Source organism: Lycium barbarum, chromosome 12 (genome assembly GCF_019175385.1).
Source record: "Lycium barbarum isolate Lr01 chromosome 12, ASM1917538v2, whole genome shotgun sequence".
Classification (NCBI taxonomy): domain Eukaryota; kingdom Viridiplantae; phylum Streptophyta; class Magnoliopsida; order Solanales; family Solanaceae; genus Lycium; species Lycium barbarum.
Genome location: NC_083348.1, coordinates 93,480,990 through 93,543,018, shown reverse-complemented (window position 1 = coordinate 93,543,018; position 62,029 = coordinate 93,480,990). Strand labels below are relative to the sequence as shown.

General features: G+C 33.5%; 2 protein-coding genes, 1 long non-coding RNA gene and 1 pseudogene across 3 annotated transcripts; 2 read left to right on the top strand and 2 right to left on the bottom strand.

Moving 5' to 3' along the window:
* The first annotated feature begins 17,599 nt into the window (after window positions 1-17,599).
* On the top strand, window positions 17,600-20,433 carry LOC132623985 (vicilin-like seed storage protein At2g18540; annotated as a pseudogene).
* Window positions 20,434-26,519: 6,086 nt separating this feature from the next.
* LOC132624958 (uncharacterized) lies at window positions 26,520-29,439 on the bottom strand. Its single transcript, XR_009576588.1, has 3 exons — window positions 28,925-29,439; window positions 27,963-28,028; window positions 26,520-27,033 (listed from the first exon to the last, which is right to left on the bottom strand). It is a non-coding gene; the product is annotated as an uncharacterized LOC132624958 (long non-coding RNA).
* A 5,645-nt stretch (window positions 29,440-35,084) lies between these two features.
* LOC132621634 (vicilin-like seed storage protein At2g18540) lies at window positions 35,085-38,360 on the top strand. The gene is made up of 4 exons (XM_060335970.1): window positions 35,085-35,447; window positions 35,539-35,714; window positions 35,809-35,889; window positions 36,301-38,360. Exons 1-4 carry the CDS (start codon window positions 35,114-35,116, stop codon window positions 38,167-38,169), a joined length of 2,460 nt encoding a protein of 819 aa, XP_060191953.1. The 5' UTR covers window positions 35,085-35,113; the 3' UTR covers window positions 38,170-38,360.
* A 14,015-nt stretch (window positions 38,361-52,375) lies between these two features.
* Window positions 52,376-55,617, bottom strand: LOC132622419 (zinc finger protein GAI-ASSOCIATED FACTOR 1-like). Its single transcript, XM_060337027.1, has 4 exons — window positions 54,914-55,617; window positions 54,417-54,813; window positions 54,027-54,316; window positions 52,376-53,549 (listed from the first exon to the last, which is right to left on the bottom strand). Exons 1-4 carry the CDS (start codon window positions 55,050-55,052, stop codon window positions 52,813-52,815), a joined length of 1,563 nt encoding a protein of 520 aa, XP_060193010.1. The 5' UTR covers window positions 55,053-55,617; the 3' UTR covers window positions 52,376-52,812.
* Window positions 55,618-62,029: the final 6,412 nt, after the last annotated feature.

The following is a 62,029-nucleotide window of genomic DNA, read 5'->3' as shown; positions in this document are numbered from 1 at the left end:
GTATTAATTAGGTAGTGGAGTAGCAATTTCAACGTTCAACATAATATTCTCGACTCTGATATGTTTACAAAAGAACCTGAAATATAAAAGGGAAGTGCGCTTAATTATATATGACAATTTCCGACCTCGTGCGATTCAAATGAAAGTCAAGAGTAGTTCTTTAGATCAAACATTTATAATTGGTTTTATTTTTTCCAATGAAAAATTCGATTCGAATTTCTATTCTCGGTTCATAGACATCTCTTGTAAGTAATATTTGGGAGCTATAAGAAAGTAGCATACACATTTAATTTTACTTCTCAATATATTGTGGATTCTATACGTAAATCAACTGTTTTTAAAGGTAGGAGTACGCCTATGAGGCTCTGACATCTCAAAATAATTTGAACTCTCGTCCTCTGTTACTTCCCCCCAAGCTCCTCATTTTACTCACAGCTAAAATGAAGGTGGAGCCAGAATTTAAAATTTATACAACTTACCACCTAAGCTATGTCTCATTTGGTTAATGGTTCGTAATTGAGTATTTATATATTTTGAATGAATTTTCTAACATAAATACGGAATTTAATCAAAAGCTACTTACCTAGTATGAATATAGCTCCGCCCCAGGGCTAAAGAAAAAAAGAATACTTGATTTGGGTCACTACGTCATTAATACTTGTTTTTTAGCAGAATCCATGAGCTTTGTTTTGACTATGGCTTTATCTAATACTAACAGCAGATTCAAGGATGGAGAGTTCTTGATTGGGAGGTTGAATTTCAATTTTGCACGTATATTCTTGTTTGTAAATTAACCCAGAACAGGATTCATGTGCACCTGGTCAAATAAGAAAGAAAAGTTTGGTTTCTTAAAATTTGCATTCACTAACTACGTAAAATAATTGTAATTTGATCCGTCCTAGCAGAAAAATTCTCTCGGTTCATTCCCTAATGAGGAATTACCAAATGAAGACCATTCACCCATTCAAATATAAAGGATCAATCAATTAGGTAATAGATAGCAAATGGGTTAGTTCGAAAGCAAATGAGTAATAAATAATTATGCATCAATTTTTTTTATTTAACTTATATACACTAATTTTTACATTATTGATAAACTTTAATCTATTATAATAGGTTAATTACTTATTTCTATATTATCAAGCCAGGATTATTACAGAAAATCATCAATTATATAAATGAACTTAATATTGTAAGAAATTAAATACACAAAAGTTAAACTGAAAACTCTCTTGTTTTTAAAAGTTAAACGGCGCTGAGAAGACTTATCGAGTGAAAAAGACAAAAAGGAGTCAACTTTTGGGCTGTTAAAGTTCCATAGCCCACAAGCTATAAAGAAACCAAAAAAAAAAAAAAAAGGAGGGCCCACTTAAAGAAAGTCCACAAAAGGAAGCAAAAGACAATCTAAGCAGAGCAGTGAAGCAAAGTCATGGGCATATTTACCCCGCCCACTAATTTAATGCAAAGTTACCCAAATAATTCATTACATTAGTCAATAATTTATTCGAATCTAGGAGCCTCTACAGGGATTCAGGAGATCGAATGTGGATCGTCGGATGATCCTTCTGGACAGCAAGCATCTTAGAATTTCCTTCAAAAAGTCACCGTTGGATCTGATCGGATCGGATCAGATCAGCCTCAAATCGGGCCTAACTAATGAAAAGGAGGTCTCCCCAGTACCTCTATCCGTCTATTTTTACTTGTCCGCTATATTAAAAATAATAGATGTCAACTTTTACTTCTCAATGTATTTTTCAAAACATTACATTTATTATATTCAAATAGTGATATAAGAAAATATTCATTTTTAATAGAAGTGTCTAGCAAATAAAATTGACGGAAGGAGTAAAATTTCCAAAGCTAAAAAGCTTCTGGACTCAACATCGGCCCACAATGGGCCTACAACAAGTGACCTTATTGATCATGGTGAGCCCACTTGGCTCCTTTTTGTCTGCAATGCATTTTCATGGTTAGCCATGTTAGAGCATGGTGGTGAATAAAGGATGCGCGTGCGGGCCGCGTTAGAGGAGAATATGTTCTTCTGTTGGTTAATGGGTGATAGTGCGCTCATAATAATTGACCGATCAATCCATCTTTTCATTGCGTATTAGACTAGATAAAGTGATCATAAAACAGAAAAAGGACAAAAATATTGGGAAAAAAAGAAGACTCCCGCATGATGATTAGAAGATCACAGTTCAAACCTTAATGTTACTAATTCGAATTAGGAAGTTAATTTTCCATCAATGTTGTTAATTATGCTTACAACTTACAACAAAGAAAGAAATAATACACAAAAAAGGAGGTTCCCACCATAGGAGAGACTTTAGCCACATCAACCCATGGTTGAAGAATAAGGCAATCAAGAAAGTCGTGGACCTCGTGATATCCATATACGATAACTCTGTGAAGCTTTTCAGATCGAAAACAGGGAAAGAATTAGTTCACCTTGCACTATTTTAAATGTAGAGTCAGGGCGGATGTAAGCTTGAACACGTCAATTTGGCTGCGTCCGTAAGCTTCGCTCAAATAAGTAACAAATTAAATTAAGAACTCATAAAATTCAAGTCCTAAATCTGTCTCCATATGGAGTTCTAACCTCATTAATTATTGTTCCTCTCTCTTAGGGGTCGTTTGGTAGAAGGTATAAGCTGGGATATCACAGCACTAATTTTTGTATCATATTTGGTAGAAAGTATAAATTTATCCTGGGGTAAATTTATACCTTGTACCAAACAAAGCATAAAATGCATCCCATGGTATAAGCTGGGATATACCACTTATCCTGGGACTATTTTATATCATCTCCTGATGGTATAAAATAGTCCTAAGATATGGAATAAATTAATCCCAAAATTATAATCACGGGATAATTTTGGTCATGCACCAAACGACCACTTATTCCTTCCTTCACACAAAAAAATCAAAAAGAAAGAAAGAAACTAAACATGAAAAAGCTTCTTTTTTAACTTTTGAAATGACTTAGGCTTCTTTTTTAAATTTTGAAATGACTTTTCTACTGTTTCCTACCATTAAAAACGTACGTCACATATGATATTTTAATTAAGGATTACAAAGCACTCATGTCTTAGTCAAGCTGATATGCTGTATTTTAATAATAGTATACAAAGTTGTCATGTCTTAATCAAAGCTTTAATTTAGTCATTAATAAATATGTAGTATTTCTTTGCTCTCTGGTCACGGGTTCTACTTAGTCTGAACGCTCTTTTAATGGTATCCAATACGAAGGTGTAATCATTCAAGATTTTTATGCTTAATCTTTTGGCACAAATCATTATCGCTTTACATAAATGATAACATAGCAAAGTTCATTTTATAGCAAAGCTAACAGTTCACTTTCTTCAGCTTTTATGTTTGTTAAAGATCAAGGGGGCCATAACACTAACCTTAGACCGATCTAACATGAAAAAACAAAAAACACAAAAATCAAGTTGCACATGTATCGTACTTAAATGCTTTTTCTTTTTGGTGGAGAAGTTGAAAAAATGCCTATTTTGTTTGTTTCTCTAAAAAAAAAATTAATTTGGAGTCATATGGTTTAGAATAAGTTTTTATGTTGGTCTTATGCTACCTGTTTCCAAGTGCTAATAGCAAAAAAGGCCAACTTGTCCGGACAAAAGTTCTATACATGACCAACAAAGAAGTCAAATCCTAGCTTTTGTGTCATTTTGTAATTCGCAGATGCTTTTGTGTCATATAGTACAAATATTAAGTTTCAAACTCATACTTTCAAAGAAGTCAAAACATTTAACTCAGTGAATTTAAATCTTAGATACCCCTGTAATTGTTTGGAGATATATCCAAATCCATATATATACTTTTGGCACAAATAATTATATATGAACTTTAATTTGTAACGCCTTTTTTGTTTTGTATATTTGGGCATGTACTAGCTAGCACCGTGGATAGTGCCTGTCAACATTTTACAGCAAATAATATGCCTCAGTTGGTGTGGGGAAAGTCTTAAAAGTTGAAGTGTTTTTTTTTTCTTTTTCTTTCTATTTTTCTTGGTAGGTGGTGGGGGAGGGGAAAATAAGGGAACAAAACACAAAATCACTTTGGTGTACAATTTACAGAAGACTCAAGCTAAGTGATAGTGCTGATCGAAAGGAGAAAAATACTGTTCTATATGGTAAAGGGGATAGCACTTAGACAATCAGCCAACCTCATGTTTGTTACAAGTGGATGAGGGTTCGACTTTGCATTTAGCATCACCTTATTATTCTCTCTAATTTTTAATAGGACATGTTAATATAAGGATGACAATAAAGATTGACAAATTTATGATAGTGAAAGCACCGTAACATCTCATTCAATCATGCAAAGCATCTCCCATTAATTTGTCCATCTTTTGGAATATTACGAAAATCAAAAAAACTTAATTTATGTATAATTTTCTAATGACGTCAGGTGAGGGGAACTCCTGAGAGAAATATTCTCACTCAAGTTTGAAAAGGACCCTTTAATTATGATGATAAAGTGATAACGGTGATAGCGGAGCCGCTCGTGGCCAAGGGTGATCACTTGCACACCATTAGCTGAAAAGTGATATTAGTATATAGATTAGATAATATAGTTAACTCGATATACATTAAATTTTGAACACTCTTAAATAATCGAGATAGATAGATTAGCGGTGAAGGGTGTTTAATCTTACCTAAAAGTCACGGTTTAAAGCTTGAGTCGATCACTCATTCATAAATATATATATATATATATATATATATATATATATATATACTGGTCAACATTTGAACACCCTTACCAAAATATCTGGCTCCGCCACTGTGGTCGACCAACTTGCACATATCTCAATTATATACTTGTTTCATTCCCACCAGTACAAGTACCGAGTAGTTCCGTCATCTTTTTTTTCGGCACATGAAAAGACAATCGCCTTATAATTTATCTCTGCTAGGATTTAAACTCTACTTTCATAAAAAGTTTACCCATTTATTGACTGTTAAGTCACATCCTTGATTGCGGGGACGGAGCTATGGGAGCGTAAGTGAGTTCATCCGGATCTTTTCGTTGGCAAATTACACTATATATATAAGGTCAATTAGTTTTCGGAAAAGGGCCAAATATACCCCTGTACTATCGGAAAAGGGTCAAATATACCCTTCGTTATACTTTGGGTCCAAACATACCCTTGCCGTTATACTTTGAGGCCAAATATACCCTTCGTTATACTTTGGGTTCAACTATACCCCTCATTTAACGGAAAGACACGTGTCATAATTTTATTGGTATATTTAAATCATCCCCTAATTAATTAAAATTCAAACCCATAACCCAAAATCAAATTAGAAGACCCATATCCACGATATCCAATTAAAATGAAAGCTTGCTCCCTCCTCCTTCAGATTCCTCCATGGTTAGCTAAGAAGAACATCAACAACATGATTCAGAGATGTTAACTAGTCAATTCACTCTCTCAAATAGTACTGATCTTAGTTGTAGAAGTGAAATCACTCTCCCAAATTTTCTTCTAATTTGATGAACCCTGTTGAATATGCTCTTAGGTTAAGAGCAGAATTGACTGAAATGGCAAAAATCCATCTTATTCAAAAGAAAATTCAAGTCCTAAATACTCCTCCACCATTAATTCCATTTTAATTCCATCGAATAATTCATCGGACAATATGGTCCTAAATCCAAGTGTTTTGGAGAATAATCACATGATTAATTGATTTACTAAAGTGTCGAATGTTGATAAGTCAAAGTACTCACTTCCGTCATTAATTTCAGTTAAACCTAAGAATTCACCCTTTGATCAGCAGATTGATATGATTTCCAGTTATGATTTCTCAGAATTGATACGGGGTATGGGTATGGGTCTTCTAACTAGATATCAAGTTATGAGTTGAATTTTAATTAATTAGGAGATGATTTAAATAGACCAATAGAACGATTACACGTGTCACTCCGTTAAAATGAGGGGTTTATTTGGACCCAAAATATAACGAAGGGTATATTTGGCCCTAAAGTATAACGGCGGGGGTATGTTTGGACCCAAAGTATAACGAAGGGTATATTTGACCCTTTTCCAAAAGTACAAGGGTATATTTGGCCCTTTTCCGATTAGTTTTCATGTATATAGTAGTTATTGAATTTTCTAGGCTTTTTCATATGTTTGTTTCTTATCATTCTGAAATCCGAATCACTTGATAAAAATTCTGATTTCACAATTGCATAGATTTAATGAAGATAAATATGATCAACAAAGAAAAAGCACAAAAAACAAAAGATATAAGGATAGTATGATACTAACAACATTCGTAAACGTGATTAAGGAAATAAAGAAAGTAGAAATGAATAGTTGGAAAAAGTCAAGTACTTAGGAGTTAAGGTTCGTGAGTAGATGGGACATATCGGGGTGGAAAAGGAAAGGAGAGGCTTCAAAGATACAAAAGCAAAGGGGGTTGAGATTCTGAGTTGTGATTAATACAACTCAGTGAAGAAAAAGATGTGTCATAGCACCATTCAGGACACACAGAGTAAAAGAAAAGGCAAAAAACAAAAGGTTTTAAAAACAATAGTTGTGGAGGTGATTCAGCCATGCTTTCATGACTCATTTAAAACTGCTTTTTTGTGTTTTAATGTCTTTTTCCTTCTTATTTTGACGATTTAAAGTTTGTTGTAAACTAAAACGGATAAATAAAATTGGTCTCTTCCCAACATATTAAACTCACAAGGGAAATAAGCCACAAAATTTAACATTGTGTCGGAAGAGACCTAAAGGTTGGTGTAGCTTTTGGCGAATTCATAATTTTAGATATAAAGTGTGCATATGTACGTAACAGCCTATTAAAATCTCAATAATTATTAGATCTGAATTCATAATTCTGACAAATACGATGAGTACTAAGAATTTTAAAAATAGAAATAGTTAAATTTAAATCTTAAATCTACCTATGAAAAGACCGAAGTTCTAAGCACTCATAAGTGCAGCCTTGTGGTAAATGAAATCAGTGAATACAATGGGAGATTGGGGTTCAAAATCCAGATAGTCAAAAGACACTAGGTGATTTCTTCTCAACTGCATAAATTTTTTGGGCATTCTTTACAAGTGCTAATTAGAGATAGCAGGTACTCGATGTAATAGGCAATTTTTCAAAATTTAAATCTCGTTGTCACTTATCAACAAAATAATCTTGGTAAAGTCCAAGAAAAACATTGTGTTAGTATATAAAGACATATACATATGGGCAAAGGTGCAAATATACCCCTCAATTTTGCGATGTAGAGCAGATATATCCCTCGTTACAAAGTGGTGTATATATACCCCTGCCGTTACAAAATGGTGCAAATATCTCCTTTTCACTGACCCGTTTTTTTTAAAGATCATTTAGGTTATTTTTTAATTAAAAAGAATGTCACGTGACTTTAAAAAAAAGTTTACCCAATTTTTTTGAGTGGACATACTTTTCTAAAGCCATATAGTAATTTTTTTTCCAGATGAATTGGGTCTGGTTTGTTTAAAAAAATGAGTATACTTATTTTTTTTTAAAGTCACAGAGGTATTTTTTTAAAATGAAGCATACCCAACACACAAGGAAAAAAAAAACTACCATGGCTTTAAAAAAAAGTCTACTAAGAAAAAAATAAGTAGACTCTTTTTAAAGTCACGTGGCATTTTTTTAATTAAAAAGTATTTTTTTTTTAAAAAAACTCCTGTCGGGAAAAAGGGTATATTTGCATCATTTTGTAATGGAAGGGGTCTATTTATACCATTTTGTAACAACAGGGGTATATATACACCACTTTTGTAACGAGGGGCATATCTGCTCAAAATCGCAAAGTTGAGGGGTATATATTTGTACCTTTGCCCCATATTGAAGACCTAAAATAAATAAATAAATATATATGTTACACAACTCTAATAATTTAAATTTTTATGTGAGTTCACACGATTCATCAATTTTTTAAATTAAGAAAATCTACTTTTTTCTGCTCGGAGGTGAGGGGGTGGTGGAGGGATAGGGCGATAGGGTATCTTCTGTCTATTCGACGTGATTAATAGTACAAAACAAAAGGGGGAAAGGCAAAAACATGTATGAATGGTGGTCCTATTCTATAGTTATATGGATTGTTAGGATGCGTCGATTTCACTTTGCAAAATACACTACATAGATTCATTTAGTTTTCTAATTTGTGATCACTCTACTTTTTCTATCCTCCCACGTTTCACGTGTCGTTGTTTATTTAATTTTCCCAGTCTTCCTTCCAAAGGACTAAGAAAAATGGAAACGGTGGACCCAAATTACACAGAAATAGAATTAAACAGAAGGTATATACCTTGGAATTCCATTTACACCTTCATCGTATAAAATGTGTCATATTAATTTTATCTGGTGATTCTTACAGGGGTGATAATGTAAAAACATTCTTTTTACAAATTTAGAAGAGTCGAACCTTCTTGATTTATCCTAAAGATTTCCCTTTCTACTTATAACTAAACAAAGAAGTACGAAAGATCAATTGGATAGTAACATCGAATTTACTAAAATTCTAAATATGTTGGTACGAGGTAGGCTTATTGATGAATTTATTAGCAATATATGACCGTGCGATATACGGGCCGAACGTGTTTATTCACTTTAATTAATCAGTCTTTAAGGTTTGTATTTTGTAATAATTTTTAAAAATGTGTCATTGTCATGACAAAGAAAGTTGTTTATCGATGTGAAAAAGAAAATTAGTAAGAAGGTGAGGGAAAATTAATATTTTGATCCTAAATTTTTTCTTTTAAATTCATATGTATACCGATAAGTTAATATTCATCTCAATTAATTAACTGTTCAGATCCAAACATAAGAACCATTGTGTTGTATATATTGGATTTTTTAAAAGCAAAATGAATAAAATATTTTTATTAAATTAATTAAAAAATATGTTAATAAGGGGTAAATTAGTTACATTATAATTTTTTATATTAACAATTATAGATAAAAAGAATTGTTACAGAGAAATCAAAATTAGAAAGATATATGTTATATCTTAAATCACCAAATTAATTCTTAAATAACGTGAAAAGTCAAAAGTAATTGTCCACGTTAATATATCAAGAGAAAGAAATTTTTCTTCTTATTATTTTACCCTTCACATTAATTACTAATTTTCAAATCATTTTTCAAGGCTACTGAGACTATACTACACTAATAAATATGGATATTACGATAAAATATATACTTCATTTATTAATTCTTAAAGAACGTGAAAAGTCAAAAGTGAACAAGTAAAAGTGGACAGAGGAAAAAAATGTGTCGGAGAATTGTTCGTCCTCTCTTCACGTTTAAAGTATTGAGAAAGAAGGAAAACGGGGATAAAAGTCGCTCCCTTTATTAGAGAGAGATAGGAGTACGATAGTAAAATACGTCTTTTATTTATGATTTCTTAAAGGCCGTGTAAAACGGAAAGTGGGCAAGTAATATGAGACGGAGGGAGTACATATTTTACCATAATATTCATATTTATTGGTTTATAATGTCAATAGTCTTAGAAAATGATTTGAAAATGAGTAATTAATGTGACGGGTAAAATTAATAATAAGAAGAAAAATCAATGTGGACAGTAAAAGTGCACGGACGGTGCATACATGTATACATGAGAAGACAATAAATATTCAGTACTATGACATATGTCCACATGGAATTAAAAAGTAGTTGGTTAAAGTGTACAATTTATTGTCCATGTGGAATTAAAAGTAGTTGGTTGAAGTGTACAATTTATATAGCTCTTGGTACAAGTATTCATTGCGTGTACAATTTGTAAAGCTTGTGGTAGCATTTTATGCTGTTTTCGTCCACTCACCACACTTATATATAATAGAAATAAAGAAAAATATAGAATAGAAAAATAGACATATATTTTTAGTAATGAAGCCAAGTAATATGGAACGAAGGGAGTACTCCATTTATTAATTCTTAAAGAATGTGAAAAGTCGAGTCTAGTAATGTGGCCAAGTAATATGGGACGAAGGGAGTACTTCATTTATTAATTAATTCTTAAAAAATGTAAAAAGTCGAGTATAGTAATGTGGCCAAGTAATATGGGACGAAGGGAGTACTTCATTTATTAATTCTTAAAGAACGTAAAAAGTCAAGTAATTTGCCCAAGTAAATAAGAGAATAAATATTCAGTACTATAATATATGTCTACGTGGGATTTATTAATTCTTAAATAACATGAAAAGTCAAAAGTGAACAAGGAAAAGTGCACGGAGGAAATAAATAAGAGCATACGTGTATATATGGGAAGAAAATAAATATTAAGTATTATGACATATTTCCACGTGAGGTAAAAAAGTAGTTGGTTAAAGAGTACAAAGCCAAGTAATATGGGAAGAAGAGATTACTTCATTTGTTAATTCTTAAAGAACGTGAAAAGTCAAGATGTGACGGAGGAAATATTTCATTTATTAATTCTTAAAGAACATGAAAAGTCAAAAGTGAATAAGTAAAAGTGAATAAGTAAAAGTGCATGGAAGAAATAAATATGTGTCGGAGAATTAAAATTGAAGTGCATACATGTATACATGAGAAGAGAATAAATATTCAGCAAGAACGTGAAAAGTCAAAAGTAAACAAGTAAAAGTGCACGGAGGAAATAAATATGTGTCAGAGAATTAAAATTGAAGTGCATACGTGTATACATAAAAGAGAATAAATATTTAGTGTTGTGGCATATGTCCCCGTGGGATTTATTAATTTTTAAAGAACGTGAAAAGTGAACAAGTAAAAGTGCACGGAGAAATAAATTTTTGTAGGAGAATTAAAATTGAACTGCATACGTCTATACGTGAGAAGAGAATAAATATTCAGCAAGAACGTGAAAAGTCAAAAGTGAGCAAGTGGAAGTACACGGAGAAAACAAATGTGTCGGAGAATTAAAATTGAAGTGCATATAGAATAGAAAAATAGACACATATTTTTAGTAATGTAGCCAAGTAATATAGGATGAATGGAGTACTTCATTTATTAATTCTTAGAGAATGTGGAAAGTCGAGTATAGTAATGTGGCCAAGTAATATGGGACGAAGGGAGTACTTCATTTATTAATTAATTCTGAAAGAATAAGTATAGTAATGTGACCAAGTAATATAGGATGAAGGGAGTACTTCATTTATTAATTCTTAAAGAACGTGAAAAGTCAAGTAATTTGCTTAAGTAAATAAGAGAATAAATATTGAGTACTATAACATATGTCTACGTGAGATTTATTAATTCTTAAAGAACGTGAAAAGTAAAAAGTGAACAATTAAAAGCGCACGGAGGAAATAAATAAGTGCATACATGTATACATGAGAAGAGAATAAATATTAAGTACTGTGACATATGTCCACGTGAGATAAAAAAGTAGTTGGTTAAAGAGTACAAGTTATATAGCTTTTAGTATACATTCATTGAGTGTACAATTTTTAAAGTTGTTGGTACAAGCATGGGAAGTTGTATTCGTCCTAAGAACAAGTATAGTAATGTGACCAACTAATATGGAATGAAGGGAGTACTTCATTTATTAATGGCCAAAGTTATAGATGAACCCCTGAACTTGTCCTGATTTTCCATTTAGACCCCCCACTGAAACGTTGACCATCTGAACCCCCGAACATAAAATAAACTGTGTCATTTGAACCCCTCGTGCCAGCTGGGCACACGCGTGCAGCTCACTTGCTGTGACATGAAAAAATAGACAAATAAAAATAAGTCATGTCATGTTACCTGTTTAAAAAAAATAAAACAATAAGCCATGTCAACAAAAAAAAAAAAAAATTAAGAAAAATTAATTTTAAAATCTATTTAAATAATTTTAAAAAAATATGAAAAACCCAACTCATCCTCTCCGATAGCCCACTTCACCGCCGCCACTGCCTCCGCAGCCCCCACCGCCGCTTCAAAATCTATTTAAATAATTAAAAAAATAGTATCGTTTTTCGTCGGAGATTTGTTTAAATAGATTTTGAAGTGTAGCAGCGGCGGTGGTGGAGGAGGAGGCAGCGGCGGCGGTGAAGTGGGCTATCGGAGAGGATGGGTTGGGTTTTTCAATTTTTTTAAATTATTTAAATAGATTTTAAAATAGAGCTTTTGTTAAAATTAATTTTTAATGATTAAAAATTTTAAAAAAGAAAGCAGTGGCGGTGGCGGAGGCAGTAGCGGCGGAGACAGCGGCGAAGTGGGATATCGGAGAGGATGGGTTGGGTTTTTCAATTTTTTTTAACTATTTAAATAGATTTTAAAATAGAATTTTTGTTAAAATTAATTTTTAATGATTAAAAAATTTAAAAAAGAAAAAAATTGGCCTCTCACGCTCTGTCACAGCAATTGAGCTACACGTGTGTGCCCAGCTAACACGAGGGGTTCAAATGGCACAATTTATCTTATGTTCGGGGGTTTAGATGGTCAACGTTTCAGTTGAAGGGTCTAAATGGAAAATCAGGACAAGTTCAGGGGTCCATTTATGACTTTGGCCTTTATTAATTCTTAAAGAACGTAAAAAGTCAAGTAATTTGCCCAAATAAAGAAGAGAATAAATATTGAGTACTATAACATATATCTACGTGAGATTTATTAATTCTTAAAGAACGTGAAAAGTAAAAAGTGAACAAATAAAAGTGTACGGAGGAAATAAATAAGAGCATACATGTATATATGAGAAGAGAATAAATATTAAGTACTATGACATATTTCCACGTGAGATAAAAAAGTAGTCGGTTAAAGAGTACAAGTTATATAGCTTTTAGTATAAGCATTCATTGAGTGTATAATTTTTAACGCCGTTGGTACAAGCATGGGAAGCTGTGTTCATCCTCCTTCTATGCTTATAGATAATAGAAATAAGGGCCTACTCAGACAAGTCTATCTAACTCAACGGGCTGAAAAGTTTATGGCCCATTTAATACTTTATCAATGGTTTCACCGACACAGATTTGCACTTTGTTGGTAGATAATTTTAAAAGAAAAGTCACACAAATACAACTTTTTAAAATAGTACTTAAAAAGATTACATTTATTTTCTAAAAATTACATAAATACAACTTATTTAAAATTTTAAATTATTACAAAAATACAGCTTTTTACATTCCTAAAGTATCAATAGTACTTAATTTTAGGAGTTACTACCATTAATGCATACCCATTTTTGAAATATTTTTTTCCCTTTCATTCCTCCTCTTTATTCTTCTTTTTTAATTTTCATTGATGACTGATGAAGTTATTTTTTGCAGTAAAAAGAAATTATTTGAATATATCAATATTAAGAAAAGTACATGAAAAGATATGGTATATGGTATAAGAAAAGTACATGAAAATACACCTAAAAAGTATGTGGAATATTCAAATTGTTAATTTAACTGAAAAGATAATAACAAAATATTTGACAACATGTTAAGGTATTATTTGTGTTTTTCGTCTTGTGTTGTAGAATCGGTAGTATTATTTTTGTTTAATGGAGGGAGTATCTGTGTGTGTGTTATACAAGCATACATGGATGGTATACGGTATAGAGATACTTCATAATAAAAATGTATATAATATAATATATACATATTAGCAGTATATCTAATATATTAGTGCAAATATAAAAGTGCAAATTAATTTCATATGTATATTGAGTATACTATATTATATGTAGAAACTATATATATATATATATAGAGAGAGAGAGAGATACACATGATATATTATTCCAAGTATAACTATGTGTTTATTGTATATGCTATATTTATATCAAGTATACACCATTAATATATGATTTTTTAAAAGACTATCAGATTGATTTTTTAGCAGAATTTTTTTATGGGTGGTCATTATAATATCTACTTTGTTTCCACACAAAACAAAAGGGTAAAACAAAAGGGTTTCCTAATGAGAAACTAACATAAGTATACGATATAAGTATGCTTCATACTAAAAATGTATATAATATAATATACACATATAAATAATATATCTAATATATCAGTGCAAATGTAAAAGTGAAAATTAATTCGATATGTATATTAAGTATACTATACTCTCTCTCTCTCTCTCTCTCTCTCTCTCTCTATATCTATATATATATATATATATATATATATATATATATATATATATATATCAAGTTATTGAATATTTTGAATAAACTCCAAAATTCGAAACACCCTGTTATTCAATAAAAACCCTAAAATTCTTAATAAAGAGCGTTTCCACGTGGTAGAACAGCCTCAGGGATAGGCTCATTCCATTCATAAAAAAGATATGAAAATTTACCTTAAGTAATTGAGCGTGAGAGCCAAATGAATCGAAAGATTCATATAAAAGGAATGAGGGAAGTTCCAATAGAAAAATATTGAAAAGAAAAAATACTTTGAATATGAACATGTTCCCATGCAATAGTCAAGAATTCTTGACGGTATTAAGCTAGAACAACCTCTATATATATATATATATATATATATATATATATATATATAATTCCAAGTGTAAATTACGTATATTGTATATCTTATGTATTTATATCAAGTATATACAATTAATAGATCATTTTTCAAATGACTATCAAATATGATTTTAGCAGAAGATTTTCATTGGTGGTCATCATAAAATCTACTTTGTTTCACCCCACACACACCAAAAAAAAAAAAAAAAAAAAAAAAAAAAAAAAAAGGTATCTTAATGAAAAACAATATTCATATATGAAAACAATGCCTTTTTTCAATTTATGGGTAAACGAATCTTCATAAATCACCCGTTACCTTACAAATGCCAACGTTTTCCAAATTTGATGGTCGAATTTTTTTCTAACTTAGGAATGGTTATTATTATAACTGATAAAGACATAATTAATTGATTAGCTTAAATTTAGGAATTTTTTATAATGTGAACTTCTTGATTTCGGGAGAGAGAATAGGTTTCTTTTAGTATATCATGCAACAAATGTAATAATGAAATTGATTATAGACTATGTAATAATTTATTCATTTGTTAGTATTTATGTAACTTCCCTTTTGCTAAATTTGAAATATGAGTCCATTTATCTCCACTGTACAGTCCTTCCTGGAGCCCAATCATACGTTCATGATTTAATGCACAGAATAAGCAAACATGCATTTATGCTTTCTCATCTCAGAGCTAGCACATTTCCTCATCAAATTTACTTCGAATTGTTTGATGTTTGTAAAACATTTTGTTTTGATTTTCAGACATCAAAATATGTTTTTTTTTTTGGGTAACCAAGTGGTTTTCAATTTGGTTTGGGATGAAATTAAAACATTCCGACAAACTTACCCTTGTGATTGGGACAATTTGCACGATTGTTCTTATTCGCGGTGGTTTTTAATTTTTTGTCCCTCAAATTGCTGGTCTTTAATTTTTGTTCTTAGCCTGAAAATTCATGGGTTCCGAGTTCGAACCCCGCTCAGTCAAAAATTAAAAAGAAATTCGCAATACGGAATTTGGATTTCGCAAGGCAGAATTTGCCTGCAAAACTCTACCTTAAGTCAGATAAAACTCTTCCTTAAGGCAGAGAATGCCTTCAGGCATAAGACTCCGCCTTTAAACATAAGGCAGACTCTACCTTAAGATAGAGTTTGAATCCAAAATTCTATTTTGCGATTTTTTTAAAAAAAAAATTTATTGAGCGGGATTCGAATTGAAACCCATGGGTTTTTAGGCGAAGGTCAAAAATTAAAGACCAACAATTTGAGGGCCAAAAATTAAAGACCAGTGTCTTTGAAGGCTAATTCGCGCAAAAAAAAAAGGGATAACTACATGACATAACAAACATACTGTGGGTATTGACATTTAGTAGTTATAGTTTAACTTAATTACTTCTCATAGCAAACATTTGTGTATTAATGACATTTAGTAAGTATATATATATATATATATACACACACAAAATAGAATACTTATCAAACTATTCACTTCCAACCCAACTCTCCCCCCCTCTTCTCCCCACTGCTCCGCCGCCGACCACCACCGACCGCCGGAGCTCCGGCGAAATGACGTGCCCCTTCACCACCGTCATATTCTCATTATTGATCACTAGAGCAACCAAAATATTTCCTTTCCAAAGATTTTCTCTAACTAATAAACTTTACAGAGATCAACAATTGTAACCACTTAACTGTTCGGCCATCTCTTTTCTTTCAATTAGAAAGATGAAAAACTTACTCCTTTGGTCATTGGCAACGTGCAGCAACCACATTTTCCGGTCAGATCTGTATTCGTCGGAATTTTTTCCGGTCAAATCTGGATTCGCCAGAATTTTTTCCGGTTAGATCTGGAAAAAGTCCAGATTTTCGCTTTATTTTGTTGTATATTTATCGTGTATATAATGTTTTTCGCTCGTATTTGTTGTATACATACCGGAAAATATGGCATATTTGTTAATTTTTTGGTGTATGAATGTTTTATACTGTATTTTTCGCCTGTATCTGTTGTATACATACCGGAAAATATGATGTATTTGTGTAATTATTGGTGTATATGTATTCATGAAATAACTATCTGTATTCATGAATACAACAAGCCAATTTATGAATACAGATAGTTATTTCATGAATACAGTGGAAAAAAAATTGTTGTATTCATGAATACAGCTAAAAAAAAAATTGAATACACATGTGGGAGCTAGGCTGATTTGCTACAGAACGTAAATAATGAAACATTAGCTATGTAGTTTGATTAAACCCCAAATGTTTGCTATTTATGTAAAATGCCAAAAAAAAAAAAATGCCGTGATTGCAGAATAATAGGGCTCAGCTATCGGCCACAACAAACTGTTTATATGGGTGAAAAAATACAAAAATTGGGCTTCTCCAGGATAGAGCAGGACCTTGTGGGTGGAAAAAGAGGCCCACTTTCAGTTTCCAAGGAGATTAGTCCCAACCAATGATGGTCATAAACGAAACATTGTCTATCATTAGTTTACTCTCTACTGTAATTGTTGGAAGTTTGCAATTTCCTTATAATAAAATGTGGAGCAGTATAGATTTGTAAAACCCAATTGAAGATCATTAATGAACTTTCGGTAAACAAACTGTGGTATCCGATGTACCGAATAACAACTGACTAATAAACAATGAGTTCTAATGCTTTAACTGAATTATTTTTTTAAAGTTTTTTTTTATTTCATCGAGGTGGGAAAAGGAAAGATGATGGAGAATCGAATCGTCACCAACAGATGAAAATTCAAGTAGTAATTAATTGAGCTATTAAAATCTCCTGAGCTTTAACTTAACTTTTGGCTGTGTGAAAAATTAATTTACTTACACTATAGCATTCACTCCTTTAAATTAAAATTCCCGATTATAATTTTATTACTATACCTAGCTGCATCAAATATGTTGCATCCGTATCCATATTTTACCACTCTCTTTACTATGCAAATTTTTAAAGTTGGTCTTTAGCTAAGACATGAAGAAGAAGAGAAGTACCTAAACTAAAAGAGAAACGGAAAGAGTCAAAGAGCAGTGCATGGGAGGACCACGTGTAAAGCTGAAACAAGTACGTGTCCATGCAAATACCACGTAACACCCCTCCCTCACATGATCTTACTTCTTCAAAACCTCGGTTTCTTTCCTCCTTTTTGTGCATGTTCGATAAAAATTAAAAAGTAATGTCGGTGAAAACTTTCTCAGCGCCATTTCAATGTTGCAAATTCTTGTTCAAGTTTCTGCTTTTCCGAATGGTTATCAATAATGTAGCTATCAATGTAAGAGCTTTGAGAAAGCAACAATGAACCCCAGGTTGGGAATGGGGTTTGGGACCTCTGGTAAAAAGAGGGGAAAGAAAATCAGTAGTTTCAACTGAAAATGGGGAAGCTTCAGTCAGAGTATCTGATGGAACTACTGGCTCATATCATCTTTAGTTCATCACATTGGAGCCTAACTCTCTCTTCCTTCCTGTTGTTCTGCACGCTGATATGGTGTTTTATGTCCACACGGGTATTTCATTATTTTCATATTTTTCCTTCCTTGCTCTCTCTAGCTCATTACTACTTTAGCTCTGTCCTAGTTTATATGTTATCTTTCGGATTTTGAGAATCAATTTTAACAGCCATTTTTTCATATGCCTTATAAATAAATTGTCAATTATTTTAACTTATACGATCTTTTATGTACTTTATGTAGTTTCCAATTATTTTTCCAAACATGTGAATGTTGTTTCAAAAAATTAAAAATTATCTGAACTCACGGTCAAAATTGAAAAACTTACTCTCGAAATCCGAACTCTTCTACATGAATTGTGAAGGGAGTATATGTTTAGTTAAAATTCAAATTATTTATATTGATGTTTTTGTGGAAAAGGGTCTGGGAAGCTGACGTGGATGGATAGAAATGAACAGAAGACAGTGGATTTAAGAATAGGGGATGTCTTCAGGCTGCCTTTTGGAACAACTTTCTTCTTAGAGAACAACTTAGAGCCTGCTTCACAGAAACAGAAACTTTCCAGGTAGTTTAAAGCCAGCTCTAGTCATCAAGTAAAGTCTGTACTCGTCTGCACTTGAAGCCACCAAAACATCGTGCAATTTCTAAAGGCTGGAGTAGATCCTAAAGAGCTACCACTTCCTCATGAATTTCTCTTGAATCGAGATCTTTTGAAGCGCGGATTAGCGGGTGTCCACTTGACTCAGTCATAGTCTCGCCTGGTACGCACTCGAAGCCAAACAGGAAGCGAACTCAAAGCGGAAGTTTATTCCATCTTTGCCAATTCAGGGGATGACATACACGTAATATTCTTTGTTCTCCTCATCTTGATGCAAACACTTAATTATTCATTAATTTTCATGAGCAAAGATGAATATTTAATTTTCTCATATATATGCAGGAGCCAGTGAACGGACCACACTCCAGCATCAGTGATATGGTTCTTGGATTCGACGACAGGAAAGTTCTACAAGCGGCATTTCATGTAACTCCCTCTTTTTAAGTATGAAGAATCTGTGTTACATTATATAGCGGGTACTAATTGCACAAGACCGTAGTTATTAACCCAGTGTTTGGGATTCCAACTTCCATAATAGAACAATTAATTTCATTTTGATCATAAATTGGTACCTTAAAAAGGGGTGAAACTAACTTAGGACATGACTTGGCCATTGCAGCAATGGACAAGATATAATAGACTTAAAAACAAAACGAAAATGGAAATGAATCTTGGAGTCTCCTTACTTCTCAGCCCTAAGCTAAGTCTTCCGGATTAGCCTGATATGGTAAGTTAGATTTTTGTTGTAGTTAGACTTAACCTAACAGTATAAGAAATTAAGAATACTTTACTCGGTCAGCCCACAGAATATGAACTCATAATTTTATTTATTTTTTGGTTTTCACCTTTTCTGCTATCAATAAAAAGGGTCCTGTTATGGGGGTAATTTTAATTTACATTTTGATGTAAAATTTTCTCTGTGAAGGTACCAGCGGATGTGATAGAAGAAGTGTTGAATGGAACAGAAGTACCCGCCATCGTGCATGGTAAGCCAAAGTCAACAAAGAAGACCCTGTGGGAAATGGAGGCTCAGTTCATGAAAAGCCTTCTACGAAGGGGCAGTTACAGTTTCTCATTGACATCCAAAGGAATAAAAAGAAGAGTACTAAATTGTTCAACGTTTTCCAAGAGAAGCCAGATTTTGAGAATTGCAATGGCTGGAGCATAGTAATAAACAAGAAGAAATTGCCTGCACTAAAGGGTTCCCACATTGGAATTTACGTAGTGAACTTAACCAAAGGGTCAATGATGGGGCCACACTGGAATCCAACAGCTACTGAAATTGGAACAGCAGTGCAAGGAGAAGGAATGGTAAAGGTAGTTTGCTCAAGCACTGACACACAACAAGGGTGTAAAAACATGAGGTTTAGAGTGGATGAAGGTGATGTATTTGCAGTGCCAAGGTTTCATCCTATGGCTCAAATGGCTTTCAACAACAATTCATTTGTGTTTGTGGGTTTTAGTACAAGTACAAAGAGACATCATCCTCGGTACCTAGCAGGGAAAGCTTCGGTTCTCCGAACATTGGATAGGCAAATATTGGAAGCATCTTTTAATGTGACCAACACAACAATGGATCAGATTCTTGAAGCACAGGGTGATTCAGTTATACTGGAGTGTACATCTTGTGCTGAAGAAGAAATGAGGTTGATGGAGGAAGATAGGAGGGGGGAAGAGGAGGAAATTAGAAGAAAGGAAGAAGAGGAAGCAAGGAAAAGGGAGGAAGAACAGAGGAGGGAAGCAGAGGAAGTGCTTGAGAGGAATTTAATTTTTGGTGTAAAATTTTCTTTGTAAAGGTACCAGCGGATCTGATAGAACTGCTGATCAGAGGTAGAAGGTACTCAATGAATTAAGGTACAAGGTAATCAATGAAATTGTCTTGCACGCAAGTTGAAACTTGAATACCACCCGCGAGAAGAAAAAGATGGGCAAATTTCCAAAATTTGGATCTCACCGTCTCTCGTCAACTAAATCTTCCTCTGTTTAGTCCAATAAAAGAATGTAAAAGGCTCAAATATGCCCTATCGAAAATGGCTCATCTATGTCACTCGTCAATATTTTGGCTCATTTATGTCATCCCCGTTATTAAAATGGCTCATTCATGCCATTTTTCATTAATTTGGGTTGAATTTTTTTTAATTTGGGATTTAAAATTGGGCTGGTTTAATTAAACAACGTGAACCTCTAATTGAAGGTCACGTGTCATATCTGGTATTGTAAAATTAGTTTTAATGAAAAATGGCACCAATGAGTCATTTTGGTGACGGCGATGGCATAGATGAGCCATTTTGATAACGCTGATGGATAAATGAGCCAAACTATTGATGAGTGACATAAATGAGTCATTTTCAATAGTCCAATGATATATTTGAGCATTTTCGATAAAAGAAACCATGTCCATATATAAAGGCATATACATATTGAAAACCTAAAATAAATAAATACTCTATGAAACACATCTCTAATAATTTATAATATTAGATGAGACATTGACACAATTCATTATTTTTTTTTAATAAAAAGAATCTACTTTTTCTGTTCGGAAGGGGAGGGGGTGGTGGAGGGATTGGGCGATAGGGTATCTTCTATCTATTCGACGTGATTAATATATAACAAAAGGGGGAAAGGCAAAAACATGTATGAATGGTGGTCCTGTTCCATAGTTATATGGATTGTTACTTGTTAGGATACGTCGATTTCACTTTGCAAAATACACTTCATAGATTCATTTGGTTTTCTAATTTGTGATCACTCTACTTTTTGTATCATGCATATAGGGTTCCTCCCACGTTTCACATGTGTCATTGTTTATTTAAATTTTCTGTCTTCCGTCCAAAGGGCTAAGAAAAATGGAAACAGTGGTCCCAAATTACACAGAAATATAATAAACAGAAGGTATATACCTAGGAATTCCATTTACATCTTCACCGGGTAAAATGTGTTATACATTATGTCGTGATGCTTACAAGGGATGACAATGTAAAAACATTCTTTTTACAAATTTAGAAGATCCGAACATTCTTGATTTATCCTAAAGATTTTCCGTTTCTACTTACTAAACAAAGAAGCACGAAAGATCCAATTGGATAGTAACATCAAATTTACTAAAATTCTAAATATGTTGGCACGAGGTAAGCTTATTGATGAACTAGCAACAGATGTCCGTGCTATGCACGGGCCCAACGTCAAACTTCACAATGTGAAAAAGGTGTATTTTATGAGTTAGCATCTTTGAAAGAACATCCATAAAACATAGGTTCTTCGTGGAAATCATTCGCTACATATTTTCCCCGAGAGTTGCTAGACATATTAAAATTTTCATAACAAAGAAAATTTTCATAACAAAGAGGAATGACTAATTAAATGAAATAACTAATTTATTAACACTCCCAGAAAGAGTGATTGTATGGTATCTAAAAAAATTCTTCAAATCTATCTTTAGGAGGTCTTGACTGCTCGAATAGCACTACTACATGTAGAGTTTGAATCCTGAAAGTAGAAAAAAAGAATGGCATCTATAATTGAACGATACAAAGTTTGGGACATAAACCTTTTAGAATTGTGTGGTCCTATTGGAATGGAAGAATAGAACATGTGAAACAGTTCATAACGGCCTTTCAGATTGGCCTAAATTCAGAGCACATTTTAGTTTGAACTTGAATTGTTCAGACGCAAATGAAGATCTTCTCAAATGATGAGTTGCTATTCAGTAACAGAAGTAGAGGAGAATATGCAGTTACCAAAGATATGGAAATACAATATCTTTTTTGTTTGTTTTTATTTACTGGACTTTTAGAGTCTTAGGTGACTTAATTAGAGAACACGGGGAAGCTTTCTAGTACTTTTTGGTATAACTATGAAAATGAATCTCTTTGTTGATCTTTTTTTTTTAATGACACGGGAACCCGCAGCCGCTATCTTTCGGGTGCGCACAGAGTAAACTCAGCTCCTATGTAATAGTCTTTGTTGATCTTTTTCCCAGTTATCAACCTGTATATCATATCCATCGAAGAACCTACACTATTTTAACTAAAGCAATCTACTATATGTTCTCTTCCATGCTTTTTAAAATTTAGTATCTACTATATATGAGATAATGATATGAGAGAAGCATGAAATAGACTAACTAACCTAATGGCCTCTCTTCTTGCATCGAATTAATTGTTATATCTCCTGTTAAGATTACCTGGTCCAAGAGCAAGAAAAGAACATGTGAAAAGATCAGATATATCCGTACATACACTAATTTACAATGAACACAAGAGAAGATAAATTATCTCCTTTCTCAAAGAAATTTCAGAAGCTTACACACCCCGATATCTCAAAATATACTTTATTAAGTGCCTCCGAAGATTTGTATTTATGTAGAGAAGTCTCATGGATACGATTTACAAAGGGGTTAAGAAGCTAATGGATGTTGTAGATAAAATTTTATCATAAAACTAATCCTATAATCTCTGGCTAAACCAGATTTATTCCATGTATAGGCCAAGAAAAGTTCATGAAGATACTTTATAACATCTAGTATAATTCTCTATCCAAGATATCGCCTTAATCTATCATACTAAATCATAATTGTGCGACTTATTCCCGAAAGTTTATGCAAAAGAATCTTACAAAAATTGATACTCCAGCCAAGCGTAGTATGTAAGGGGTGCAACAAATCCTCCATATTACCTGAAAGCATAACCAATGACGACATTAGACAAATAAGCAAATCCTGAAAGGAGAGGCATATTATAAATGAAGTTGTTCATGCACCAAGCAATTTTAAATAGCAATGTATTCTTGGTCATTGCTAATTTAGTTAGGTTCTCTTTTCTTATACATTTCCCTCTCATCATTGTTACACATTCCTTATAATCTATATGTCCATCCTGCGAAATAAAAATGGAGTTAGCATATATCTTAATTTTACATTACTGGACGTTATAAGACATTAGGGTAGAAGGCTAGTAGATAGTCTCGTTTTCGTTCTTATTAGTAGTCGCATTATCGCAATATAATTTCTTCTGCTCAGATTTCTGCTATTATCTGTTATTTCCTGTGCTTTGATTATCCTGTGTTATCTGTGTCGCTTGCATTATTTCATTTCATAGCGCTTTGATTCTCTTGACCTTATCTGACTTCTTTTTATGCTTTTATTGAGCCGAGGGTCTTTCGGAAACAGCTGTCCTACCTTGATAGGAGTAAGATCTGCGTACACTCTACCCTCCCCAGACCCCACGATGTGGGATTTCACTGGGTTGTTGTTGTTGTTGGACGTTATAAGACATTATTTTGTTGCTCAAGTTTTTACATTTGAAGAATAGAACAGTCGGAAAATCCTTCTTTGCGTTATCTTGATGCCGAAACATGTATCTAAGTTTAAGATATGTCACATAAGGAGATAATAAACAAAACGATGATTACAATTGCAATTGTTCATTGCCACATCAAGATGTACTTTGTAGCTTGTTGGTGTATTAATAGTGCACTAAGAATTGTACAAAATGATATAAAATTATATATAACTGCCTAAAAGGAGCTTCTCAGAGAACAAATAGCACTAAGGATTTAAAAAAAAAAAAACAGCTCGTTGCACTAAGCTTCCGCTATGTGCGGGGTCCGGAAAAGGACCGAACCACAAGGGTCCATGAGTCTGTTTATATCATATGTGTTACTAACTTATGCAACTTAGCATTTTCAATTATCTATTGATAACGTTATTTCTCTAATCCCAAGCCATTGTCTCAAGAGCTATCTTTACATGATTCACTATACTGTCCATATTTTGGTTTTAATTCTTAGTTCTATCATTGCAAGCATGATCTATCCAATTCAGTCCATGTTCATTCATCTTACTGCCAGCTGTAACAACCCGAATTTCTCAACACAAACACTAAGGATTTAGATAGTATATTGAACATAATAACTGGAAGATTACAACAGTAAAATGTAAATGAAACTACTAAACAACTGAAGAAATAAAATAGTAATCAGAAGGGGATGAGAAGACAGACTCCTAGAAAGGGGATGAGAGAACACAGAATTCTTCTTCACATTCAGCATAACCGTATTTGTCCCTCCAACCTCCTATTTATCAACCTGGATCCCAAAGATAGCCACATAACCTGGTGTTGGGCTTATTTGATAATACTGGGTCAGGCCCATTCATAACAATACTCCGTTCCTCAATAAGAACCTTGTCCTCAAGGTTCGAGTAGAGTAATACTGATATCTTAGTGGTGAACCTCATCATTGATTTCTTTCCCTTATAATTGAAGTGAAAATGTTGATATCCACTAGTATCCCAGTCATAAGTTGGTGTAGCTTATCAGATTAAACCAAAATCAACCAGCTAGGAAGTGGCTGTCTCACTTCAATCAGAGTTGAAAATATACTAAGCAAATCTTGTGCAATCACGGTAAAAACAGAACAGTCAAGAACACTACTGAAATCATGATGCGAAACTGATGAATGCTGGAATTTTGCCACCAAAACTTCATGATTAACCTTAAAATATTCATCAATGAGTAATGTATTATCTGCTCTTGAAATGGAAGGACCTGGGAATGCATAAGAGGCACAAATAGTTAAGGATCCAACAAACAGGGTGTGATCACCTCCATTATAAGACCTTGCTCGTGGCATCGCTTGAAAATAAAAGTATGTTAAATAGCCTCCAAATGTATCTGTTGTAAACTTGAGCACACATTTTACTGGAATAGTCATGGGCATGGGCAAGTGTCGCATCAGATTAGCACCAGACAATGAAAATAGCAATATAAGCAGTCCTTTTCTCCAAAGCAATATAGTTTCCCGTATTGTCAATGCCATTGAATAAGTATCTCGTTCAGCAGTAGAAAGGTGAGTAGAAGATGTAGAACTGACATAGGCCGATGCAGCAACAAATGACAAAGTAAAGGAAACAATACACCATTTCCGACCGGGATCCTACACTTTAGTCCTTTCTGGTGTGAGAAGTGCAAATTTAATGGCATAATCTGCAATGGCATTACCGGGTCCAATTTGTTGCAAGACCACTAAGCCAACTCCAACTAGCAGAGAACGTGCGTACTTCCCTTGGAAAAGTTCAAGCATCTTAGCCTTGGAGAGTATTTGTAGGATTTCTATGTAGTCTTTAACTTCAGTAATTACACCCCTCCCTCCAAAGAAAGCTGATATTTTCCCACACATTACAAACCTTATCAATGCTGCAATTTGTGTCCGTCTCTTTTTAAGAACAACATGGAGAGTAACAAGCAAGTCCTCTTCCGGTGAGAATATTCGATTGTTAAGATCATGTCTCAAGTAATTTATCCATCTCAAACTGCAATTCTTGTTGCAGCATTGCAGACCAACCAGTTTAAGGACTGAACTCCAAAATTCAATTGTTTGAAGGGCCTCCTCATCTGTAGCTAGTGCATAAGTGATCAACTCAAATAGAGTGTGCATGTGAGGCCCAAGCAACTCATAATATGTTGATGCCAACGTTTGAAAGTAAAGCTTCCTGTCTTGTTGTCCCAAGGGCTGCACCTGCAGGTGCTGCAGATAAGACTGTCCAACCACATTTTCTTGACCCTTTTTAATCATGATAGTATTGAGTGTCTTCCTTAGGAGATCCAACCAACCAACTTCCCAGAATTCAGCGGATACCTCCAAAAGAGAGCACTTCTTACGCTTAGAAGTATCCCAAAATTTCTCCACCACTGTTTTTGAAGCCAATCGACCACCATTCCACGAAATTCGAGTAGGCACCTGAATTTTGTCAAAAAATACACAAGCCGACAGTCCAACAAACATCGTATATGCAAACTTCATGACAAACACTTTATAATAAACATCGCAAACAACACAAGAGTTCGGGCCAACGAATTGTCGGACTGTCCCTATCGATATTGCAAGCTCATCCCTACTGGAATAAACCCGCCCACTATCACTGGTGTGAAAAGCATGGACACACGGTGTTGCAAAAACTAGTTGTGGTTTTGTCACGACCCAACCCCGTAGGCCGTGACTAGTGCCTGATCTGGGCACCAGAACCCATCTATCAAATATTATCTCAAATTCTATCAACTCATTCTAGTATATGGCGGAAGCCGACAAGGCTTTATTTCAGATTTAGGTAATTTCCAGAAAAATTTCGGCAGAGTTTCCTTTGTTTTACGGACTATCCAATATACCCTGCACGCAGAAAATACCAACAAAAGCCACACAGGGCTAACCAAGCAATATATAAACATATGCGGACCGGCCGCCTCGGCGTATAGGATCGCCCAAACAACATATGCGGACCGGCCGCCTCGGCGTATGGGATCGCCCAAACGACATGTACATACATCCATACAGAAAGACCCTAACCCACAAACACGTCCACAGACCTCTAAACAGACCGACAGAATCATATGGCGGGACAGGGCCCCGCCGTGCCCCTGAACAAATACATATATACATAGCGAACAAATGTATACCAAAATGTGTGCTCTGAAATGAGAAGAGCACTCCAAACAGCAGAAGAGGATGTCCTAAATGGGTAGATCACCAAACTGTGCGTCTGTACCTGCGGGCATGAAACGCAGCCCCCCGAAGAAAGGGGGTCAGTACGAAATATGTACTGAGTATGCAAAGCAGAATATACAGAAAGCAAATCTGAGACATAAGCGAAATGGAAGTACCAAACATAAGTGCAAATCCAACATATCAAAATTTGCTTACTTTCAAAAATATGTAAGTAATGCATAGGGTACAGAAGAATATGGTCGCCCACCCGTCGATGGCGCCATAACACAGCATAACACCAGAAAGTTTCAAATCTCCGTATCCCCGTCACATATCACATCACAACATACCGCCATACACAGCATAACACCAAATATATGTGGAACCCGACCCTCATTAGCGAGTAGCTCGGAGAACCATAACACAGCATAACTCCGGAGTATATCAAAATGCGCACGATAACAGAACCGGCGAAAGATATAACAAAACGCACGAGCAGAGTCATGAGTAACCATATGCATAAAATCATTATCATAGACTCAAATATAAGTAAATGACCATACTTGAAATTTGAAATGATAATCATACCAAATTCTTTCAAAAGTCGTCCGAATTACATAAAGGAAAGTCGCGGGACCCACGAACGGGTATTTTCCCGAGTCGGGCCCACTTATGGAAAACATACTCATTATAGGCCATGCAAACTCATACGAAAATATCAAAACAATCCGAGCCTTTATGTGAAATATATGGCATTCAAAAATTACGAAATTCTTTAAAGTGAAAACCTTTTTGTGCAAAGTTCGGAAAGCGATTATTTCAAATACATAAAGGTTCATATTTCATCAAATTATACATAAGAGTGCCAAGGAACATATACGGATCATAATATGCTCGGATTTAGAATCATAGGATTTCCCTAAAGGCTCGTAATCTAGCCTATCCAAAACTAAGGCATGCCAAAAGAAGGAAGGTTGGAGCTTTACATACCTCGTACGCACTCCAAGATAACCAATCTAAAGTAAATCCCAATCTACGCCTCGGGCTCCCCAAGGTCTACAAATATGCCAACGAATATCCAATATTAAACATAGGCACTTAAGCCATTCATTCCAAACTAACATTAAATTCTACAGAAAATTCGGCAGCATTTCCCCTGTAAATATGCCAACCCGAGAATTTAACTCGCTCAAAATCAACAACAACAACCACAATAACCAACCTAGCAACTCCAATAACCAATCCGAAAGACAATATTACATTAATACTCTCTTTTTCATCATTCGACAACTTTTCAAATATTCAATTCAACGGCTTACCTTCAAGCCAACATCAACGCCTATACATTCAACTACTAACCCAAACCCATACTAACAACATTCAAGAACATTCTAAGTAATTCACATAATATTTCCAACGATCCAACAATTTCTCCAAATTGGGCCGAAAACAGCCCCAAAAACCGAGAGCAGCCCCTTTACCACATTCCTCATTTTTAAGTCATGATTTGTATCAACAATCCACACTATAACGATATAATTCTCATAAATATAAAGATTGCATTAATTTCACAAAATTCTCCAAATCAGTCCGCAACATTCACCATATCAATTTGGGACATTAAACTCTCATTTCCAAACTAGAATTCATAACGACGACAACTAAAACACTAAGCGATATTGATTCATCCTTTGCCAAACATTAGGGTTATACACGGCTACACTACACACATATACGTATATTGATGATTTTTATTCTCTTCTCCACTCTACAACAATCAAACATGCTACAAAATTTTTATTCATTAACCCAATCACACACCCATTTACACGGCTAGCTCCCCAAGCACACAACCCACTTCCAACATACAATATTTCACCAATTTCATCCATATTAACATACCAAAATATGCATAAAACATTTATAACCCATAAAACAATAGAAATTCTTACCTTTGTTCTCTACTCCACAAGAAAGTTAGGGTTTGCGATTTACAAAAATGGATGGTTTGATCGCTCCAATAATGCTTCCACGCTACTTAGGGACCTCCAAATAGTGGGTTAACACCAAGGAATTATTTTTGGGAAGGCTAGAAATGGGGTTGGATTTTTCTCCTCTTGGCCGTGAACAGTGGCGCGTGAACAGTGCGCCGTGAACAGTTCCGCCGTGAACAGTCGCCGACGTGAACAGTTCCGGCGTCGTGAACAGTGCCCGAACTTCTCTCTCTCTCTAGGCTTGAGAGCCCTTCTCTCTAAAATCTAATTTGCAAGATTAATTGTTGTGTAAGTGATGACTTAGTCATCCACTTTGCTCATATATATCATCTTTGCAAAGTGGACATGTGTCAATTTTTTTTTTATGACATGTGTCCATCTTTATTCAAGTCCAACCAAATCTCGCCACGTGTCGTGGGACCCACTTTTTGATAATTAGATTAATTAATCCCTAATCCCTACTTAATAATCTAATCACCATTTATTAATTCCTAATCTCCAATATTAATATTTTTATGCTAAATAAAATTTATAAGCAATTTTTGTGATAATCAAAGTTGAAAATTAAAAGCTCTTATTTCATGTCCGAAAATAATTCCGCCTTTAACTTGAGTCGATTTGCTTGCGGATAATTCGTCGTATAAATGTACGGGGTATAACAGGTTTGACTAATCCATGGATTATTGCAAAAGATCCACCAGTGACTTGCACTTCTGAAGGCGTGGATAGAACATCAAGCTCACGCAGTTTGATAGGTTTACCAGGTTGTTCATAAACGAAGCCCCTGAATGCCATCACCGAAACAAACCCAGCTCTTTCAAATTCACAACTCAGTACATGGCTAAGAGGATTGGAGACCACAAGAAAAACTCCATAGAAATGCTTATGAAATGAAGAATAATCTACGATAGTCTTACCGGGATCAAATGGAAGTTGTAAGAACCGATACCGATACAACATTTCATCGAACACCTGGCAGGCTTTGGGCTGGCATTTGTATTTCGATTGCTGAACACAAAATTGAAGTAAATGTGAGTTCATGATATTGCTCCATGATGGATGAATAACCTGAGTTGCAACAACCGGAGCAACGAGCAAGGTAGCAAAAGGAATAGTAAACGCTTTAGGTGCCAGCTGACATAGCTCGTCGGATGTAATTCGCTGGGGACAACCATCAATCACCTGCTTCTCTTCAAAACGTCCCGCCGCATAATTCGAGGATAGAATTGAGTCCGTGAAGCTCTGCATAGGCGACTTTGCAACAGATTGTAAATCAGTTGCCGAATCTTCTATAAATACTGTCGCAGCACTCGCAGTTGCATCTTCCACGGTGGTTCCCTGCGTCACTGCTGGCGGCAAGATCACGCGAGTAGACATGCGAGAAAGACACAGATGGATTTCTTGGAGTTTCTTCGACATACTCGAGTAATTTTCTTGTATTTGCAGTAGCAAACCAAGACTATGGGAATCCATGGAGTGCGAATCAATGAAAGCACCAATGTAACAACCCGAATTTCTCAAGACAAACACTAAGGATTTAGATAGTATATTGAACACAATAACTGGAAGATTACAACTGTAAAATGTAAATGAAACTACTAAACAACTGAAGAAATAAAATAGTAATCAGAAGGGGATGAGAGAACACAGAATTCTTCTTCACATTCAGCATAACCGTATTTGTCCCTCCAACCTCCTATTTATCAACCTGGATCCCAAAGATAGCCACATAACCTGGTGTTGGGCTTATTTGATAATACTGGGTCAGGCCGATTCATAACACCAGCTGATGTATTTTGGTAGTTTTTATCTCTAATATGCTGCATATGCATTTAGCTCAGTCATTGTCTTTTTTTTTTTTTTTTTGAAGAGACGTTCATTATGATGAATCTGGAATAGAAAATTATATTTTTTAAATTATTCAGTTGTTTTAGCCATATCTTTAAAAACTTTAGCGGCATCAAATTTCTTCCCTTTTTATTACAATTTTTTCTGGTGCCAATTCAATGTGCTTAGTGCTGTTGCAGTTTGTGCACCTGAGCAGAAAATTACCATATAAGGTTGAATAAACAACCACATGCATTAACATAATCCACCCTGAAAGAGAAGGTCTATGTAGAATTGGCAATGCCAAACCCTATAGCAGGAACTCAGAAAACACAATTATAACTACAAAAAATAGAATTACACTTGCATACATCATTCACTCTGTTCTGACAGATAAATGAAATGAAGCCACGAATTTCAGGGCACATATAAGAATTTTAGTTCGGGAAGCTGGTATAGACCGAAATTCCGTTATGTTCCAAAATATCATTTTAAGGGGACCCAACTAAGAGGAATGAATATCAATGCGAACAATACCCAGCAAGCAATAATTAAAAATAGTCTAATTAAGAAAGAAATTTATAAAATTAGCACGTCTAATTGAACACACGCATGATTTCGTTGCACAAATTGAAACCGGAGAACCACACCACTTACCTTTTTCAGGCCAACAAAAAGTTCACACTTTGAAAGAGTGATGGATAGAGTGAAGCAACTCAGCAGAACATACAAATCTGATTGAAGAAGAAGGAGAATCCGACTGCAGAGAAGGAGAATCGGAAAAGGAAGTTGAAAAACTCATCTCTCAAACAGGGGCGGATGTAGAGCCAACCAAGGGTGTTCACCCTCCAGGGGCGGAGCCAGGATTCCGACGAAGGGTGTTCATATTTTAGGACAGGGGATGTGTGAGCGATAGTTTGCACACCCTCAGCCGCTAGGCTATCCTTCGTTTCTATGTCAAGGTTGTTCATTACTAGTATATATCCACAAAATTCTATATTTAACATAGGCATTCGATAAGTTTTTTCGACGAAGGGTGTTCATATGAACGAACACCCTTCAATGGGTGTGGCTCCGCCACTGTCACCCTCTCGGTAAAAATTTATAGTGTATATATAGGGTAGATTTTTTTTTTATTTATGTATATATATTATCTTTTGAACATCGTGAATAAATGTAAAAGGTTAGCTCAAGCGGTCCAGAGTATTTAAAATTATCTCTAGTGTTATAAGTTCGATTTTCATCGATAACATTATTTTCATATTTAGCTTTTGTTATTATTTTCGAACTCCTTGAATTAAAATTCTGGATCCACTACTGCACTCAAACAAAGAGATGACATTTCCATTCCGGAAAGGAGCAGCTATGGAAAATTGTAGAAAGCAGAGAGGGAGCAGAGAGAAATTTACTTAGACTAAAAACCCAAATTTCTACTATATGTGAAGTGCTACACGTGGATATCAGAGATGTGGGACCCACGAGTTCATTCAACAGTGAAATAAGGCAAAGTTTATAGTACAATCTAAAATGTTATTTTCTTGTACAATTTCTTAGTGTGTGCCTAAACAATAAAAGGCAATACACGTGTTGGGTCAAAGAGGCCTATCTAAACAGATGGGTCCAATTTAAAGTACCTTTTATATTACTTTGTTTTTGGCACAATAAGTGATTGCAAGAAAATTCATATTCCAACTTTTGCTATGTTCGTCCACCCCCAAATTGTCATTTTTTTTATTTTTTTTTGAGGAAGGTCAGTAGGTTTTGGTCCCCACTGACTAGCAAATTGTCATTTCTAACATAGTAGAGAAGAGATTTATAAGGGCCTTATCCGAAAAGTCTATCAAAATCAATGGGCTAAGAATTGTTTATGACTTTATGGCCCATTTATTACTTCAATAATATCACTAATTTTTTGAGCGGAACAAAGGCACTGGTCTTTAATTTTTGCCCCTCAAATGGCTGATGTTTAATTTTTGTCCGTCACTTAAAAAGGTGGCCGAATATATTACGAGGTTCTACAAAAATTCACAAGACAAGGTTTTGCAAAAAGTCTGTCTTATGCGGCAGAGTTTGCTTTAAGGCATAACTAAAGTTTGTTTTATGTGAAAAAGTTTGCTTTAAGGCATAACTAAAGTTTGTCTTATGCGGCAGAGTTTGCCTGAAGGCATAACTAAAGTTTGCGTTATGCGGACTTTGCCTTAAGGCATAATTAAATTCTATCTAATGCGGCAGAGTTTGCCTTAAGACATAACTAAAGTTTGCCTTATGCGACAGACGTTGCCTTAAGACATAATTAAAAGTCTATTGTGTCCGACAAACTTTTATTAATCATTAAGACAACGTTTGTCGCATAAGGCCGACTTTTTCCGAAGCCTTGCCTTACAATTTTTTATTTTTATTTTTTATGATTAAGCAGGGTTTTGAATCCAGAACCTCGGGATATTTTAGGCGAAGGTCAAAAATTAAAGACCAGCAAATTGAGGGACAAAAATTAAAGACCATCCCAAAGAAGGCCAATCGTGCAAATTGCCCTAGTTTCACCAATATAGATTTGCAATTTGTTGGTGGACAGTTTTGCTAAATTTGAAACATGAGTCCATTTATCTTCACTGTACAGTCCTACATGGAGCCCAATCCTGATCATATTTTCATGATTATTGAATAAGCAAACTTACTACATGTTATGCTTTCTCATCTCACCAAACCGCACTAAACCAACGATACGAGTCAAATCGAAAAAAATCCGATTAGTGATTTTGCTTGACTTAGTTTGGTATGAAAAAAAAAATACGATCATAATTGATGTGATTTAATTTAAATTAAAAAAAGTCAAATCGAACCAAAGTAACCCGACATTACATGTATACAATTTTTATAAATATTTTATATATAAAAACATAATGTAATTTATAAATATTTTCATAATTTTTATCTTTCGCATAATATTTCAAGCTTGGACTTAAAATTTTGAATGGTCCACTAAGTTTTATAGCACATAAATATTAGGGACTCAAATAAAGCCTACATCAATACTAATGTTAACAAAAGAAATTCAATTCTAACACTAAGAGTAACAATAATATCGAATATCTATTCTTGGTTTTGCATCGATTTAGACAGTAAAAATACATAATTTAGTTTTTCTTTAAATAATATTTAATCATGTAATTAATGCTTATTAACTATACTTATTTTAGCATGAATTAGTACCTTTAGATTTTTGATCATTTTCATTATAGCTTAGCGATTTTATTATCTTTTTTGTTGAATGTTTTAGTACAATGTTATCACTCATCTCACATTTTGTGTTATTTTCTTAAGAAACACCTAAATTAGATAGTTGTATCATACTAGGACTAAAGAAATATTTGAAGCACAAGTTATATGCTGTGTATGAAGACTTTCGGAAAAAACCAGAAAAAATCGAAAATCCGAAGTTGAAAAACCCGATGTTTATTGATTTGGTTTAATTTGTAAAAAACCCGATACAATTGGTTTGATTTAATATTTGAAAAACCCAAACCAAATCCGGTTCGGTCCATGTACACCCATACTCTCTACTATAGCTCGACTCAGACTCGTTAGAATTTGCAATTTAGACTATAGATTTGTAAAACCCAAGTGAAGATCATTGACTTAGCTTTCGCTAAAAATCAGGGGCGGAGCCAGCCCCTTCGGGTGGGGGTTCGGCCGAACCCAGTAGCTTTTGTCCGAACCATATATTTGTATTAAAAATTTTGTCAAATATGTACAAATTATTAATTAAGAACTCAGTAACTTTAAAGAATTAGAACCCCGAACCCACAAGCTTCGAATCTTGGCTCCGCCTCTGCTAAAAATAACTGTGGTATCCAATGTAATAACAACTGATTAATTAACAATGAGTTTGTAAGTTCTACAAGATCTAATGCTTTAACTGAAATTTTATGTATGTGCGAAAAAATGAATTTATATTTATTATTCCCTCTTTTAAATTAAAAAATTCACAGCATCTAAATTATAAATTTACTGCCTTCATCAAATAAGTTATCTAGATTCTCATTTTACCGTTCTCTCCACTATGCAATTTTTAAAGTTGGTCTCTAAGACAAGAAGGATAAGATAAGCATATTAGGCCGAAAGACCGATGGAAATGAAAGGGAAGCTAAGCTTCTAAGCTAAAGAGTAACGGAAAGAGTCAAAAGAACAGTGCATGGGAGGACCACGTGTCAAACTGAAACAAGCACGTGTCCATGCAAATGCCACGTAACTCACATCTTACTTCTTCAAAACCTCGGTTTCATTCCTCCTCTTTGTGCATGTTCGATAAAATTAAAAGTAATGTCGGATAAAAATACTTTCTCGACGCCATTTCAATATTGTAGAATCTTGTTTAAGTTTTTCTTGTTCATAGTTGTTATCAGTAATGTGGTGATCAATGTAACAGCTTTGAAGGAGCAAGAAGGAACCCCAGGTTGGGAATGGGGTTTGGGTCCTCTAGTAAAGAGATCAGAAAGAAAATCAGTAGTTTCAACTGAAAATGGGCAAGTCTCTTCAGTTAGAGTATCTGATGGAACCGCTGGATTTTATCATCTTCAGTTCATCACATTGGAGCCTAATTCCCTCTTCCTTCCTGTTGTTCTACATGCAGATATGGTCTTTTATGTCCACACTGGTATTTATTTTGAATGTTTTCTAATTTTATGTGTTTTCTTAAATCGGACTATGTGTTCTGATTTTTTTATTTGGTGGAATAATGATTGAAGGGTCGGGAAAATTGACTTGGATGGATGAAAATGAACGGAAGTCGGTGGATTTAAGAATAGGAGATGTTTTCAGGCTGCCTTTTGGAGCTATTTTCTTCTTAGAGAGCAACTTAGAGCCTGCAAGACAAAAACTTAGAGTTTATTCCATCTTTGCCAATTCAGGGGATGACATACGCGTAATATTTCTTTGTTCTTCTCATCTCTTGTTGCGAACACTTAATTATTCATTTTTCTTGATCAAATATGAATATTTCACTTGTGTATATGCAGGAGCCAGTTAACACACCATACTCCAGCATCCGCGATTTGGTTCTTGGATTTGATAGGAAAGTCCTCCAAGCGGCATTCCATGTAAATCCCTTCTTTTATTTAAATTTAAGATCATGAATATGTGTTGCATTATATAGGGTAGCTATTTTTCCAGTGTTGGAGATAACTTCCATGATAGAACAAATTCCATTTTGGTCATAAATTGATAATTTGATCTTTAAAAGGGATGAAACTAAGGACATCAGCCCTGTCCATTGCACTAAGCCCATCAATTAGCCATTGCACCAAGGGAGCAAGATGATTTAGTCTGACATGGAAAGCTATATTTTTATGTAGTTAAATAAACGTAACAGTGTAAGTATTCTTTAGGACAGAATATAGACTCATAATTTGGTATATCTTCTGATTTTCCCTTGCTATTCAATAAAAAACTAGTCCTATTAGCGGGGTAAGTTCAAAATTTATTTCTGATGTAAAATTTCCTCTGTGAAGGTACCAGAGGATGTGATAGAAGTGCTGAATGGAACAGAAGTACCAGCCATCGTGCATGGTGTGCCAAAGTCAACAAAGAAGACCCTGTGGGAAATGGAGGCTCAGTTCATGAAAAGCCTTCTACGAAGGGGCAGTTACAGTTTCTTTGACATCCAAAGGAATAAAAAGAAGAGTACTAAATTGTTCAATGTTTTCCAAGAGAAACCAGATTTTGAGAATTGCAATGGCTGGAGCACAGTTATAAACAGGAAGAAACTGCCTGCACTAAAGGGTTCCCACATTGGCATTTACGTAGTGAACTTAACCAAAGGATCAATGATGGGGCCACACTGGAATCCAACGGCTACTGAAATTGGAATAGCAATTCAAGGAGAAGGAATGGTAAGGGTAGTTTGCTCAAGCACTGGAACACAACAGGGGTGCAAAAACATGAGGTTTAGAGTGGATGAAGGAGATGTATTTGCAGTGCCAAGATTTAATCCTATGGCACAAATGGCATTCAACAACAATTCATTTGTGTTTGTGGGGTTTAGTACATCTACAAAGAGACACCATCCTCAGTACCTAGCAGGGAAAGCTTCTGTCCTCCGTACATTGGATAGGCAAATCTTGGAAGCATCTTTCAATGTGACTAACACAACAATGGATCAAATTCTTGAAGCACAGGGTGATTCAGTTATACTGGAGTGTACATCTTGTGCTGAAGAAGAAATGAGGTTAATGGAGGAAGAAAGGAGGAGGGCAGAGGAGGAAACTAGGAGAAAGGAAGAAGAGGAAGCAAGGAAGAGGGAGGAAAAACAAAGGAGGAAAGAGGAAGAAGCTAGAAAGAAAGAAGAGGAAAAAGCAAGAAAGGCTGAAGAAGAAAGAAGGGAAAGAGAAGCAGAGGAAACAAGAAGAAGAGAAGAGGAGGCAGCTAGGGAAAAAGAGGAAGAAAGGAGGAGACAACAAGAAGAAGCAAGGAAAAGGGAGGAGGAGGAAGCTAAAAGGCAGGAAGAGGAAATTAGGAGGAGACAGGAAGAAGAGGAAGCTAGGAAAAAAGAAGAGGAGGAAGAAAGGGAAAAACAGGAAGCAGAGGAAGCAAGGAGAAAACAGGAAAAAAAGGAAGCTAGGAAAAAAGAAGAGGAGGAAGAAAGGGAAAAACAGGAAGCAGAGGAAGCAAGGAGAAAACAGGAAAAAAAGGAAGCAAGAAGAAGACAGGAAGAAGAAGAGGAAGCAAGGAGGCAGGAAGAGGAAATTAGAAGGAGGCAAGAAGAACAGGAAGCTAGGAAAAGAGAAGAGGAAGAAGAAACGGAAAGACAAGTAGAGGAAGAAAGGAGGAGACAGGAAAAAGAGGAAACAAGAAGACAACAGGAAGAAGAGGAGGAAGAAGCAAGGAGAAGACAACAGGAAGAAGAGGAGGAGGAAGCAAGGAGGAGACAGGAAAAAGAGGAAACAAGAAGACAACAGGAAGCAGAGGAGGATGAAGCAAGGAGGAGAGAAGAATCTAGAAGGCAGCAGGAGGAAGAAGCACAAAGAGAGGCAGAGGAGGAAGAAGAAACAAGAAGGCAGCAGGAGGAAGAAGCAAGGAGACAAGAGGAAGAAGAGGAGGAAACAAGGAGAAGTGAAGAAGAGGAGGCAAGAGAGGCAGAGAGGAGAAGGCAAGAGGAAGCTGAAAGACAAGAAGAGGAAGCTAGGAGACAAGAGGAAGAAGCAGAAACGAGAAGGCAGCAGGAGGAGGAAGAAGCAAAGAGACAAGAGGGAGAAGAGGAGGAAGCAAGAAGAAGTGAAGAGGAGTCGGCTAGAAGACAGGAGGAAGAAATGGAAAGGAGGCATCAGGAAGAAAAGAAGAAGAAGAAACTGAAGAAGAGGACAGGGGCCGACATGAACTGATCAGGAGAAGAACATTCCTCAATGTAGCATGATAAATGGGACTACATGCTTGGCTTTGTTACTGTCATCATTCAATAATTCTTAGTTAGTTTTCTGTATAAGCAATTTCGTGTATGTGTGTGTAATGTTTTTTCTTTCTTCCTTTTGGTATCATATTTGAAGCTTGTAATGTTGAAACCACCTTTCATGGATACTTTTTTCCCGCCAAGTCTCCAATACATTGTAGCAGAATGTGTTGGATGCATCTATATGCTATTAGATGTCATAGTAATTTTGTATGTAGTACTCGAGTAGAATACAATTCGAACTATGAGTGCACTGGATGGATGCAATTCATATAGACCTGAAACAGAACTAGATAGAATTATTCCTGGCTGCCACATTCAAGTTGGCATGTGAAATTGGATCCTTGTTGCTGCACAGGAGACTCAAACATGGTGTTACCCTCCCTGATCCTCTACTAAGTCCACCGTCTTTCACCTGAATTGAATATTGATTGAGAGGAAAGGAGTAAAACTATTTTCCTCATCGAATATGAGCCACTGGGGACAAAAATGTTGTCGTGTGCAGTTTATGATCTGTTCTGGTAGCAAATATTAGATTACTAGAAAAAGAAAGCAAAGGGGGTAATTCCAACCAATGAAAATAATTCAAAAATACTATAACCATGGAAAACCAAGAACAGCTATTCTGGAATTAGAACCTACATCCAAAGAAAAGATGAGCACTTTCTGCAAATGTATCCTCAGGCGAAGCAATGCAAGCGACAGTTTAAACTTAGTGTGGATACATCAAAAAAAGAACATAAGAAAGAAAATGGTATGTTGGGTTTCGCACCTGAAATGGAAACTTAGGGGCTGAAATAAACACAGATATGAAATTATCAATGTTTCGTTGCTACGAATTTAGAGCCACACTTCCTTCCGAAAAACTTTTTGGCCCCTATCTACTGGATAGATAATTTTTCCTTCTTTTCTTTAGGATAAATGCCTAAAAAGATGTTCTGATATAGAAATTGTTTACAACATCGCATTTCAATGGAAATTTAAATGGAAATATCTTTAATTTCAATATCTTCACCTTATTGGGGTAACCACTAGGCCATGATATTTGGGAACGTATAATCTCTGGCTACTAGAAAATAAAATTATAATTAATGGTGGAGAAAGATACAAGGAAATGGGAGTACCAAATTAGGAAGAACATGGTTTCCAAAGAAAAATAACTCGACAATTTACGCTAGTATAATTTTATAAGTTTTATCTACTTAAAAATTAGAAGAAAACCAAAATTAAAACAAAAATGCTTGAACGATTGTGCAATGTCTAAAATTGTTGACCTTACCTTTTAAGCTTTTTATTCAAACCGTACTTTGAAGTCTCATTCCTCTGTGATGTGAGATTCCAATTTCTTAGTTTAGGAAATATGGTCAACAATTTCTTTAAGTGAAAAAGAGAACTGCAAAAAAGAATTGTGTAAATTAATAGGATTAAGAGTAAATCAACAAATGGAGTCCAACTGACCTTATACGCAATACATACTTTTAGGTTTCTAATTTTTAGTCATAATTGTTGTTTTCCGGCGAAATCGGGTTTAATCAAAACTCATTTAGAGATTTGTTTTTCTAGGGTTTAAAGACAAGTGACCCAAATCCAATCCTGAAAACTCTTCGTATGAGCCTGGTCCGGAATAACTTGGATCGTGATATATGTTTTAACAAATAATAAGGAATAAATTAAGATTCAAATAGCTAAAAGAAAGAAAAATATTGTTTCCGTGTTCGTTCCTCATAAAGAAGTCCTCTCTATTACAAAGGGTAAAAGCTAAGATATAAGCAATGAGAATAAATCCCTCTTCCTTCTTTGCTAAGCTACATAGTATCAACATTAGACTTTTTAGCCCTAACGTTGGTGTGATGTGACAAGATTGCAGCACAACGTGCCTTTCTGTTGCGTCGCTCTGATCGAGACCTGCAGACATGACTTGAGTTGTTGGTGGGAGTGGAAGACAGCTGCACAGACCCCGTGGTCATATCGAGTACCCGGTCTCGTGACCAGACCCGGATGCGTTTTTACCCGCATACACCAGTAAGTTTTGTTCCCATGCATATGGAGTATGTACTATTGCCAATTTTCCAATGAGAAGAGCATGGGTAAAAGGATATAATAGTAATTAGTGAAAATCCATCTGTTATAACAACTCTTCCTGCCTTAGGAAGTTTTTAAAACACTTTAAAATACGGGTCGTATATATGAGAATCAGCAATTTTCAGGACCATAGCACTTAGTTAGCAGTGAGCATTGATGAACTACAGGAGTACGGATGTCCTTTCTGGTATACTGATATGATATGTCGCTGCATTTAAAGATAGAAAATGAAATACATAAAAAGTTTAATACAACTATATTAATCCAAAATGAGTAAAATATATTTCCTCAGTTCCAATCTATGTATTCTTTTATTTTTACTTTGTTCAAAAAAGAAGTTTTTTTTTAATCTAGAAATAATCTAACTTTAAAATTTTAATTTATCTTTAATAATCACATATATATATATAAAAGTAGGCAAAGGCCCCTCGGTGACGTGACGCTCTCTGTGATCAGGAAATGCATTTATCTATTTTCTCATTTTTTTGGTTTTTCTCACTCATTCTTTTCATTTACTAATTCATTTAAAAAAAAAAAAAGACAATACTATAAAAATAACCGTTTCTTCACCTATCCCTCATTTAGTACTATTTAATTAATTCATTTCTCCTAAAATGCCAAAAAACACACCCTTACTGTAGAAACTGTTTCTTCAACTAGGATCAAAACCTCTCAGTGACAATTTTCCTATGGTGCAGTAAATTAGTACTTCATATACAACTTGGACTGTGGTTTCATTGGCAGTGGTTATCATCGACTACTATACATGTTGTTAAAAGCTACTATGTTACATCCTCTGCAAATATCTTGAACCGTGTATTAACTTGTCAAAAAATTCTGAAAAGAAAGTGACACAATAGTGTCGGTGAAATATCCATATTTGAGACGCCGGTGGAAGCGGCGGCATGCGGAGGTGGCGGTGGCGGTGCAATTCCTATTAATGGAAGTAGCAGAGATGGTTGAAATCGATCTTTCAAGGATCTTTTAGCGACTTAATTGGTAACCATGATACCATTTTATGTTTTAACAAATTGCTCTTTTTAATATTTATTTCTATCCCAATATAGATGACACAACAATATTGCAACATTATGATATTTCATTTCATGATTTAAGTGGAATTACATAGGGTAAGGGTATGTTGGTATTGTTGTTTTTTGTGGGCAACTACAATGGAAGAAGTTGAAAGAAATGTTTTACGTATTGCTTTTTAATTTATAGTATAACATTTCTTTTGAATGAGATATGGTATTTTCTAAAATATCTTTGAAGTGGTTACTATATGACGAAAGAGTTACTAAGAATGTTAACAATGAAATAAAATAGGAGGCTAGAACTTATTCTCGTGCTTTAAGAGGAAGATGCACTTTGATAAACAACGACACTATAGAAGGAGAGAAAAATAACAAGAAAGGAAGAAAAAAAAAATAGGAATGAGAAAGCTCCTCAAAAGCGGATTTAGAGGATGAGGAGGAGAGATCTCCGAATGACAAAAATATTGGCGACTTGAACTATGCCTGTCAACCGGTTCCGTGTAACCGGTTTTAACCGGTAACCGGACCGGTTAAACCGGAACCGGAACCGGAACCGGTATAACCGGTTAACCGGTTCCGGTTAACCGGATATTAGTTAACCGGTCCGGTTCCAAATTTTTGTTAACCGGAACCGGTTAAACCGGTTAAAAAAAAAAAAAAAAAAAAAAAAAAGAGCCGTTGGACTTGGGCCTCGGTAATGGACCGTTGGCAACGGTCCATTTGCAAAAATGGTCGTTGCCAAACGGTCATTTTCTTAATTTTTGGCCCCCAAATTTTTTTTTTTAACACTTTAACCCCTCCCCCACCCCTATATAAACCCTTCTTCATTTTCATTTCAATTCACTCTTCTTCATCTTTCTCTCAAATCTCAATCTCTCAATTATAGTTACTTTGCAATAATTAGCCACAAAGTCTTATTATAGTTTGAACTTTCAATTATTAATTTTGCAATTATAATATTGTTGGTGGAGTTGGTGATTTTGCAACAATCCGAAGTAGCTTTGGTGGATTTGCAATTCTAGCCGCCTTCGCTTTGTTGGAAATTATTCCGGCAATTTGGTACCTTCGTTCCAACTCTATCTTTAATTTTTGCAATTTAATTCTAGCAATTTATTTTTCGAAATTTAATTTACGCAATTTAATTCTAGCAATTTATTTTTTGAAATTTAATTTACGCAATTTAATTTGTTGTAATTTATTTTATTGTGATTTAAATTATTTCTATTTAATAATGTCAAAGAGATTAAGACGTGGTGCCGGTAGTAGTAGTCGTACTGTTAGGGGTGCGCTTAATGAGGAAACATTTGTGGAAGAAACACCTAATTTAGGTATTGATGTTGGTGGAAATAATCCACTTTTAGGTCATGAGGCAATGCAACAACATTTTACCGACACTTTTAATGAAGACTTAGATGATGATGATGATGATGAAACACAACCCCCCGAAAATCTTATAGGAGATACAGGTCCTGCACAATCACATACACAAGACAAACCGCCTAGAACTCGTAGGCCAACAGCTAAAGTTTGGAAATTTATGACTAAGGATAGGGAAAATCAATCAGTTACATGTACCCTATGTGGACAAGTATTTAGTTTTAAGCAAGGAACTGGTAAGGATGGTGGAACGGGTACACTAAATGCTCATATGAGAACCAAACATATGGATGTTTGGGGAGAGCAAACGGGTTCAAATGTGGGGGGGATTCAAATGACGATAGACCCACGAACTGGTAGAAATTTTAAGTATGACAAGAAAAAAGAACGCGTAGAAGTAGCTAAAATGGTAGCTTATGATTGTTTACCATTTTCCTTTCCCTCGGGTTTAGGGTTTGTTACTTACATTCAACGTTGTTATAACCCGTTATTTGAGGGTATTCCTAGAAGTACTTGTAGAGCCGATGTTATAGATTTGTTTAAAAAATATAGATTTTATTTGCGTCATGTATTTAATTCTTTAAATTGTAATGTTTGTCTTACCGCTGATTTGGGTCTTAGTATTAACCATTTAGATTTCTTTGCTATTACATGTCATTGGGTTGATGACAACTGGGTTATGCAAAAAAGAATTATAGCTTTTTTATACGACGAAGGAAAAGGTCGTCACGATGGAAAATTTTTAGCCGATTCAATGTCTACTATAATGAGATTTTTTAACATTTATAGAAAAACACTTTGTATTGCTTTAGATAATGCTTCTAATAATACAAAGGCAATTGGTCTTTTAAAAAGAGAAATAAACCCTCCTCTAAGAAATATTTTTCATGTAAGATGTAGTTGTCACATTTTAAATTTAATTGTTAAAGATGGTCTTATGCATTTTGATGATTCTGTTCAAAAAGTTAGAAATGCTGTTGCGTTTCTTTTTTGTAATGCTAATAGGGGAAGAATTAGAGATTTTAAGAATGCTTGTGTGGAAAATAACCTTAGACCTAGGAAAATTCAAGTAGAAATTGAGACTAGGTGGAACTACACTTACATTATGCTACAACAAGCATATGAGTATAGGATTCCCATACAACAAGTTCACAACAAATATAATATTGATAGTGAGGATTGGTTAACTTATAGGCATTGGGAAGATGTTAAAGAATGTATTGAACTCTTAGAAAATTTTTATAATGCAACTCTTGCTTTTTCTAGACAATTCTATCCCACGGTAACCGGAATTTTAGCCTACTTAGCGGAAATAGCTAGAGTTTTACAAGAGTATAAATATAAACCCGATTATCAAGTGGCTATTTTTGAAATGATAATCAAATTTAAGAAGTATTTTTTTCCCATCCCAACTTTATTTATATTGGGTTCTCTTTTAAATCCTTGTTTAAAAGTGTCTTATACTAAAAATTTGGTTAGTCAAATTTATACATTTTTAGAAATTGAAGAGGGAGTTCAACCATCTTTAGCTGAAGCCGATCTCGCTATTGATGATGAGTTTAGAAGAGTTTTTACTCATTATTCTAGTTTGGAAGAACGTGCTACACCAGTTGCTCCACGCCCTACTACTTCTCATAGTAGCAAAAAGGGCTTGTCGGGTTTAAAAGTTTTACATTCACAGCCTCTATCTTCTTCTACTGCAAACTTTGATGAATTTAACTTTTATTTGATGCAGCCAAATGTGGATATCAGCCAACTGGATGAGGTGGACGTCTTAGCATGGTGGAAGAAGTACAAGGCAAGCTATCCGATACTTTCAAGAATGGCTCGAGATATCCTTACGGTTCAAGTATCAACCGTGGCTTCGGAGAGCGCATTTAGCCAAGGAAGACAGCAAATTGGAGACCATAGACATTCATTATCCGGCTTTAGCTTGCAAGTACTAGTGTGCATTCGAGATTGGATTAGATCGGAGCGACGCAACCAAAACTCAGAAGCGGAGCAAGGCGAAGACGAAGAAATTGAAGATTTGATAGCTAGTGGACCGGACCAAATGGAAGACTTTGAAGATATTTCCATGACCGAATATGATGTGGGGGAAATTAACGAAATGGTTCAAAATTGGTGATTTTATTATTCTACTATTTTTGTATAACTCATGTATTATTTGCAAGTTAAAAAAAATACAACTTGCAAATAAATGTTATCCAAGAATGAATAAAATATATGGCTCATTGAGCTTTCTTCTATTTATTTGTGTTTATATTTTTACTTTTATTAAGTTAGGAATATACCTAAAATATACTAAGAATATACTTAAGTTATATAGTATACTTAAACATATATAAGTATATATAGTATATATAGAAAAAATAGTATATATAGTATATAAGTATATATAGAAAAAATAGTATATATAGTATATATAGTATATTCTTAGTATATTTTAAGTATATATAGAAAAAATAGTATATATAGTATATAAGTAAGTATATATAGTATATAGTATATAAGTAAGTATATATAGTATATAGTACATATATACAAGTATATATACTATATATATTAAGTTATACACATATATAAGTAAGTAAGTATACTATATATACTTACTATATATACTTACTTATATATAGTATATAGTACATATATAGTATATAAGTAAGTATATATAGTATATAAGTAAGTATATATAGTATATATAGTATATAAGTAAGTATATATAGTATATATAATAAGTAAGTATATATAGTAAGTATATATAGTATATATATTAAGTTATACACATATATAAGTATATATAGTATATAAGTATATATATTATATAAATATATATAGTATATATTGTATATATAGTAGATATGTATATAAGTATATATAGTATATATATTAAGTTATACACATATATAAGTATATATAGTATATAAGTATATATATTATATAAATATATATAGTATATATTGTATATATAGTAGATATGTATATATAGTATATATATTAAGTTATACCTATATATCTATTAAGCTATCCTATATATAGTATATAGTACATATATATAGTATATATATTAAGTTATACATATATTTAGTATATATATTAAGTTATACATATATATAAGTATATATAGTATATATATTAAGTTATACATATATATAAGTATATATAGTATATATATTAAGTTATACATATATATAAGTATATAGAGTATATAGTACATATATATAAGTACATATAGTATATATATATATATATATATATATATATATTAAGTTATACATATATATAAGTATATAGTACATATATATAAGTATATGTAAGTTATACATATATATGTGTATGAAAAGCATTATTCTGTATTGCTGACTTGCTGTTAGGCTGTTAGTCAGTAAATATTTAAACTTTAATTATAAAATTGTATAACATATGTAAATATACCTACAATATACAAATAAATACTATAATATATATATATAATACAAAAAAAAAAAAAAAAAAAAAATTTAACGAGTCCAAACCGGACCGGTTCCGGTTTGGACCTTCAAACCGGTTAACCGGAACCGGTTAAACCGGAACCGGTTAGGCGGTTCCGGTTTTGGAACCGGAACCGGCCGGTTTCCTAACCGGTTACCGGTCCGGTTCCGGTTGGAACCGGTTGACAGGCATAACTTGAACGCATACAAAGGCAGTCGGAATCTCGCGGGTTAATCTAATTTCCTCTTTAGTATGGTATTCTACTATGAGCCTGTTTGGATGGGCTTATGCCTATAAGCTGTTTGCAGCTTATAAGCTAAAAAAAATAAGTTGGGGTAGTCTAACTTATTTTTTTTGGCTTATAAGTTGTTTTCAGCTTATAAGCTGCTTTAGATAAGCTAAGTCAAATGGGCTCAATTATTTTTTTGAGCTTATTTTAAGCACAAAATGACTTTAAGCTGGCCAGCCAAACACTCAAAAAAGCTGAAAACAACTTATAAGCAACTTTATAAGTCAATCCAAACGGGCTCTATATCTTTATTTGTAACTATAAATAGCAGCATGTTCCTTTTTCTATTTTCCAAATATAGTACTACTAACTATTAGACTCAGTATATAATTATTTGTCTAAAGCCTAAGCACTAAGGGATGAGAAATTAATGGAAAGACTAAACAAATGCCCAAAAGAGCGTTACTAGCGTCCCAAAATACTTTAAGGATCTTACATCCCAAAATCATTAATTGTACAATTACAAATATAATTGTAAATGAGAATCAATAGAAATATCTTAGTAATTATGTCACTATTAAAAGTAAAATAATCATTGAGAATGTTGTGTGTAATATTAGTTCTTAAAGACTATATGCCATAGTTAAAAATACCCACAATAAAAAAATCGTATGCTATTCAAAATTCTTATACGAGAAACTCTTTGGTTTTTTATCGACATCTTATTTGTTCTTTTCACATAAGTCAATTGGTTATTTTCTTTTATCGTTTTTTCATATATTAACAAAGTTATATTAGATAAATAATTCAGCATAATGCAGAGACTTTAGGCAAATATTCATTTTTAATGTTATTTGTGCCAAAGTTTATTTCATTTCAATTTCAGATTTTTGATGTGAAAGTTCTTGCCGATCTATACAGTAGTAAGTCACTTTTCTCATTATATTTAATTTTAGTTGTCTTATGATTATTAAATTGAGCTATAATTAAATAAGGAAGAGTAGAATGACGTGTTTATGTCTTAAAGACCGCGGATGATTTCTCTAGTGTAACTTATAGTCTTACAAATATAACTTAAAAGGGTCAAATATACCTTTCTACTTTAGTTTATTGGCTAACTTTACCCTCCGTTAGCCAAAGTGTTCACTTATATCTTAAGTGGATGGAAATTCCCAATTCAGCCAAAATAACTCATTTAATTAAAAATACCCATGCCCCAATTTATAACCCTCCCCGACCCATAAAATATAATCGAATGTTGTTCTCAATAAAAATTATATATATATGCATTTCTATTTGCTCGGAATGAACAGGTCTAGCTTTTCTTAAAAAAAAAAAAAGATTTGCTGAACAGTTAGTTAATTTTTTTTAGCTAATTTCAGGATTTAGAGTCAGTTGATTCTGAGCTTACTAAGTTTGACTATATGTGCAGTTTTTTAATATTATTTTTACATGTACAAAATTGTGTCACGAGCTGAAGGCAGTATTTTTTACTTCAAAAACCTTAAAAATTTCGTACCTATGAATCTCTACTTGTTCGGAATTAAACCGATCTATTTTTTTTAACAATTAATTAAATTTAGGATACACTTTGCAATGAAACAGATCTACGTGTTTTTTTTTCAAAAAAATTAACCATTAATTAAATTTTGGATAGCTAATTTCAGGATTTAGAGTCAGTTGATAATTACTTTATATAAATTTTGGATACCGATTATATTTTGTGGGTCAGGACGGGTTATAAATTGAGGCATGGGTATTTTTAATTAAATGGGTAATTTTGATTGAATTAAGAATTTTCATCCACTCAAGGGTATAAGTGAACACTTTGGCTAACGGAGGGGTACATTTGATTACTTTGGTTAACGGAGGGCAAAGTTAGCCAATAAACTAAAGTAGAGAGGTATATTTGACCCTTTTCCCTATTTTAAATTGGATATTTTAATTTTTAGATGGTTTTCTTTCTCACCAGACCCCAACTCTGTGAAAATTAATATACTGAATATATTGTTGTATATTTTTCTTTCTTGAATATTTGAATATTGTATTCAATCAAATATCGACACAAATTAGAAGAGATAAAGCATATATAAAGAAGTACAAAAGTAATTGGTGTACTTCTGAATTCTGATGAAACCCAATAGGTGGAGTTGAGAGGGATAGGGAGATAGATGACCATGGATATTGTGTAGCCATCATGAACTAAAGGGACCTACAAGATTAATGTTTTGGATACCCCATATCTTTCGCGACAGGCCCTTTAAATCAAGTTTTTGCTATCCAAATATCAAATGATACCACATGTCACCAATAGGTTCAGTGTGGAAAAGGGTTATTTCACCATTGCTCAACTCATGACAAGTGGATTTACAATTCACATTTTTCCTTCTTTCCTTGAAAAAAAAAAAAAAGTTTCCAGTGTACTAATGCCATCTACTTGTACACAAAATTATCAGGTAGTAAGCTGATTTAGAGTTTGCAAGGTTGAATTTATTGTTGAACTTTACGAATGCTCTAACTTATTATTTGGCTCAATGCATATGCAGCGACCTAAACTTATCTTTTTTTTCTATTTTGACATCTCAACTAAGTATTATTCCTATTGAACCTCTAAACTTGGCTTCAAGTGTGTCTATCAAACACAATCCAACATACATAGTAACATATATGGTGAATTTCATTTTCTTTAGTCTTGCACGTGAATGTAAATCGCATCCTATGTGGAAAATTTAACCAATTAAAACACTGCACTCATTTTAATTATACAGATCAGATAGGAAGAAGTGTGCTACTGTGTTATACAAATGAAGAAGCGCCACTTAAACCAATCAAATAACAAAACTGAAAAATAAGAAATCAAAATTGGAAACTAAAACTGATAACTGAAAAATAAGAAACCAAAACTGGAAAATAAGAAGCCAAAAATGTTAAGCAACACCAAATCCTATTATGTTATTCCAGAATCCCAAAAAAACTTCAAAATCAATCTCAAAAGGCTAATCTTCAATTCTTGGTTGTACAGATCAGATAGGAAGAAGTGTGCTACTGTGTTATACAAATGAAGAAGCGCCACTTAAACCAATCAAATAACAAAACTGGAAAATAAGAAATCAAAATTGGAAACTAAAACTGATAACTGAAAAATAAGAAACCAAAACTGAAAAATAAGAAGCCAAAAATGTTAAGCAACACTAAATCCTATTATGTTATTCAAGAATCCCCAAAAAGCTTCAAAATCAATCTCAAAAGGCTAATCTTCAATTCTTGGTTGGCCGAATTGCTTGGTTCTTGAAAAAAGGTCGTTATACACATATTTTGATGATGTGTATAATTAAAATGCGTAGGGAGTTTTAATTGGTTGAATTTTTCACACAGGATGCGATTGACATTCAAGCGCGAGGCTAAAGAAAATAAAACTCACCATATATATTATGCAAGTTGGATTGTGTTTGATTGACATACTTGAAGCCAAGTTGAGATGCCACAATAGAAAAAAGGAACAAGTTTAGGAGATTACATATACATTGAGTCTTACTATTTTAACTGTTGCTATTAGTCCATAAGGACTAAATAGAGCAACTTGTCTAACAAATTAACAACTGCTATAGGAATGAGACATCTTTTTAACGAAGAGCAAAATTGTTCAATTTCCCATTGTTATAAAACATGAGAGTTGCTAAATGATCACACTAATTTGATCATACTTATGTAAAAATTACTATAATCTCTATTGTAAAATTTTAAATTAAGATAAATTTTGAGAAAAAAAAGATAGAAATGACATTAAGTAAGCATAAATTATTAAATTTATCCTAAATAATCATATGAATTTACTTTATTTGGATCATTATGATCAAAATAGTGTGGCCACAAGACCTTTTCGATAAAACATTTCGGACCCTTTACCCTAGACTAATGTGCAAATCCTGAATTCAAATCTTCGACCAGTACAGTAATTTTTGGTACAAAAAACTTTGTACTTATGGCCTCGCAGTGAGGAAAATCTTGCATAGAGATTGAATGCCCTCGTTACATTCACCCTCCTTAATTGCAGCTTCCTAGGCTTTACTCTCCAAATAGCACTAGTCAACATCTCCATATTTAGTAAAGTTGTTTGCAATTCAACAGCCACCAAAAGTGTCTAGACATAAAATTGAATCTGTTTATTTCTATTGATCTCTCGAGATTTGATTTTGTAATCTACTTTATAAATATTGTTTTATTATATACTCTTTAATACAGAAGATTTATAAATAAAACACAAGAAATTTTGACAATATCATTTTTTTTCTATTCAAATAGTAAACGGCATTGGACATCACTTCTGCCTCTTATATTATTAGTAATTGTTGCTATTATCGTTTTTTTAATCGTAATTTTAGGTAGATAATAAATTGTAAATCATCAGTTGTGATAGGTCTTAGACAAAGAGTAAGCAAACCTAATATTGCAAATTTGAAAAGGAAGATTAGGTGAGAGACCATTGTTTATGACCTCGTCCGAAGATTAATCATATATCATTATTCCAGGTTACTGGTACCAAACAAGGATATCCGACAAGCTTAAGGTATAAACTTCTACATTAGCTCATTATTATTTATTTATTTATCAGCCCAAAGTTATAGCACTGCTATTAAAGAAATGATGATTTTAGAAGACATTTTGAGTTGCTACTTAAACTGATGCGAACCCTGACGTGTTATCATTTTCAGGTACTGTTGTTCAAGATTAGATGTCATAAATAGAGTTTGAAAGTCAAATTGGAAATGAGAAATGGTAAGGAAAACCCTGCATCAGATTCCTTTAGTTGATGTCAAAAGCACAACTACAAATGGCCCAACACAGCACACTCACTCGATCTAATCTATTTTATGTCTTTTCTCTAACTACGACTTAAGTTCTTCTACCTTTTAATCATTATCACTTTTATAAAAAAATAAAAAAATTATAACGGTAGTGTCTAGGAGCCCGTATGCTTAGCTTATAAGTTGCTGAATTTTGAGTGTTTGGCTGGTCAATTTATAAGTTATTTTATGCTTAAAATAAATTTAAAAAAATAAGTTGACCCGTTTGGCTTAGCTTAAAAAAAACAGGTTATAAACTGTTTTTTTTAAAGCCCATCCAAACAGGCTCTGGACTAATTTGCATGTATTTTATTAAATATTTCAGACTTCCACTTATATCAACACTAGTTAACTTTGTTCGTCAAGATTTAAGCAAATAAAATAATCGTCTAACTTGTTGAAACTGTAATAATTTAAACTTTGATCTCTTGTGATTTTTAGCCACTAATTAATGACTAATCTTTGGATGAAAATAATCCTATAAATTATAATGACTAATCTCAGCTTTATCTTCAAATTTACCTCAACGACTCTTACCATCTCCAAGCTTTGGCACTTTTTTCCCCACTGGTGTTGATTAAGGCATGGTCCTTCTCCTTCCCCTTTCTTATCAATCAAATCAATCAATCAAAATATAATAATAGGAGTAATGTATAATTATCACCGAATTTGGTGGCAACAAGGAGTTCGGCAGCTTGTGAGAAAATGGTAGCAGTCAGCCAAATTCTTTTAATAAAGTTGACGATTAGGAACGAACTTGCCGGCTTCATACTTATTAAACATAACATAAAGTTGAAATGGTTCAGAAATGTATTTTATCTGTAAATTACTACAACTTGATTTGGTCCACCACTCCTACCCTTGAGTGGTCGCATCAAGAATTCGTTGGCTGAATTTTAGTTTTCCATGGATTACTTTAAGTTTGGAGTGGAACAGCATTAACACATTCATTATTTAATTTACGTTTCAGTTATGATAATAATAATGCAAGAATTGTTATGTAAATTTGGCCTACTTTAAATGGGCTTCTATTTTAAATACTCTTTGTCCACACATATTACGTATTCTTATTCCAGATGATGCATTACTAAAAAAAATTAGTACTATATTAGTAATGCATAATATTATTAAAGTCAAATGTTGTAAAGGCTCAAACAAAACTTCCCAGTGCCTACATGAGATGCTATTTAATAACAATTTACACCAGATTAGCCTCCCTTGGTTAAATACGTTACTACTTATACATTTTCACATAACATCTTTATTTGTAATAAACAGCAGAGGAGTTTATGTAGCTACATCTACTGTACAGCAAAAAAAGGACCTTTTCCTTTTCCTACACAAAGGAGGCAGTAGAACAATCTTAAAAGTGTCAACTGCCTCAGAGCTATGCTCCAAGTCCTTGGGGCTGCGGGTACTGCTTTGGTTACCAATTTGTTTTGCTGCATCAGCTAAAATTTCATGGTCCTGTACATTATAAAGCTGACCCTTCTCAACTAGAGCAAGTATGGTCATTCTTTCACTGAGAGATGAAGTCGATATCATGAATTTCTTCCCAAGTCTTTCCCACTGAAATCTCCACTACCAAAAGATCCTCCTGCAGTCGCCATGTCGAGATTACTTCCCATTATTAGGGCAGATAATCCAGGTGTTGGACCGACACTAGCTGCCATCCCCAATCCAAGAAGGTCAAGAGTAGGATGCTTGGGACCAAAAACAGAAGGAGTTCCCAACATTAATTCCTTCAGACCAGAACCAGCATCACATGGCAGTCCAAGGCCAAGACCTGCATCGGTATCAATTGGTCTCCCACTCCATTCTTGCTGCCCGTTGGAAGACGATGCGTTGGAGGACATAACGCCAAAGCCCATCAACAACGATGAGCTGGTCGCTGCTGCACCCATCTGAGCTGCCTTCTGCAGTAATGCTGTTGCTGACATGGCTGGTTGTGGTGCTGGAGCATATTGCCTCCGTTCTTGACCAGCTTGTCTAAAAATTGACGAACCGTGACTCATTGCTAGGCAGAGAGATATTGGTTCTGTAGATGAAGGTGGTGCCAGCTCAGGAGCCATGGCTCGAAACATATCAGGAAAACCAGGCGCTTGAGATGGCAAACTTCCCGAAGCTGTTGATGAAGCAAACAAGCTTCCGAAAACACTACTGCTAGTAGTACTTACATTACTACAAGAGCTACTACTGCTTGCTACCGCTGCTGTTTCCTCTATAACCTGTTTGGTAGCAGTTCCAGCAGAATTTGGATTTGGATTCTCCCGCAACTCTGTATAGATTGTAGCAATTATAAAAAGATAAAAAAGAAGCATACTTGTTTAAGGAAACAGAGAAAGTTAAGCTTTTTATATAAAAGAATGTTATCTGTAGCAAAAGGAGATTCAAAAATAGTAGAGTATCCTTTCTTTACAACCTTTAACTTATTTAAGCATACTAGTTATTTCTTTCTTTGGGCAATGATTTTATTAGATTGAATCTTCATTTTTAATTATCTACCAGATATCCTTTTCTTCCTATTTTAGACCCTACTTCTGCCTACAGGATTCGGATTGATTTATAGAAAAGATAAATGATTTTGTACAAACGACTAATACAGATAAGAACAAGGATCAATAAATGACAAAATTAACTAGACTCCAAGAAAGAAAGAACAAAGTTCTTTTGTTTGGTATGTAACAAACTCAAATGCGACAAACTAAAAATCAAAAATTCAAAATTTCAAACATCAGCTCAAAACAGGTATTACCTGGATTCTGAACAGAGGAAACAAATGACATTACGGAAGTTGACGGTGGAATTGCAGGTGTCATTAAAGGCTTTGGAGCTGCCGGTGGAGGAAGAGCTGGTGGTGGTGGTGGTGGTAGTTGAGACTCGGTGGCAGGTGATCGCGCTGGCGGTGTTGACGGTGGTGATGATGAAGCAACAACTCGTTTGTTCGGCTCCTCATTGGCATTAGGAGGTTTCTCTGGCAGTGCTTTTGCACTTTCTTGAGCTAATGCATCACAAAATGCCCTGTGCGTGATAAAGCTATCCCTCCTATACATTATTAGCAAATAAAGTTATCAACTTTAGAACTAGAAAAGCATACTGTTGATTTAATAACAGTGAGAAATTAAAAGCAACATAAGGTATTGACCTTGAAAATAAAGTGCCACAATCACATTTATACTCTCTGGTACCACAAATCTTTGAATGAGCTTTTAAATCAGACTGAACAGCATATTTCTTGGAGCACTTATCACATCTCCACTTTTTCTCACCATGTTTACGGCAAAAATGTTTTTTAATTCCAGTCAAATCACCCAATGCCCTTGAAGGATCATGATGAACACAAGTGATTTCAGGGCAAACATATACTCTTTTCTTCACTTCATTACTTGATCTTTGCCTCAGCTTCCATGGCAAATTATGACCTCTTCTATGAAGCTGCAAATTCTGGTCTCTTTGAAACCCTTTACTGCAAATTTCACAAACAAATCTGTTCGTCGCCAGCAAAGTTTTAGGTGACAAAGCAATAACCTCTGCATTGGGATCTAATCAAACCAAACAAAAAAAAAAATCCCAAAAAAATCAAACCTTCACTCAATTTTGGAAATTGGGTTTATCAAGAAATGTTGTTTAAACATGATTTACCTGGCATCCCTGGAAGATTACGTTTTTTCTTGCCTGATTCGTTTTGAGGAACTGTTTGATTACCTGAAGAAGAAACACTTGCTTCACCTGAACCTGTAGAATCATTCATGGCTGATGAGTTATCTGGGTCGACTGGCATGATTACTTCTAGGGTTCTCTCTTTTTTTTTTTTTTTTTTTTTTTTTTGGGTTGCTAAAAAGGCAAATCTTTAGAACATTTATGTTAAAAAAAACAACTTTCTGCTATCAAGCTTTTTTGGGGTCTTGATATATGCTTGCTTTTTGCCGCATCTATCTACCAGTCAATCTTGCTTTTTTCGTTTTTGCTTTTTCTTTTGTATACCCAACTACCAGTTCTGATCAAACCAAGCTAAATTAGCAAATACCCATAACTTAGAATTAGCTCATAAACAAAACCCAGATTCCAAAAAGTCAATCACTGGAATATAGAGAAAGTCAGTCAACTTTAAGGAAATGGGTTTTGCTTGGTTATAAGGAAAGGTTAATGAAGGAAAACTCTGAACCGGAGATGAGAATGAGAACCGGTTTAGCAAGTCGGCGGCTCGGAAATCTAGAGAGAGAGAGGGGAAAATTAAATGTGAGAAACAGAGACTGCAAAAAGTCTACTCAGTCTTGGGTCGTCACTCTTTACTTTCTAAGAACATGAACAAAATGAGTATAATAATCAGACAATAGAAAATTATGAATGGAAAACCATACTGGTAGCGAGCAGTGTTTAAAAAGGCAGGGGTGTAAGACGGGGCATTTTACATATGCTTTGATAAGACGTAAGCTTCAAGGCGCGTAAGCCTTATGGATATTTGATTTTTTATATTTCATAAAATAATATAATTATAATAAATGTTTTTAAATAGGTAAAATTACATAAAAAATAAAAGAAAAGTATATATATATATATATATATATAACCTTACAAGTATAAACAATACAATGAAATAAAAGCTATTATAAAATGCAAATCAACTCTAACATCTTAACTTTCAAATAATGAAAAAATCACAATTTGTTAAAACAATATTACTATCATACTATTCATTGTATCTCCCTATAACAACTTTATCAGTATTATAATTGAAATGTAACTCCTTCATGAATAAAAATAAAATTACTTTCAAATAGAGAAATAATAAAATATGATAATTTTTATACATAGGACAAAAGACCAATGACAAGTGAAAATTCACAATTCGGTTATGTATTCTTAAAACAAATATTAAGTGATATTCACCCTCACGATGTTCTCATATAGTAAATATGCAATACTACGACTTGTTATTTGAGTTATACCCAATCTTTTTATTTCGGTAAATGAAAAATTATTAAGTATCAATCATTTGTTAAAGAATTATGAGAGTCAACGGTTTTAATTAAGGAATTTAACATATAATTGTATAAGAACTGTTAGGCGAGCCCCGAGCGTTGGGAGTTAGGCGTGTTTAGGGCGTACAATCGGGCGCTTAGGGAGTAAGTCTCGCAGAAATTAAGCCCCGCACGTGAGCCCTGGAGCATTTTGCTAGTGCCCCGCCCCGAGGCGAGCCCTGAAGCGAGTCCCAAAACTGTCTTTTAAAACACTGGTAGCAAGTACTTGTCGTTACAGTAAAGTAAATAAATGTGTCCAAGAAAAAGAAAAAAATGTAAATAAGTATGTCTTGAACCCTGGAGGATAAGGACATCTGCGGTTATTATTAGCACAACTCATGATTTTGAATCTAATTAGCGATTGAATATGCATTTTATCTCATAATTTTAAATTATGATTTGAAATTTCAATTTATTCAAAAAAAATTGTAATTTGGGGTTTCAAATCATGATTTTAAAATTTTTAAATATAAAATTTGACTCATAAGTTTATATTTTGTAAAATAGACCCATAAGTTGGTAGATATTTTTAACAATTACTACCATCACTATTTACCAACCTTTATTTATGTCTATCATGTGAGAGGATTATATTAAAGAGTAATTACATTACTATTCATGTTAAAAAAAATTCTTATTGACTAAAATTTGATCAATTGATATTGTATTTTCTAGAAAGTCTTTCTAGTAGCATGTTAATTTTGTTATGAAGTATGACTTGCTCATTTGGTAAGATTGTATAAGAATTAAGAATATTTTGATAGTTTTCACAACTTGTGGAGTTTTTATGTCTATAAAAAAAATACAACTTAAGAAATTCAAATTGCATATCCAAACATGATTTCAAATTATGATTTCATTTCATGATTTCAAACAATGATTCAAATCATGTCCAAACGGCTCCTTAATTGTTCTTGTTCAAGACTTCACTGCTATGCACATTTGACCATAATCATCTATATAACAAAAAAAATATTCCGACCGAATATTTGCGTCAAAATAACAAAATACTTACATGATTAATTAATGTATTTCATCTCTTACTTATAGTAAATTAAATAAATTGATGCAAATTTTAAATTTAAATTTATTTTTCCATTGGCTACGTATCCTGTTCTGTTAAGTAGAGGAAACAAAATGGAAGTATTTGATAAACCAAACTGTGCGCACAATTTAGTTTAGTTTGGCATTAATTATGAAAAATGGTTAATATCTAGATTTAATTTGATACTGAATGGCCGTTTGTTTGTAATTCTGTATATTTAGTCATTTAGATACACAAATAAAAATTGAAGTGAAGCAAACTTGTATGTGGAAATATATGAAGGAAATGAGATATCTTGCCCTCTTACAATTTGAATAGAAAAAAATGTCCTTTTTAAATCTCTTATGTGTTTTTTTTCTTCAGATTTCTTATATATAAAACATGAATATCTCTTGTAACAGGGACATAAAATTTTAAAAAAAATTGTAAGGGGTAGAAAATCCAATTCTCCCAAATTTATTTGTTTTTCATACATACAATTCTATTAGTTAATGTCCATTTACGAATTATGTTTATATTGTTATTAGATAAAATTAAATTGAACCAAACCCAAATTAGAAAGTAGTAATATAAATGTCATTTTGCAGTTTCCCAAACCGTGCATTTCTTTTTCATTCATATGTCCCTTAATAGTAAAAAAACAAATTCGAGAACTGAAAATGAGAAGTTCTATTTTCGGCCTTAAGAAGGTTTTCGAGCTTTGTTACAGTCCTCAGTCCCCACCTTTAAAGTTTAAACCCGATCCCAAAAATCAACAATTTTACAGTTAATTACTCGTCATGGGACGAGCTACCCTTTTACGGTAAGAAATTGCACTCTATTAATAGTCTATAAGCAACGATAAGAACTTGCACACAATCAATCAATGTTTATGTCAATTCAATAAATATATAACATATAGTTTCATATGAGCTATTATTGTTGTTGTTAAATTTTATTTAATCTTCTCTTGCTCTCTTCTACTTCTCCTTCTCGAACAATCAGAGACTGAAATAGGGGAATGTGAAGTTTTGGTCTAAATATAGCGTAGTAAGTTTTCACTCAGTCAATAATTTTTTTATTGTATATATATATCGTGAAAATAGGATCTCTTGCCCTCTTACAATTTGAATAGAAGAAAATGATATTTTCAAATCTCTTATGTATTTTTTTTTCAGATCTTTTATGTGTAAAAAATGAAAATCTCTTGTAAAAAGGTTATAAAACTAAATAAAGTTCGTAAAGGATCAAAAATCCAATTATCCTATATATATATATATCTACGTTTTATTCTAATGACACATGATTTATAATCACCGCAAAAAATCCTTGTCCCTTGTAATAATTGATAGCTAGAAGTTCATATATTTATACTATATATAAGCATGAGTTTGGAGGTGGTTTCGTTGTCTACCTCCAACTCATGTTTAAAAAAAAAAAAAAAAAAAAAAAAACTAGACCCCATATTAAAAAATAAGTAATATCAAAAAAAAAATGTGGATCCCATATTAAAAGATCAAGCAATATCCATGTAATTCTTAAAGTATTCCCCATTATGTCAATAATGGTGATTAATTTTTCAAAAGTAGTTCTGAATATATTATTATTAAGCTTCATTTTTTAAAAGTTACTATTACAACTGATTACATTTTATAGTTTCATGGGTGATATCTTACCTCACCAACTGTAATTCTATAATCAAATTAATTGAATATTGTTACAACTGATAAAATAAATTACTCGGATGTTTATTGCAGTACTGTTTAATATCCTAAAAAGAAATTAAGATGAGTATTACATTCTCAAAAGGTATTTTCCAATGTCTTAAGTTTCTAATTATATACGGAGCACCATAACAACCAAAATAATTTATTAGTACATACTTATGATAGGTTAAGTAGAAAAAAAAGATAGAAATCTTATACCGCATCTATGCCCATATTATATGACACAATACACATAATCACCATATGTATAAAAAGTTTCACGTTTTAGCCCAGGAGAATGGTAGTTCAAATGATGTTTTCGTATTTAGAAGTAGTTAAAAATTCAATAAATTTTGAAATTCTGGTTCAAATTTGACTAAAGCGTAGTTTAAAAAGTGTTTATTAGCTTTTTTCTTAAATAAAGTCATATAAACTTAAACAAAGAAATAACATCATGACACAAATTATTGAATCCGTGCTCCCAAAATTTCTATCTTTACATACATGACTTTCAAGAAATGTTGTAGAATATATCAATTCTTTTTATAATTACATAAAAATAAAATTATAAATATATATTGAATAAAATTATAAATATATGTTGGGCCCGTGCTGACACGAGCTCTGGTATTGGTATCTAGTATTATTAGGTAAACCACTTTGACTAGATGTTAGAGGCTTTATTAAACAATGTTTTTTCATTATCACGCCAAGAGTTGAGGTAAAAAGTCTCTTTCCTCGATTAAAAAATTAAACATGTATGTATTTATCTACGGATGTAATTATTCTTTTTGTTCCATTTTATGATGATATTTGATTGGACACAGAATTAATATTTCCGTGTGTAATTTGTTTGCCTTAAACTGCAAAATTAAATTTGGATCAAAATATTTTTCGCTAACAGATTGTTATGGTTTTCCTTCATAGAAAAAGCCAGTATCTATCTCAACAATCTTTTATTTTTTCCTATGTAAGTGTAGGAGACACAGCTAATTGCCAGTGGACATGTTACATTTATTACTATTAGTCAAAGAATTGATTTGTCCATTCCACGCTACAAATAAAGAGGCTCAGCTGACTCAAAAGATAAAAGATCTACAAAACTGTCGATCAGCACCTTATTCTCAAATTTTCTCCTTTTTTATTTTATTTTTCAAGTCACTTAGTAGGCGTTTGGCCATAACAATTATTCACTATATTTCGGAAGGCCATAAGAATTATTCATTATATTCCGGAATTTTTTTCCACTTTTTTCACTTTTCAACGTTTGGCCATAAGAATTCTGAATACAACTTGAAGTTGTATTCCGGAATACCAAAAACTCAAAAAACTTGTTTTTCAAAAAATTTCACTTTTTTACAACTACATTTCACCAAAAATTACAATTTCAAAAACTATGGCCAAACACAACTCCAACTCCAACTCCAAAATTCCAAAAAAAAGTGATTTTTTTTGTTTCTTATGGACAAACGGGGCCTTTAGTCTTTCCTGTTCAAGTCAAAATATTTTTGGAGCATTCTCTCCTTATATTGGTCTTTGCATACTTAGTGGTCATTTGGTACGTAGACAAAATTATCCCAAAATTATAATCCTGAGATTAATTTATTCCATCTATTGAGACTAATTTATCCCATGGATAAAATAAGATATCTCATCTTTAAGTTTGGGATGCACTTTATACTTTATTTGGTACAAAATATAAATTTATCCCGGGATAAATTTATACCTTCTACCAAATATGGTACAAAATTAGTCCCACAGTTAGTGTTGGAATATCCCAACTAATACTGTGTACCAAACGGCCCCTAAAGTCCAAAAACACCGAATTTCTAATTCATAAAATAACCGTTACGATTGACAATTAATCATAAGGTATGGGTATGATCTGCGCACATATCCCCTTTTCAGAACCCATATATGAAATTACACTGATATATTGTTATTGTTGTATTTGACAACTTATCATAATTAATTAAAGACAAAATGGCATATGGTGGGTTACCCTAAACAGCATAGTGCATCTAAAATGTTCTCTCTCTCTTATTATTTTTTATTTTTATTTTTTTAATCAAAGTTGAATTGTAGTATACGAAGTTGCACGTGAGCTTCCTTTGGTTTTATATTAACAACTTTACCTTTTGATTATACTCCACAGTTAAATTAACCTTAAAAGTGTTAGTCCAGTAAACAAATGCTACAAAGTTGAAAGGGTCATTTGCATGATTACCCTTCAAAGGCACTGGTCTTCAATTTTTGTCCCTCAAGTGGTTTTTAATTTTTGTCTTTCGCCTTACATCATAGGTTTGGGGTTCGAACTTCGACTCAATAAAATAAAAAAACCAAAGCAGAATTTCGTAGCAAACCTCAGGCAGAGTTTTGAATTGAGATTTTTTTTTTCACTGAGCTAAATTTATTAAGCGAAGAGTAAAAATTAAAGACTACCAATTTGAGGGACAAAAATTAAAGACCAGTGCCTTTGAAGGGAAATCCGCACAAAAAAATGAAGTGGAAAAGAACTAAACATACAACCACAAACCAGCATGTTGTTTCTCTTACACTTTATTAATGTTTTCATTGACTTGAATGCATCGACCTTTCTTTAGTTTCAAACTCTTTATTATGCCGGGAAGTGGTATGGGCCACCCCCACAAAGTTTTATTTTCTATTTCCCTTTCTTGTGTTTTTTATTTCTTGGGGATAAGATCCTTTTTCTTCTCAAACTGCTAATTAATGCATAACAATGGGTCCATCCCGAAAAAAGCCTATAAATTACTTATATAATTATCCTAAATTTATGGTTTGAAGCAAGATAATATCATGATGCTTATAAATTACACAAGCAAAGAGAACAGAAAAAAAAATACTGTAGGAAACTCCGCTAGTTTATCTCATAGGATACTCTCGCTATAGTTTGTGAAAGAAATTGATTCTTTTCTTAATTTCTACATTAAGTTTGAAAACTTTGTATACTAGTAGAGGAAAAAGATTTGGCAGTGTGTTATAGTTC

Excerpts from the sequence above, each read along its gene's own strand:
- LOC132622419 (XM_060337027.1), bottom strand. The coding sequence starts at position 55,052 with ATGCCAGTCGACCCAGATAACTCATCAGCCATGAATGATTCTACAGGT. Across the intron at positions 54,814-54,913 it reads TAATCTTCCAGGGATGCCAG|ATCCCAATGCAGAGGTTATT; the intron begins GTAAATCATGTT and ends TGGTTTGATTAG. Across the intron at positions 54,317-54,416 it reads TGTGGCACTTTATTTTCAAG|GAGGGATAGCTTTATCACGC; the intron begins GTCAATACCTTA and ends AATAATGTATAG.
- LOC132621634 (XM_060335970.1), top strand. The coding sequence starts at position 35,114 with ATGTCGGATAAAAATACTTTCTCGACGCCATTTCAATATTGTAGAATC. Across the intron at positions 35,448-35,538 it reads GGTCTTTTATGTCCACACTG|GGTCGGGAAAATTGACTTGG; the intron begins GTATTTATTTTG and ends TAATGATTGAAG. Across the intron at positions 35,890-36,300 it reads TCCTCCAAGCGGCATTCCAT|GTACCAGAGGATGTGATAGA; the intron begins GTAAATCCCTTC and ends TCCTCTGTGAAG.